We start from the raw sequence: 70240 nt of genomic DNA, 5'->3' as shown, positions 1-70240 counted from the left end.
TCCAAGTAATGGTATGTGTTTATCGATTCACTTTGCGAAGTAATGGTGTTACGAACACCACTTCGAAGTAATGGCAATAAGCTTAATTCCACTATACCACATTTAAACATATACACATGCGTTGTAAATATATTTTTAGAAGTTATAGCACAAAACATGTAAGTTTAATGTATATATATATCTAATGCCTTTCAAAAAAAGAAATTTATATATATCCAGTGCAATTGTTTTGGTTTATGCAGATTGGATTCCGTGACATAGAGCATTTGCAACTCTCACATTTTCCACGCTTGAGAGAAATATGGCACGGCCAAGCAGTGCCTGTCAGCTTCTTCAACAATTTACGACAACTGGCTGTGGATGACTGCACGAATATGTCGAGTGCTATTCCTACCAATCTGCTACGTTGCTTGAACAATTTGAGATGCCTGGAAGTGAGGAATTGTGATTTAATAGAAGAGGTGCTTCATTTAGAAGAGCTAAATGCTAAGGAAGAACATATAGGCCCCCGGTTTCCTAGGCTTAACAGACTAAGGCTTATTGATCTTCCAAAACTCAAAAGATTCTGTAACTTCACTGGGAATATAATTGAACTGTCTGAGTTGGAGAATCTAACTATTGAGAATTGCCCTGATATGGAAACATTCATATCCAACTCGGTAGTGCATGTGACAACAAATAACAAGGAACCTCAAAAATTAACATCAGAAGAGAACTTTTTGCTGGCTCATCAAGTACAACCCCTCTTCGATGAAAAGGTGATTATTATTATTATTTTTATTTTCCCCTTCACTTTTGTTTGCACAGATGTAATTTCATTAGAATCAAATCAAATTTTATGACTCATCTTTTTGCATGTCATCTTGATTCATATATGAATTAACAATACAACTACAGTTATGAACTAACTTTATAGTATGAATTAAAAAAATGTCTTAAATTATTTCGATGACTGGTAACATGAGGTGATGAACTATATCAATTATGCTTGTCGCATCTCTGTTTTCCTAGCTAATTCATATTGGATTTAGTATCAGATTTCATTTATGTGTTTCAAAGGGTAATCGATTTGATACTTATATTTGGGATCCTACTGCAAAGCATACTAATTTGGAAATAAAATATAAAATGCCGTGATTAATCTTGTCCATAAAATATGCAGGGGAATACTGCAGAGATTGGATACATATTTTCATTTACAACTTAATTTTGTTGATTTTCAGCTTACATTCCCTCAATTGAAGGAGTTAAAGCTATCTAGATTACACAAAGTGCAGCATCTCTGGAAGGAAAATGACGAATCCAACAAAGCGTTTGCAAACTTGAAAAGTCTAGAAATATTTGAATGTAGTAAGTTACAGAAATTAGTACCAGCTTCGTGGCATTTGGAAAATCTTGAGGCTTTGAAAGTATCGAAGTGTCACAGGTTGATAAATTTGTTGACGCTCTCAACATCTAGAAGTCTGATAATTCTTCAAAGTATGACGATAGCTGATTGCAAAAGGATAGAAGAAATCATACAGTCGCCGGTTGCAGAAGAAGCGAAAGATTGCATTGTTTTCAAGGAATTAAAGTACTTGGGACTTGATTGTTTGCCAAGCCTAACAAGCTTTTGTTTAGGTAATTACGCTCTTGAATTCCCGTCCTTGAAACAAGTAGTTGTGAGACAGTGTCCAAAAATGAAGATCTTCTCTCAAGGAGTCTTAGACACACCAATGCTAAACAAAGTGAACGTCACCGAAGAAGAAAAAGATGATGATGAAGGATGTTGGGAAGGCAACCTCAATGACACCATAAAAAAATTGTTCAATGAAATGGTGAGTATCAATTAAGTTTTGGTGCTATTTAGAAAATTATTTTATAGAAACTAATGTGATATAATATGATTGGTTGACTGAAAATATATAATAATAAATAAATAAATAAATTATGAGGGCCATGTAATGTTTTTGTTCAACCAATCATATTATGTCGTATTAGTTTATACAATATTGTTTGTGTACAAGAGGTGGTGGTCGTATCATTACTCTTGCTTTATTATTATTATGGTTGTAATGTATGCTTGCTTACACGAGTAATTACAAAATGTGCAGAATTCTAAAGAAAAGATTGAGCCAACCCTTCAGGTACAGTGAAGAAGCTATCTCAAACCAGGCCAATCTCGTGTACATGATTCAACTTGCTCGTTCTCCTGTACTTGAATAATTTGGTTCTAAACGCATTTGCAACTTTTTTGTCATGCTACAGACATGCAAGACACTTTGGATTTGTTTGATGCATTCTCTGTTTAAGGAAGGACTTGAATTGATGTTTCATGTTTCATGCAATTTTCAATTAGATACTGTTTAAACTTCTGCATTATTCATTCAATCGGTGTTTTAAGCATTTGATTTCTAACTAGTCCTGATAGAAGATCATTAGCTGAAGAAAACATCATAACATTTGTGGCATTATCAGAATAAGAATAGTTTTATGAGTATAGTAAAATTAACTCGACCATTATTAAAAGGAATTAATCCGTCAACTTTAAGTAAACTTTAGATGATGGTTCTGACCTAAACCATTTTAATGCTTGGCAAAATCACATCCTGAGCATAGAGTAAAGAAAGTGGCATACATGGTAATCAACTTCAAGAAGCTCTTCGAAATGCATAATACTGTTGGGGAGAAAAGAAAAAAGAAAGAATACAAATAAAAAGAAGTCACACATCATCAGCAGTTTTTCGGGAACACAAAAATGTTATAATAACTTTTCTTGATTGCCACCCACATGCTAAACTGATCAAATACAAAACAGGATACAGAAAATCTCTAACCTTTTTGGCATTGAAGAAGACGCCAGTGCTTTCAAAAGAAAATCCTTGATTGTTGGCATTCTGGTTTGAAAAATATGAGTCCAATTCCTGTGTCCAGTCATGTACCAAATCAGGACGACCTGCAAGTCATACAAAGATGACAAAAATACACTATAAATTGCGTAAAACCAATTCAAGTCAATTGGAGAAGTAAATCAAGGACCATTTGCAATAGTTGTTCTCCACATCAAATTTGGGTGTCCATCGTCTTCATCCTCTTGTGCACTGAACCTGAGAGTCCACGAGAAATACATATAAAAATTAGGCATGATTGAAATTGATAGTAGTACAAAATGGATATAAACATCACGATGAACAAATTAAATTGTTCCCTGTCAGACAAATCCAACCTGCAAGCTTAAGCTCTTAAGCTAGACCAAATCACCGTGCAAATAACAATACATAAGGCCAAAAAAAGATAATATGTATCATTCATATGCTTCGCCCTATAGAAATGATTTGGGCCATAGGTCAAATATGTTAAAAGCAGCAATACTAAACCCAAAAGCCAACTGGTACGCGAAGATTAACTCTCAGGTCTGAAATCTGAAACACTTTACATAGACACCAATAAAAGGATTTTACACAACATTGACAACACAGCATATTAATTTCCAAAAGCACAGCTATTTCCTCGTGAAATGCCTAATCAGCACCTATGAAATTAAGCTTTATAAAATTATTGAACAAAACTTTTAAGACCTACAAGTCCAAATAACATCAAATAAAATGCCTAACCAGCTATTAAATATAAAATGTCCATGTAGGACTAAAGCCCTGTGGCCAATCCTTCAAAGTTCCAAGCAACAATATGATAAAAACATAATGCATAATATATAAGGAGCTTATCTGTAAAACTTCCATACAGTACTTATCATATTAAACAATGTACCCAATGAAATATTGGCTTATTTCTACAGAATATTACGATCTAAGTACACCAATTTCTCAAGCAATGCCATATAGAAAGACACCGAAGAAAAAAGGAAAATAAAAAATCGAAGTATGTTAGTTATGATTTCAACTTTTGAACTCAAAGTCTGACAAATTTTGCTTCGGGAAAAACTAACAAACAGTTGAGAAAAACTAAAGTGTATCACACTTGAACCGTATATAAAAAACAAGAATAAAAACAACAAGGGGCAAAATGAGGCTAGAATCAAAATATTAATACATACACCAAAACCTTCAAAATTCTCTAAACATTCAATTTTTTTCAGACTAAGAAAATAAATTTATGAGAAAATCGAGAATGCGTATTTGTTGCGATATTTTATCAAACAATTGGCATGCAGCAATGTAAATGACAATTAAAACATGTAAATCTCTGTACTTTGAAAGCTCACCATCGTTATTCATCCAAAGAGAGATATATAGGGCATGTAAGCTCCTTCTTTGATATTTATCCCCATCGTTCAATTATTGACATGATCTCCGTCCAAACCACGAAACACAGCAAAAGTGAATTGCGAAAAAAAAAAAAATTCTAGACTTCTATTCAATTGAAGGAGAAAAATAGCGAGCCATATATAATCCTGGAGACGTTAAAGAATGATCAATTAGGTTTTAAGAAAAATATTATGCTTAATAAAAGATACGAGTGGCTGCTTTGGTGGTGGAAACAAATAGTAACTAGGGATTTTTATTTTTAAAGAGAGGAGAACATCAAGCTGTGAGAATTTTTTTCCTTTTTTTTGTCAAGCCGTGAGTTACTCTTAACTGAGTGAGGAGACAAAATAAAACACAATGCGGGGAATTTTGGGTTGAGAATTTTATGTTTTGGAAGTAAATAAAGTAAGTCAAAATAATTCTAAATACTAGGGACTACTGTGAAAACTTTTTCACTACATATTATAATTTCTCGCTTCATAAGTATTACGGCTGTTGATGGTATTCCATATTAGTATTGGTTGATCATTTTCGTCAACAACTTAATTAATAGTATCTATAAAAATTTAACCCAAAAAAATTTAGTGGTTATTATATAATTCTATTGATCATCACAAACAACTCTAATGAGAGACCAAGTAAAGTGTCACTGAAACAAAATATTTTGCTCATAAAATACAATGTCAATCAAGACAAAACTTTTGATTACTATCTCTTAGTTTTTTTTAAAATAGGTAATTATCCATGACAACAAAATAGGGTCTTAAAATTAGCTAAAAGCATAATAGTTTTGGAGACTAATATTTTATGTCACAAATAGGTTAACTAAATTTACACCTCTTTTTCAGCTACGAAATAACTTTGTAAAAAATAATTATATTTCGCCACTATATATTTTGTCATAAAAGATTATATATTGTCCCAAAAGAGCTAACTTTGGACAGACTTTTTATGCCCAAAAAAAAAAAAAAAGTCTTTTGTGACTATTATAAAGTTCGTCAAAAAGAAGTTGAAATAGGGACCAAGTAATATGTCTCAAAAAGAAAAAAAATTGGTTATCAAATATAAAATTATTCAAGACAAAACATTCAACGACTATTTTTTAATTTTATCACTGTAGGTAATTATATATGACAAAAAAATGGTCTTAAAATTAGCCAAAAGAACAATAATTTTGGCTACTAATATTTTGTGTCATAGATTGTTTAGTCAATTTTACACCCCTCTTTTAGTTACCAAATAATTTGGTCGCCTATAATTATATTTCGTGACTATTTATTTTGTCATAAATAGTGAAATATTGTCTCAAAATAATCACTTTTGGAGAGAAGATTTTGTGCCAAAAAATTATATCTTTTGGTGACTAAAATAATTTTTGTCATAAAAAAATTTAATTAATGACCAATATATGAACAAGTCTCAAAATAAAAACAATTGGTTACAAAAAACAATATAAGTTAGGACAAGATTATTAGCTACGATTTCAAAAATTTGTCACAATAAATATCATTTTGTGACCAAATTTAAAGTTGTTGTAAAAAATATCGTCTTAAAAAATTAAATTTCTTGTAGTGGCCGAAGCCTATGATAGAGCATAGCTCTATGCCCATTTACCTCTTCAACTGCCATAGAGAACTAGAATCCCACTTGCACCCAAAACATAAATACATTAATGTACACTTGGCATGAACTCTGAGAAAGCTACGTAAAAATGATTTGATGGCCAAGGATTACAACAATTGTACAACCAAAAGAGGTAGAAATCCATGTCTAGTATAGTGCCCTCGTTAACACCTCTAAATACTGAGTCAAATCAATGGGAATTTCATTGTGGGAAAAAAAAAAAAAAAAAAAACTATGCTACGAACGGTCAGCCTTGCTAGCCCTTATAAGCCAACGCACACAGATTATAGAACGATGCAGTGATGCAAACCAAGAACTATTAGGGTATATACAGTAAGATTAAATAGAATAATTTGATTCCATTTCTAGCAAACTTTGCCAAGAGACTTGTTAAAATCTAATCAGTAAACCTGCTAGATTTGACAGGAAACAGGTAATGTCAGGCAAATCGCCTTCTCTTATTTTAGGGCACTCATGTATAATAGTGACTTTAAAAGTGTAAACATATTTTGAACAATTTTAAGGAAATTAAAAATATATTTGACACTTCACGAAATGGCTAAGATACAAGCTTCAATTCCAGTACAACAAATTAATATAACTTCAACTGTCAATTGATCTATAGTCCAGTAACAAAAAAGACAGATAGTTGTATTTATTGAGTAGCACTATTGGCACTCCTCAATAATTCTATTAAAACCGCATTTGTTTTTACAATTTTAACCACGAAGGAAGTTAAGTTAAAAGACAAATAAAAATCTAATGAAGCTCTTGCAAGCAGCCTACACAATTCGGGTTGGATTTGGGTACAAAACTTCTCTCCTTTGCACCCATTCAAAATAACGGAGAAAAAGCTTAAGTAATAAGCAATTGATTATATATGTTCACAAGTTCTTCTATTATTTTCTGGCCAACAGTGAGATTGTATATTATTCTTTCAAATTTAATGAGCTAATTTTCAATGCTTATAAATGTTGGGGAAAAATTAGGTTTTTGAATTTTTATAAAACCTTTTGAAGATCGCTCTCATATAATATATAAGAATTTGTATTCTAGAAATCGTACCTTGAAAATCTGAGTTGGCTTTTACCGCTGAAGTGATTTAGGCTCCTAGATCACGATCCACCACCACCACTCCTGTTAGATCACGATCCGTCACCACCACGCTTGTTAGATCACGAACTGTTTCCAATGATCTTCCAGGTTATGACTCAGGTTCGATCTGCACTTGACGTGTGGGCGCCTTTATCACTACCAAAGCAACTAGCACGAGAAAATTTTTCTCTCAACAATGGAGAGAAAAATCTTTTTCTCAGATCTGTATAAAGTGGCTTCTCTTTTTCTTTTTTGGGAAAATAAGCCTTATATATCTCCCTTTAGTGAAAACCCTAGGCTCCAAGGATTCCCCAAAATAAAACTCACGTTACTTTTCATTTAATAGGGGACCCACCATGTAAAATAACATAAGGCCCCTTACACATAAGCTTATTAAATGGAGCCTCCCACTAAATGATATATTTAGGCTTTTGGCCCAAATAGCTAGTTATCTTGCTTATTAGTCCAGCAGTGGTGCAATCAATTAAATGAGCTAACCCGGGGATCATTTGGGAACATACAATAGTGGCTACAATAATTAGGCCTGTAATTAGGGATGGCAAAAATCCCCACGGGGACGGGTACCCTCGGGGATTTTCCCCATTCGGGGAGGGTACGGGGATAATTTTATACCCAATTTTTTATTCGGGGAGGGGACGGGGAAAATTTTTTACCCAATTTTTTATTCGGGGAGGGGACGGGGATGAGGTGGAATCCCCATCCCCTACCCATTTCCCCATTTTAATTTTTATTTTTATTTTTATTTTTAAAATTACTAATAAATAAATAACAAAATTATAAATATTGTTAAAAATAATAAATATTAAAATAGTTATATTATTAAACTTTTAAACTTAATTAACTAATTAAAGTCTTAAATTTTTAATCCAAACCACAATGATACAGGAGAGAGCTGCCTAATTATAATTTACAATAGTTCTAATCCTAATTTGTATCCTACATTAGCTCGAATTGCTAGAGATATTTTGGCAATTCCAATTACAACAGTTGCTTCTGAATCAGCTTTTCGCACTAGTGCTAGAATTGTGAGCCCACACCGTAACAAACTTCATCCAAGCACATTGGAGGCCTTAATGTGCTGTTAAAGTTGGTTACGAGCTTACAATAGCAGTATGAATTTATTTTACATTGTAATTATATTATACAGTTATTAATATTTGCGCTTATAAGTTACGTTACTCATATCATTTTCATTGTTTTAGGTTTGAAATCTGAGGCTAACTCTCAATTTGCCACATTTCTCGAGGAAGAACAGGAGGAGCAGGAAGTAAATAGTTTTATTAAAAATATTAATTAAGTATCTACATTTATTTTATTACCGATATAAAAATAATTTTTTTTCTTTTTATTGTAGGATTATGAAGATTGAGTCATTGACAAAGATAATTATTTTAATAATTTATATTTTGAATGTGACTTTGAAATTGATCAATATTAATGCAAGATATATTTTGAACTTTATTTTTATCTGAATTTTTTATTTTAATATGATTAATTTAAAATCGAAAATAAAAAAAAATGTATTAGACTATTAATTATTCGGGAACCGGGGACCCTCGGGGATCCCCTGTTATTATTCGGGGAGGGGATGGGGATTCACTTAAGCAATTCTGACGGGGACGGAGAGGGGACGGGGACATAATAAAATATCGGGGATGGGTATAGGGAGATTGGTCCCCTCCCCTCCCCTCCCCATTGCCATCCCTACCTGTAATTAAACTAGCCTAATTATTTAATTCCAAATCTACTCCACTAAAAGATTGGAACTGACTTCCATAATTGTATGCTCGAATAATAATTCGTCCCAAGCCACATTGATTTCTTTACTGCACAATCCTTTGTACCACATCGTTAATTAAATTGATATCTCAACTGTCCAATCAATTTAATAACATCTTATTCCTTGATCCTTACTGGTTTTCTCTAATGATCATTTTCAACATACTAAATATGTTGACACACTCTGGCCAGAGAATTCTATGATCAAGTACCGAAAACCCATCAAGAGATGTGTTGTACAAATTCTATATTGTTAATCCATAACTCCAATACTCATAATTGTTCCCACCAAGATACCGGGTAATGTAGACTACAAGTATGTGTCATGCCCATTGGTAACTCAAATGGAATAACAATTACAATCATGAAATCATAATTAACTCAAGATTAAGATTACAGTAAAATCAATGCCTATGAGATTTAATAAGTCTGACAGTTATTACAAAGTTAATTAAATCTCATATGTGATCCTGTTCAATGTAGTCGTACTACATCAATAAATTCATACATAATTAAGACAAATCATTCAATGAATTTATTACAGTCTATACCTAAATAAAGTGCCCAACTTTATTTATCAACTGCGAACTAAATTTATTTAATCATAAGATAACTTGTATTTATGTCTTCTGTGAATCCACATGGTGATCACATAAATACATATAATATGATTAAATGGACTTTAATACAAGTATTAATGCAATTAAGATATTTGAATAAAATGCCTCATTTATTTTATTAATCAGAAAAATAGTTTATTACAATTAAATAAACACATATGCTTTTAAAGAGCATATTTTCCCAACAATAAATACATTTCTCTCTTTAGAAGTTCTCTAAATCCCCATGTCCTATTATTTCTTTTTTGTTTTTTTCGTATTTAATGTTTCGTCAATGTATGCAATTGAATTGAAACAGCTACAGAACTTTTCGGTTTCAAGCATTCTAGAATAAAAAATTTGTATGAGGCAGAAATCTCTTCACGACAAAGATATCATCATTTTTGCTTCTCGATGGAGGTTCTTTATTTTGCTGAATTTAATTTCTCCACTCCTCCCTATATCAGAAAATACCATTCCCTGTATATAAAAATGGATTATTTTGGTAAAATTCTCCATATTGACTTCTTATTTCTCAAAGTCCACTCTTTTCTGATGTAAATTCAAGTAGATTATTAGAGCCAGCTTTTTATACAGGCATTTGCTTTATTTTCATAGCGAACAAGGGTATTAACGGGGTATAATTAGAAAAGGGATTTTGAAAGAATTATCGAGGGGTGTGAATAGCACGACTCATATCTATTTTGTCTTCATCAAATTCCATTAGCTCAAGTGGAGACAAAGCAATACAAATGGTGCATTTAGAAGGTACTCCTGTAGAAACCGAATTTGTGCTTGCAGCAGCGGAGAAACAGGGGCTTCCTTTCCATTTTCCTGGTTTTGTGTTTGGTGACTTTAAAATTTTATATCTATATTTATGAAAAAAGAAAAGAAGTTATTCAAAACTATTTTTTAATTTTATATTCACGTTGATTTATAAAAAAAGAATTAATATGCTCATGCTTAAAGAAAAAAAAAACTATTTTTTTTCATAGGAGTGCTGTCCCAACTCAAAAATTGCTCATGACCAAAAAACATTTATGGGTCTTCAGTTACTCTTTGAACTTTATTATGGAATCGTCAATTTTTAATTTTAGTACGAAATCATTAAAAGGGGGTGTGCCTGTAAATATTTTGCTCACCCATTACTCAGTATTGCATTTACCGCATGAAAAAATAATTTAAAATAAAGCAAATAAATTCTTTTTTTTAAATAAGAAGACTGGATTAAAAAAAAAAGGGGGAAAAAAAACAGATTGCGCGTGATCAATACATGCCTATTTGTCGTTTTATGAGTGTATAACACTTTGTACTTGAATATAATTTAAATTAAGCTAATCTCTTTCTGAAAATAAGAAAAATAAAAAATAGACTTAGGCAAGTGTTTGAAAAAAAGGAATCATGCTGTTTTATATCAAAGATGGCAAAGTAAAAGTAGAACCCTTCTCCATTATCAACAGTAATAAGAATATTTATCTATCTAAAAAGTCAAGCTCAGATATGGATGGTCCCCTTTTTTTTCTGGTCAGGTACATCTCTTTCCATGCATTGAATTATACAAGCAAATCGCTTCTTGAAATTGCATATCTACCCTCATCATTCCCTCTCACGTATCCAGGGCACGCAGATTACAGGACAATGCCAACCAAGAATGCTTAGGGTAAAGCCAAAATGGTTAAATAGAAGAATAATGTAAAAATCTATTCAGAAAACCCACCAGATTTGCAAGGAAAGTGGTACATTATTGATCCTACTTTGATGATTACACTTTAGTTTCTTTCTAAAATGTCATTCTTCATTCAAGCTCTTGCTTTATCTTTTATCAGGCATCTTACGTAGCTTTTCTCTACTAATAAGCTTTGTAAATCAATAACCTTTTCAATTTCACAGGACACAAGTAATGTATATGCCAAAGCTATTCAAGCGAAACAGGTATTTATTCGTTGAAAACTTCAACTTAATTATTTCATTAGAACATATGAAACGTAGAGCCAACAACTAGTGCTTTCATCAGCTTAACTAGGTTGAACAAATTTTTTTAATGTATTTTATCAGATCCATTTCTTGTATCTCACTGCATGCTTTATTAAAGCTTCGTCTCTGTTCTTGATTCTGAACTTCAGAATTAATTCCTAATTTAGTCGTTATTCTTTAACGACTTCTTAATATGATCAGGTATAAAAGGGGTGCATGATTGAGTCTTCCTATTTTGCAATTCATTGTTATTACTCTCATCAACTCATTCTTTTAATAGCAGTTCTTACTTAATATCCGAAGCGAATAGTGGAGGTCATCGATTCTCTGATCCCATATAATTAAAGAGGTATACATGTTCTAAATCCTTTAATAATATCCTTTAATAGCAGTTCTTACTTGCTTTTCATCTACTTTCCGAGAAAAAATTTCTCTGGTTTGTTTTAATCTTGTCATTGGTTTTGCTTAAGTTATTGTTCATTGTTAAAGTCTGTGATCTTATTATTGGCTTTGGTTAATTTGAATCCATTTTCCCACAGAAAACAAAGTTAAAAAAAAGTCTGGGATTTTATTCAGACCCTTGAAACCATTCTGTTAATAGCAAAAACTCTAATCCATGAAGAGAAAAAGAAGAAAGAATTCTCTGTTTAAATATCAGTAGGCATAAGATCAATGTTGTTTGTTTGCTGATTATTATATTCTCTTAGAATTGGTTACAATATCAATTAAATAACGAATATAGTTATTGATCACTTTGTTAAAAATGAACATGTGTTCTGTTGGGGTGCACGCTTTAAGTCTTGTTCTTTTACAATTCAATTGTATTGCTTACTCACATTCTTCTGCAGTCAACAGTGATCTTTTGCTCATTAAAATTTTTCTTATAAATCGAAGGCCAAGAGTGAAGCTCATAAACTCTGTGATCCTAGATAATTGAAGAGGTGCGTTTGTTCTAATTACTTTAATAATTTCTTTCAATAGCATAATTTCTAATCTTTGATCTTGATAGCAGTTGTTTCTTAATGTCCGACAAAAACTATCTCTTGTTTGTCTTAATCTTGTCATTTAATTTTCTTGAGTTTTAAGTTACTGTTTATTGTTAACTTCTGTGTTCTTATGCAGTATTATTAATGGTTAATTTGCATCCATCTTCCAAAAAAGTTTTCTTTCCTCAAAAAATTGTTGGTTTTCCATTCAGGCCCCTGAAACCTTTTTCTAAAAAGTTGTTTGTTGTCGTTTCTTTCTTTTTCTTCCCCGCTAGTTCATTTAATTTATTTGAATCCATTTTTTTTTTCAACAGCCAAAAACTAGATATATATTGTTAAGCAACCGGCAATGGCTATAGAAGCGTGTCTGGCTTTTTTAACCAACTGTGTATCAGAAGGTGCAAAGTCACTGTTCAACCCGATTACACGGCAGATATCTGATGTGTTCAAGTACCAGAGCTACATAGATGAGCTAAAAGTTCAAGTGAAGCAGCTGGGATATAAGAGAGAAATGGTGCAGCAACCAGTTAATCATGCTAGGCTACAAGGGGATGAGCTTTATGAGGGTGTCACAGACTGGCTACATAGCGTTGATGAATTCATCAGTGAAGGGGTTGCAAAATCCATCATTGATGATGAAGAAAGAGCTAAAAAGTTCTGCTTCAAAGGATTGTGCCCAAATTTGATGTCCCGTTACAAGCTTAGTAAACAAGCAGCAAAGGCCGCAGAAGCTGCCGCTGGTCTCGTGGGAAAAGGCAACTTCTCTAATGTTTCCTACCGTCCTACTCCAAAGAGCACAGGACTTAATGACGGGAAAGATAACGAGGCCTTTGATTCAAGAATGAAAGTATTTCAGGATGTTATGGAGGCGTTGAAGGATGATAAGCTCAACATAATTGGGGTCTACGGCATGGGCGGCGTGGGTAAAACCACGCTAGTCAAGCAAGTTGCTAAGAAAGTGATGGAAGATAAGTTGATCGATAAGGTCGTTATGGCTGAGGTAATACAGAACCCAGATCCCCAGAAAATTCAAGACAAGCTCGCTTCTGATTTAGGCATGAAATTTGACTTGAATGATAGTATACACCATAGAGCTTCTCGACTGCGTGAAAGGTTGAAGCAAGAGAAGCGGGTCCTCATTATATTGGATAATATTTGGACAAAACTTGAGTTAGATGCGGTTGGAATTCCTTCTGGAGATGTTGATGAGAAAGATAGAGAGGATGATCAGAGAAGATGCACAATAATATTGACGTCTAGAAGTCGAGATTTATTGTGCATTGATATGAATTCTCAGAAAAATTTCTGGATCGATGCTTTATCAAAAGAAGAAGCATTGCAGTTATTTGAGAAGATAGTGGGTGATTCAACTAAAATATCTGCTTTTCAAAGTATAGCAAATGAGATCATTGAAAGATGCGGAGGTTTGCCTGTTGCACTGAGTACAGTTGCAAATGCTCTGAAAACTAAGGAGCGTGACTTTTGGAAAGATGCATTGAATCAGCTAAGAAGATCGGATGCAAGAGAAATTCATGGCATGCAAGCAAATGTGTACACCTCCATAAAATTGAGTCATGACTTCTTGGAAAGTGAGGAGGCAAAATCTCTGTTCCGTCTTTGTGGTCTATACAGTGAAGGTCATGCCATACAAGTTTCTGACTTATTGAGATATGGTGTGGGTTGGGGTTTGTTTGAAAATGTTTACACATTGGAAGAAGCAAGGAGTAGAGTGCATCGGTTGATCGACAACCTCAAATCTTCATGCTTATTGTTGGACGGTGATGCTGAAGATGAAGCTAAAATGCATGACGTCATTCATGTTGTTGCCGTATCAATTGCCGCAGAGAAGCGCATGTTTAATATTCCAAATGTTGCCGACTTAGAGAAAAAGATGGAAGAGACAATACGGAAAGATCCAATTGCCATTTCATTACCCCAGAGAGATATTCAAGAGCTCCCTGAAAGGTTGCAATGTCCCAATCTCCAGTTATTTTTGTTGTCTGCAGAGGGTAATGGCCGTATGCAAATTTCAGACCTCTTTTTTGAAGGGACGAAAGAACTCAAAGTTTTAAGCCTTACTAGAATTCCTTTCTCTTCATTACCTTCATCACTTGGTCGCCTCATTAACCTTCAAACATTGTGTTTAGACTGGTGCCAACTAGAAGATGTAGCTGCAATTGGACAGCTAAAGAAATTAGAGATTCTTAGCTTTCGAGATTCCGACATTAAGCAGTTACCACTTGAAATTGGACAATTGACGCGGTTACAATTGCTAGATTTGAGCAATTGTAGGAGCCTTGTAGTGATAGCACCAAATCTCATATCAAAATTTTCTCAATTAGAAGAACTATATATGGGTGACAGCTTTTCGCAGTGGGATAAGGTTGAAGGAGGAAGTACCGCCAGTCTTGCTGAATTGAAGGGGCTGTCAAAGCTAACTACTTTGGAGATACAATTTTGGGATGCCCAAATTCTGCCGCAGGATTTAGTCTCTGTGGAATTGCAAAGATATAAGATATGTATAGGAGAAGCGTGGCGCATGTGGGGCGTTAATTCTGAAACATCAAGAATGGTGGAGCTCGATGGGCTAGAAAATGTTAGCAGTCTTTTGGAGAATTATGGGACGAAAATGTTGCTGAAAGAAGCTGAAGAGATCCATCTAAACGAACTGAAGAGTGTTCAGAATGTTGCTCATGAATTAGATGATGGGGAAGGTTTTCCACGATTGAAGCATCTTCGTGTAGAAAGTTGTTCTGAGATTTTGCTTATTGTCGGTTCAGTTGGACGGGTTCATTGTACAGTCTTTCCCTTGCTGGAGTCATTGTCTCTTTGGTTTTTGAACAAGTTGGAGACAATATGTGATAGCCAACTCACAGAAGATCAATCTTTCAGCAACTTAAGGATTATAGGAGTACAATCCTGTCACAAATTGAAGCATCTTTTCTCATTCTCCATGGCAAAAAACCTACTGCGGCTTCAAAAGGTAGAAGTGTTTGTTTGCGATGATCTGGAAATGATTGTTGGTAAGTGTTGAAATTAAGTGTTGGTGGATTTATGGACTTCGCCTCAATTATTTTGAAAAAAAAAACAACGACAAAGATTAATTATGTGTATTGTTTTTGTTTGTTTATAGGACCCGACAGGGAGAAACCAACAACTTCTTTGGGATTCAACGAAATCATTGCTGATGATGATACTGCTCCAAAGGTGATAATTTTCTGTTCAATAATTAATTGATTAATTTATTATCACGATTAATCTTCGATCATCAAAAGAATATTATACTAGACGGTTGTACTTGAAGGAACAAAAATGTACGGGTTTTCTTTGCAGGTTATTCTTCCGAGCTTAGAGGAATTGAATCTCTTTCATTTAGGAAACATGAAAAAATTATGGGCCGATCATAATCAAGGAATGTACTGTTGTCAAAATTTAACAAAGGTGATCGTGGACGGTTGTGATCATTTGAAGTATCTGTTTTCGTATTCTATGGTTAATAGTCTTTTGCAACTCCAACATCTTGAAATACGATCTTGTGAGTCAATGAAAGGGGTAGTCGACACCACGGGGTGGTCAGAAAGAGATGAAGGAAAGTTGATTGAATTAAAGGTTTTTCCTAAACTACACTCCCTGCAGCTCTATGGGCTTTTTAAACTAACAAGCTTTGCAAACACGAGACATATTCATTCAGATTTAGTTGTTGAATTCCCTTCTTTGCAAATACTCAAGATTGATAGTTGCAGTAATATGTTAAGATTCATTTCTACGAGCTCACCAGAAGACACCATTCATTCTGAAATGCAACCTCCTCCTCTCATTGACGAAAAGGTTTTTTTTAAAATAAAAAAAAAATTAATTTTAGTCCCAATACTTAATTTGTCTTTTCCTTGAGTCTTCAAATTTAGTTAATATTCGCCTCTAATTTAGTTATCAATTGATTATGCCATTAATTGATTAATTAGTTATTTAATCTTTAACTGCCAAGTACGACTTCCTAGGTTGGAGGTATTACGTATTGACTTGATGGATAGTTTGAGAAAAATATGGCACCACCAGCTTGCTTCGGAGTCTTTCAGCAAATTGAAGAATTTGGACATATGGTGGTGTGATAACCTAAAGAATATTTTTCCTCCATTGGTAAGGTTGTTGTATTCATTTCGAATCTTTTTTTTTTTAATTACATCCAACAATATTTTAACCATTTTTGGGTTTACAAATGATATTCAGCCACTGATTATTTATTTCAAGTATTGTACTTCGAACCACCACTCTCAAATCTACATTTTAAGTCCAGTTTTTAGGTTCGCCAGCATTAGAATCAACAATATAATTTTTTTAATCACGATTCAACAGCATAATATAATTCAATTTAATTGTTTCTGCTCATATCTTAATAAGTACAATTTTCAAAAATTAAAGGATGGTCACTCATCTTATAGGTTCACAAATTCATCTATATATTTCTCTTTTCCTTAATTCTTCACATTTCGATTGGAAAAAGAAAAAAAGAAAAGAAAAGTTTTCAAATTTAATTAATATCTCTTGTTTAGTTACGAACTGATTATGCCATTAATTAACCACAAATTCATGATTATTTACAATTGATCCTTGATTGTAAAGAAATTTCCTCGAGTCTAGAAGTACTTAATAAAGATCCACTTTAATTTTGTTTCCAAAATTAAATATACATAAAAAAAAGGGACCAAGGAAAAAGGGAAAAAGGGAAAAAGCGGCATTTTGGTTGATTTTTTTTTTTTTTTTATATTAATCACGAGGTATCCTGGGGAGGGCCCCAACTGTGGAAGGCACCTTTAAGCCCGTACCACAACCCAGACTAGAAGTCCCCGCTCGAACCGGGAGGCACAAGTTCTCCCAACAAAGGCGACTTCCCTGCGACTCGAACTGGGGAGCAAACCCAGTCAAACCACTTAAGGGGACTCCATTGCCAATGGAGCCAACACTTTGTTGGTGGTTGATTTTTTTTTTTCCCAGAAGGAATAGTTGAAATTTGCAAATTTTGTTTAAAAACTGGCATCAAGATGCAAAATAAGTCTAAAATATTTAGAAATTGCCTTAAATTCTTTCTACGCTCCTAATACTAAATAGTGTAAATGCATTTTTATTGTCTTTGTTTATCTGGCTTTTATTTATTTATTTATCTTGTTGCCTTTTTTGTTTAACAAAAATTATCTAGTAGACATTTCATGGTTTGTTATGTTAACATATAATTGTATGTTTTAAACATACTTTGGACCTAGTTGAATGATACTCTTACACACACACTTTTGCTTATTTTCAGGTTGGAATTCCTAGTAGTCTGGTGAATCTTTAAGTATCAGATTGCCAAAAATTAGAAGAAATCGTAGGACATGTTGGAGAAGAAGTGAAGGAGAATCGTATTGCTTTCAGCGAATTAAAAGTTTTGATACTTGATGATTTACCAAGGCTTACCAGCTTTTGTTTGGAGAATTGCACTCTTGAATTCCCATCATTGGAACGAGTTTCTATGATACGTTGTCCGGACATGAAGACTTTTTCTCAGGGAATCTTATCCATTACAAAGCCATGCAAAGTGCAAGTGACTGAAAAGGAAGAGGGTGAACTGCACCATTGGGAAGGCAACAAGCTTAATTCCACTATACAAAAGTGTTACGAAGAAATGGTATGTGCTAATCGATTCATCCAAGTTGCTTATGCATCTCCCTTGCGCTTGCACATTTAAACATATGTTACAAAAAGATGGTATGTGTTAATCGATTCACCCAAATTGTTCATGCATCTCCCCTGCACTTGCACATTTAAGCATATACACCTGCCTTGTATATATATTTTTAGAAGTTAAAGCAGAAAACATGTAAGTTTAATGTACATATATCTATGCCTTTCAGAAAGAAAAAATTGTATATATCCAGTGCAATTGTTTTGGTTTGTGCAGATTGGATTCCTTGATATAAACCATTTGCAACTCTCGCATGGCCAAGCACTGCCTGTCAGCTTCTTCAACAATTTAAGACACCTGGTGGTGGATGACCGCACGAATATGTCGAGTGCTATTCCTGCCAATCTGATACGGTGCTTGAACAATTTGAGATGGCTGGAAGTGAGGAATTGTGATTCACTAGAAGAGGTGCTTCATTTGGAAGAGCTAAATGCCAAGGAAGAACATATAGGCCCCCTGTTTCCTAGGCTTTTTGAGCTAAGGCTCATTGACCTTCCAAAACTCAAAAGATTCTGCAACTTCACTGGGAATATAATTGAACTGCCTGAGTTGAGATATCTAACTATTGAGAATTGCCCTGATATGGAAACATTCATGTCCAATTCTACATCTGTACTGCACATGACAACAGATAATAAGGAAGCTCAAAAATTAAAATAAGAAGAGAACCTCTTGGTAGCTAATCAAATACAACATCTCTTCGATGAAAAGGTAACATTATTATTATTTTTCCCTTCACTTTCATTCACACAGATATAATTTCATTAGAATCAAATCAAATTTAATGACTCATCTTTTTGCACGTCGTCTTAATTTATACATGTTTAACAATATAACCGTAGTTATTAACTAACTTTATAGTATGAATTAAAAAAATGTCTCAAATTAATTAGATGCCTAGTGACAGGAGGTGATGAACTATATCGATTATGCGTGTTAGGTCTCTGTTTTCCTAGCTAATTCATATTGGATTTAGGATCAGATTTCATTTATGTGTTTCAAAGGGTAATCGATTTGATACTTATATTTGGGATCCTACTGCAAAGCATACTAATTTGGAAATAAAATATAAAATGCCGTGATTAATCTTGTCCATAAAATATGCAGGGGAAGACTGCAGAGATTGGATACATATTTTCATTTACAACTTAATTTTGTTGATTTCCAGGTTGCATTCCCTCAATTGATGAAGTTAAAGCTATCTGGATTACACAAAGTGCAGCATCTCTGGAAGGAAAATGCCAAATCCAACAAAGTGTTTGCAAACTTGAAAAGTCTAGAAATATTTGAATGTAGTAAGTTGCAGAAATTAGTACCAGCTTCGTGGCATTTGGAAAATCTTGCGACTCTGGAAGTATCGAAGTGTCATGGGTTGATAAATTTATTGACGCTCTCAACATCTGAAAGTCTAGTGAATCTTGAAAGAATGAAGATAACTGATTGCAAAATGATGGAAGAAATTATACAGTCGCAGGTTGGAGAAGAAGCGGACGATTGCATTGTTTTCAGGAAATTGGAGTACTTGGGACTTGATTGTTTGCCAAGCCTAACAAGCTTTTGTTTGGGTAATTACGCTCTTGAGTTCCCATCCTTGGAACAAGTAGTTGTGAGACAGTGTCCAAAAATGAAGATCTTCTCTCAAGGAGTCTTAGACACACCAATGCTAAACAAAGTGAACGTCACCGAAGAAGAAAAAGATGATGATGATGAAGATGATGAAGAAGAAGATGATGATGATGAAGAAGATGATGATGATGAAGGATGTTGGGAAGGCAACCTCAATGACACCATAAAAAAATTGTTCAATGAAATGGTGAGTATCAATTAAGTTTCGGTGCTATTTAGCAAATTATTTTATAGAAACTAATGTGATATAATATGATTGGTTGATTGAAAATATATAATAATAATAATAAATAAATAAATAAATTATGAGGGCCATGTAATGTTTTTATTTAACCAATCATATTATGTCGCATTAGTTTATACAATATTGTTTGTGCACAAGAGGTGGTGGTCATATCATTACTCTTGCTTTATTATTCTTATGGTGGCAATGTATGCTTGCTTACACGAGTAATTACAAAATCTGCAGAATTCTAAAGAAGAGATTGAGCCAACCCTTCAGCTACAGTGAAGAAGCTATCCTGAACCAGGCCAATCTCTTATACATGATTTAGCTTGCTCGTTCTTCTGTACTTGAATAATTTGGTTCTACATATTTACAATTTTTTGCTCATGCTACAAACTTGCAAGACACTTTGGATTTTGTTTGATGCATTCTTTGTTTAAGAAAGGACTTGAATTGATGTTTCATGTTTCATACAATATTCGATTAGATTCTGCCTAAATTTCTGTATTATTCGTTCAATTGGTCTTTTAAGCATTTGATTTCTAACCTCTCCTGATAGAAGATCATTAGCCGAAGAAAACAGCATAACATTTATGGCTTTATCAGAATAAGAATATTTTCGAGTATAGTAAAATTATCTCGACCACTGTTAAAAAGAATTAATCAGTCAAACTGACCTTCTCACACCAGCACGCTTTAAATTAAAAGAATTTCGTGAAATCAAGACCATGTTATAGATCTCGTGGAAAGAAGTAAACCCGTAATTTTTTTCACAGCATCATAAGAAAAATCATTTTTTTTAAGTATTTTTGTTAGCTGTTGAGTTTTAATAGTAGTAGCTATTAAACAATAACAATTAGTGTATATTAAAAAGTTGGAAACCGGTTGATACCACTCGGGAATCGAGCAGTTCACTTGTTTGCGAGTAGAAACCAACTTTACTACTAATGGCACTCGTACCAAAAATAGTAACTAAAGAATCAAGAAATTTCCTATTCACTATTCTTCATTTTTTAATGCAAAATTCCCATTCGAAAACACCAATGACTTTCATTCAAAGTAAATGAGAAATTACAATGAAAATAGAATCAAAATACATGTATGTATACCTAAAACAAATATTTTTTTAATTAAAAAAAAAAACACAGTTGAGGTGAAATGAAACCAGAGTCATGATATCTCTGGTTCCAACTTTGGGACAACAGCAGACTTGAGTTCTATATGAGAAACACGTACATCATAACTTGTCTACCTAGCCTATGCAGGATATATAAATACCATAACAAACAAACAAATTATGGGGGAACCTTTGTTTTGTCATAACAAAAATGCTTGCTACGAACTCTAAAGTTATTTCCATCAGAAAGTTTCCAGCAGTCACGAGCATTATCACGGTCATCATGTCGTAGATTGCCCGAAAAACAAGACAAATCAATTTGATCAGCCTGCTCTTCCTCTAGGGCTGCAACTAATTGAAAATTAAAAAAAAAAAAAAAAAGATCAATACCATAAAAATCCACTAATGAGGACATTAGACAAATATACAAAAATGAATACTTATCATCCACCTGTCCTCTTGAAATCATTCTCAATCTTTTTTTCATTTGCCTGAAATCCCAAGGAAAAATACGTAACTAATACTTCCCATTCATGAATATTGTCTGTCGTATAAACATGACATATTTAATTGGAATAATAAAATTATTTAATTATTTTAATTAAATGTTAATCCTACAAATCATTTTTGTTAAATCTAGCAAGAATAACTAAAATTTCTTTAAGATATATTTTGGTGGTAAATTAAAAAAATTTAATTATTTGGCGGGAATTATTGAAATTGGAGCCATTTTTTTGTGGGAATTGAAATATATTCTTTAAATTATTAGCAAAATGTACATACACATATATATAATTCATATATAAAAATTCTCTAATTTGTTCACAAGTATCATAGATTATAATTCAGTTATGAAATAAAATAACTACAATAATTATAGTTTAATGAATACTTCATTAATTCTTAATTTGCTTCCTAACATTAAATGAACAACTTGAGTCAGCCACCTGAATTAACCAGTAACAACGCCTGAGTCAACCATCTGAATAAACCAGCAACCCTAGCTGATTCAAGCACCTGCAATTAACATCAGCACAACAGGAACAATCTTAAACCAACACCAAGAACAGACCAAACTGCCATCAAATGTCACAAAACCAAACAGTCTGCTACTGCCATCAAATGCAAGCAAACATATGCAACAAAACCAGATGCAAGTGAAATTCTGGAGAATATAGGATAAACCAAACCAAATGCCGCACTTCTAGTAATTAGACTAGATGCAGTGTTCAATTAAACTAAATGTAGTCTCATATTACATTCAAAATTTCTAAAAAAAACAGTGTTCCATCAGAGAAGCACCAAAACCAAACCAATCTAATCCAGCATAATTACCAGCTCAACCCAAAACAATTACACGTTATATTGACATATCAAAATTCGCTATCAAAACATAGCCAAATAAATGAAAATAAACTCAAAACAGACCCAAACCAAGATTCATCACTCTTTATTGAGAAATCTAAATTCCACATTATGATTATATTAAATTTTAATGAAAATTAAATTCTTTTATATTATGACCGACCAAACAACGGAAATAAGAAAGGAATTCAAATTACTTTCCTCACCCCCTTTCCCTTCTTCAAACCAAGCACCGCACCTAAAGGTCAGTGATCATAGGAAAATGGATTCTCGTGATTGGATGTGGTATCATGGCTTTGAATTTCTTAAGATGATGTGAAGATTTTTTTTTTTTACTTCTTTATTTTTATCTAAAAATCTGATGTATGAAATTAATTAGAATACACCTATAGAAGATATGTATAAAATTAATAGCTAGAACACTTCTACCTATAGGATATGTATAGGAAATAAGTGGGGGAGCAGCTGGTCCGTTAAATCTGGATTATCAAGATTGATGAAGCTCCAGAGGCTGGAAAAGTTTGGCATTCTTTTGCAGAATTACAGGATGAAACTGTTGTTGAAGAGAACTGAATATCTCTATCTAGAAGAACTGAAGGGTGTTCAGAATGTTGTTCATGAATTAGATGATGGGGAAGGTTTTCCACGATTGAAGCACCTTGCTGTAAAAAGTTGGTCTGAGATTTTGCATATTGTCTGTTCAGTTGGACGGGTTCGTCGCAAAGTCTTCCCCTTGCTGGAGTCATTGTCTCTTCGTCGTTTGATAAATTTGGAGACAATATGTGACAGCCAACTCACAGAAGATCAATCTTTCAGCAACTTAAGGATTATAAAAGTATCAGACTGTCACGAATTGAAGCATCTTTTCTCATTCTCCATGGCCAAAAACCTACTGTGGCTTCAAAAGGTAGAAGTGTTTTTTTGCGATGATCTGGAAATGATTGTTGGTAAGTGTTGAAATTAAGTGTTGGTGGATTTATGGACTTCGCCTCAATTATTTTGAAAAAAAAAGACAACGACAAAGATTAATTATGTATATTGTTTTTGTTTGTTTATAGGACCCGACATGGACAAACCAACAACTTCTTTGGGATTCAACGAAATCATTTCTGATGATGATCCTGCTCCAAAGGTGATAATTTTCTGTTCAATAATTAATTGATTAATTTATTATCACGATTAATCTTCGATCATCAAAAGAATATTATACTAGACGGTTGTACTTGAAGGAACAAAAATGTACGGGTTTTCTTTGCAGGTTATTCTTCCGAGCTTAGAGGAATTGAATCTCAGGGACTTGAGAAACATGAAAAAATTATGGGCCGATCATAATCAAGGAATGTACTGTTGTCAAAATCTAACAAAGCTGCACGTGGTCGGTTGTCATCGTATGAAGTATCTGTTTTCATATTCTATGGTTAATAGCCTTTTGCAGCTCCAACATCTTGAGATAAGCTATTGTGAGTCAATGGAAGGGGTAGTCGACACCACGGGATGGTCAGAAAGAGATGAAGGAAAGTTGATTGAATTAAAGGTATTTCCTAAACTACACTTCCTGCGGCTCTATTGGCTTCCAGAACTAACAAGCTTTGCCAATACGGGACATATTCATTCAGATTTAGTTGTTGAATTCCCTTCTTTGCTAAACCTCGAGATTCAGAGTTGCTGGAATATGTTAAGATTCATCTCCACGAGCTCACCAGAAGACACCATTCATTCTGAAATGCAACCTCCTCTCTTTGACGAAAAGGTTTTTTTTTTTTTTAAATTTATTTTAGTCACAATATTTAATTTGTCTTTTCCTTGAGTCTTCAAATTTAGTTAATATCCGCCTCTAATTTATTTATCAATTGATTATGCCATTAATTGATTAATTAGTTATTTAATCTTTAACTGTCAGGTACGACTTCCTAGGTTGGAGGTATTACGTATTGACTGGATGGATAATTTGAGAAAAATATGGCACCACCAGCTTGCTTCGGAGTCTTTCAGCAAATTGAAGAATTTGGAGATATCTTGGTGTGATAACCTAAAGAATATTTTTCCTCCATTGGTAAGAATATTCATTTTGAATCTCTTTTTTTTTTTTTTCAAATAACATTCAACAATATTTTAACCATTTTTGGGTTTACAAATGATATTTAGCCACTGATTATTTATTTCAAGTATTGTACTTCAAACCACCACTCTGAAATCTACGTTTTAAGTCCAGTTTTTAGGTTCGCCAGCATTAGAATCAACAATATAATTTTTTTAATCACGATTCAACAGCATAATATAATTCAATTTAATTGTTTCTGCTCATGTCTTAATAAGTACAATTTTCAAAAATTAAAGGATAGTCACTCATCTTATAGGTTCACAAATTCATCTATATATTTCTCTTTTCCTTAATTCTTCACATTTCGATTGGAAAAAAAAAAAGTCTTCAAATTTAATTAATATCTCCAGTTTAGTTAAGAATTGATTATGCCATTAATTAACCACAAATTCATGATTGTTTACAACTGACCCTTGATTGTAAAGAAATTTCCTCGAGTCTGGAAGTACTTAATAAAGATCCACTTTACAGCAATCCCTTGTTGACAGTACTGGGAAGTCTTTTCCAAAATTTTTTTTTCCATTTTTATATATACATAAAAAATAGGGACCAAGGAAAAGGGAAAAAGAGGCATTTTAGTTGAGTTTTTTTTTTAAAGGAATAGTTGAAATTTGCAAATTTATGCTTAAAAACTTATATCAAGATGCAAAATAAGTCCAAAATATTTAGAAATTGCCATAAATTCTTTCTACGTCCCTAATACTAAATAGTGTAAATACATTTTTATCATCTTTGTTTATCTGGCTTTTATTTATTTATTTATCTTGTTACCTTTTTTGTTTAACAAAAAATATCTAGTAGATATTTCACAGTTTGTTATGTTCATAAAACGTATAATTGTATGATTAAACATTCTTTGAGCCTAGTTGAATGATACTCTTACATATTTACTTTTTTAATATATATATATACACACACACACACACACTCTGCTTATTTTCAGGTTGGAATTCCTACTAGTCTGGTGAATCTTTATGTATGGAACTGCAAAAAATTAGAAGAAATCGTAGGACATGCTGGAGAAGAAGTGAAGGAGAGTCGTATTTACCAAGGCTTACCAGCTTTTGTTTGGAGAATTACCCTCTTGAATTCCCATCATTGGAACGAGTATTTGTGACACATTGTCCGAACATGAAGACTTTTTCCCTGGGAATCTTATCCACACCAAAGCTGCACAAAGTGCAAGTGACTGTAAAGGAAGAGGGTGAATTGCACCATCGGGAAGACAATCTTAATTCCACTATACAAGAACACTATACAAGATCTCGTGGAAATAAGTAAACCCGTAATTTTTTTCACAGCATCATAAGAAAAAATCATTTTTTTTAGTATTTTTGTTAGCTGTTGAGTTTTAATAGTAGTAGCTATTAAACAGGAACAATTAGTGTATATTAAAAAGTTGGAAACTGGTTAATAGCACTTGGGAATCGAGCAGTTCACTTGTTTGCGAGTAGAAACCAACTTTACTACTAATTACACTCATACCAAAAATAGTAACTAAAGAATCAGGAAATTTCCTATTAACTATTCTTAATTTTTTAATGCAAAATTCCCATTCGAAAACACCAATGACTTTCATTCAAAGTAAAGGAGAAATTACAAGGAAAATAGAATTAAAATACATGTATGTATACCTAAAACAAATGATTTTTTTAATTAAAAAAAAAACACAGTTGAGGTGAAATGATATCTCTAGTTCCAACTTTGGGACAACAGCAGACTTGAGTTAAAAAAGTAAAAATGTAACACGTACAGCACCAATCAGCCGCTCCAGTTAAAATACAAAATGCTCTGTAGATCTTGTTTGGTTACTTAGAAAAATAGAGAGAAAATTTTGACTGAGAGAAAATGCAAAGCTTCAACTTATTTTATTAATTGAGTCACAATACAATTTATAGTAGTGTGAGAATCTTCTCAAGGTTACAATCTCACAAAACTCGTGAGCCCAGATTCTAATACACATAACAAACTTTTGGAGGGAAGCTGATAAGCTCTCTAACTAACTGCAAAACTGACTTCCAGCATGGCTTGATGACTCAGCATATGTTATTCTTAAAATGCCCCCGTAAGCTCAAGGTCATGGGCAGACATTGACCTTAGTTTGCATATAGGCAAAATGATCAAAACTCAGAGGTTTGGTAAGCACATCAGCTAGCTTATCAGAACTAGACACATGTTCAATGAAGAGATCCTTGTTGGCAATGTGTTCTCTGAAAAAATGTAAATCCAGTTCTATATGTTTAGTTCTGGAATGATACTTAGGATTGCTAGCCAAAGCTTCTGCACTGCTGTTGTCACAGTAAAGAACAAGAGGTTTGGGAAGTGATACTTTGAGCTTTTTTAATAGATATGTAATCCACAAAACCTCAGATGTAGCTAAGGCCATGCTCTATACTCAGATTCAACAGATGACCTGGAAACAATGTTCTGTTTCTTACATGACCAAGACACAAGATTGGATCCAAGATAAACACAATACCCTCCAACAGATCTTCTATCATCTGGATCAGACCCCCAATCTGCATCAGAATATGCTATGAGACTTGGAGAACCTGACTTGAAGAATTGCAGTCTAAAATGTGATGTGCTTTGTAGATATCGTAATACCCTCTTGCAAGCCTGCCAATGCAAGATAGTTGGAGCAGCTAAAAACTGACTCAATTTGTTTACAGTGAATGCAATATCTGGTCTGGTCAGTGTCAGATACTGCAGAGAACCAATGATGCTTCTGTAAAGTGAGGGATTTGTAAATGAGCAGCCTTTGTCCTTCTGCAATTTATCAGCAACACTGATAGGTGTATTACAACCTTTACTCTCAAGCATATGAGCTTTTCTTAAGATGTCACCAACATACTTAGTTTGAGATAGATGTAATCCTTCAGCAGATGGAGTCACTTCTACCCCAAGAAAGTAGTTAAAATCTCCTAAATCTTTAAGTGCAAATTCTGAGCTAAGTAGACTGATAACCTCTTAAATATAAACATCACTAGAGCCTGTTATCAGGATATCATCTACATAAACAAGGATGATGAGAACATTATTGCCAATATGCTTGAAAAACAGTGAAGTATCTGACTTTGAAGATTTGAAACCCCACTGAACTAAAGACCCTTTCAATCTATCATACCAAGCCCTTGGAGCCTGTTTAAGACCATAAAGGGCTTTTTGTAATTTGCAGACATGATTGAGAAACTGAGAGCTGATAAAGCCTTCTAGCTGAGGCATAAACACATCTTCAGTAAGCATGCCATTAAGAAAGGCATTGTTAACATCTAATTGCCGAACTGGCCAACAATGCATGACTGCTAAGCTGAGAACAATACGAACAGTGCAGGGTTTAACAACTGGACTAAAAGTTTCAAAGAAATCTACTCCATAGGTTTGATGAAAACCTTTTGCATCCAACCGAGCCTTATACTTGGAAATGCTGCCATCTGGGTTATATTTAACTCGAAAAACCCACTTATTGCCAACAAGTTTTGTAGCTGTTTCAGCTGGAACTAATGTCCAGGTGCCATTCTTCTGCAAGGCATTATACTCTTCTTGCATAGCCATTTTCCACTTTGTATCAATTAGGGTTGCTTTAACACTCACTGGTTCAAGGTCTTGGGTAGCTGTAAGGTAGGTCTTTGGTTTAAAAATACCAGATTTGGCTCGAGTGACCATCTGATGAGTTGAAATGACAGGTTGAGATGATGGTTGTAATTCATCAGAGGGATTGGCTAAAGCATTATGTGATGAAGAATGTGGTGATGATTAGCTGTAGGAATCTGAGACTGGAGAGGGACAAGGAGAGTGTGGGGCTTGGTGAGGATGTTGAGGTGAATGTATAGTTGGTAACTTTGCTGAAGTAGGAGATGTAGCTGATGATTGATGCAAGCCACTGTCATTAAGGATACAAATAGATGGAGAGTATGATGATAGAGAATTGGAAGAAGACTCAGATGAAGAGAACAACTCTGAATAGGGAAAATCAGATTCATTAAAAACAATATGAGTAGCAACATATACTTTACCTGACTTTGTTAGACACCTATATCCTTTCTGAAGAGGGCTGTAACCTAAGAACAAGCATTTTTGGGAATGAAAATCAAGCTTGTGATCATTATAAGGCTTGAGAAAAGGATAGGAAGCACAACCAAAAACTCTGAGAAGTTGATAGTTTGGTGGCTGATTATGAAGCTTTTGATAGGGAGATAAGTTGTTCAGTGTAGTGGTAGGCATTCTATTAATGAGATAGGAGGCTGTATGGAAAGCCTCCCACGAGAAAGAAATAGGCATTTTTACTTGAGTAAGGAGTGTTAATCCAGTTTCTACTAAGTGTCTATATTTTCTCTCAACAACACCATTTTGATGGTGAGTATAGGGACAACTAAATCTAGCTTGGATACCTTCTTGTTGAAGAAAGGACTGAAAAGCTTTGAATTCACCTCCCATATCAGACCGCAGAATTTTGATAGGCAGACTGAATTGTTTCTCAACTAAGCTCTTGAAGTTTTTGAAAGTAGTAAGAGCATCAGATTTTAAAACTAAAGGAAAGATCCAACAATATCGGGTGAAGTCATCAACAAAGGAAATATAGTATCTATAGCCATCTAGTGATAAAACTGGTGCTGGTCCTCATAAGTCTGTGTGTATTAATTCTAAGGGGTTTTTTGTTTTGATTTCAGTAGCAGGAAAGTGTAATTGATGTAACTTTCCCAATTGACAGGCATCACAGAAAAGAAAATTTGATTTACTAACATTGGCTGACATTAAACAATTGTTTCTGAGAATAGTTTGTATGACATGTTTACTTGGATGACCAAGTCTATTGTGCAACATATTTGCTGACACATAACTTGAAGTTTGAAAGCTTACAGGAAATGTAGACTTAAAACAGAAGTCATTATTTGAACTTTGAACAGAAGTAACTACATTATTGCAGGAAAGAGTTGACATCATAGAACTAGGATGAGACACTGGCAGAACAGAAGTGGAAGAAGAGAGAGATTCCTCTTTTGATAGTAGCTTGTATAGGCTATCCCCTGAGCCAACAGAGTGCCCTTCACCTTGTCCTTTAGAAAGCAAACATCAGAGAAAAATTCAATGGTTATATCATTATCAGTGAGGAGTTTGGAAATACTAATGAGGTTCTTGGTAATTTGAGGGACACACAAAATATTATGTAGTTGTAAACAGGTGCCAAAAGAAGTGTGAAGTTGTGTATAACCTATGTGAGTAATTCTAAGACCTTGGCCATTACCAACAGTAAGTAAGTTTGAGCCAAAATAGATTTTACCATCACTCAGATTCTGAACTGTGTTGGTTAAGTGGTGAGTTGCACCACTATCCAGAAACCATCCCTGATCAGCAGCTCCTTCAGATGTTGTTATGAAGACTGCTCTTGGTCCTTGATGCTGATTACAGAAGTGATTTGGAGCTGGAGCTGGAAAATTTGGGATAAAATTTCGGTTGAACCTGTCTCTGCAATCAGCTGCTGTGTGATTAAACCTGAAGCATATCTGACAAGCAGCACCAGTTCCCTGAGCAAAATTCTTTCCAGCACCTCCTGAGTTGAAACCACCTCTGCCATAATTGTTATTGAAGCCACCGGGACCAGGAAATCCACTATTAAATCCACCAGCAACACCTCTGAAATTATTATTATTCTAGTTTCCTCTTCCTGGATTGAACCCTTGGTAACCACCTCTTCCATTACCACCAAAACCACCTCTTCCACCAGAGTTATTATTCCAATTGTTTCCTCCAGCCTTCCAGTTGTTTTGATTATTGTTATTACCTTTCTTTGAAAAATTTCCAGCCTGAGCTACATTTGCTGCATAATTGTTCTTGGTTTCCTTACTATCATGAAGCTTATTATTCTCAAGTCTAGCTTCATGTGTGAGAAGCATAGCATAAGCCTCACTAAGATCCATTTTCAACATGTTTGCCTCAATATAGACTACTACAGGATAATATGACTGATCTAGACTAGTAATAAGATGAGTGACTAAATCCGAATCATGCACAGGGCTACCAACTAAAGCAAGACCATCTGTAACTGACTTAAGCTTTGTAAAATACTCAGACATGGTTAGAGATCCTTTTCGCAGGTTACTCAAAAGCATTTTTAGATGAACCTTCTTAGCCATAGATTCAGATCCAAATTATTTTTCTAGATTTTTCCACAACTCAAAAGAAGTCTTAGAGCTTACCACAAGACTGAGAATATCTACATTCATGGACGACAGAATCCAGCTGAGCAGGAGCTAATCTTGACGTCTCCAGGCTGCATACTCTGGATTCTCTTGACCTTCGATGTTAGAAGAAGAAGAACCTTCAGATCTAGCCTCTGGAGAAAGAAATTGACTAGGACAGATCCTTGATCCATCAATATAGCCTTCAAGACCATTGCCACGAATTGAAGAAAGTACTTATTGTTTCCAGATCGTATAGTTTGCACGATCAAGCTTAATTGGATTTGTGAAGGTGAAAGAAGTTATGGAAGTGTTGCTTGACTGTTGATTGGAACCGATTAAGGCCATTGGATTCAAGCTCTGATACCAAGTTAAAATACAAGATGCTCTGTAGATCTTGTTTGGTTAGAAAAACAGAGAGAAAATTTTGACTGAGAGAAAATGCAAAGCTTCAACTTATTTTATTAATTGAGTCACAATACAATTTATAGTAGTGTGAGAATCTTCTTAAGGTTACAATCTCACAAAACTCGTGAGCCCAGATTCTAATACACATAACAAACTTTTGGAGGGAAGCTGATAAGCTCTCTAACTAACTGCAAAACTAACTTCCAGCGTGGCTTGATGACTCAGCAGCTGACTCAGCATATGTTATTCTTAACAGGTCCGAGACACACAAAGCGTTATGCCATTCCGAGAACATTCAAGCGTTATATCTCAAAATCATGTCTTTTCCCTTGTGTCTGTTAAGGAAGCACACTGAGCACGTGTGAACTAAAGAGTAGCTGCACGATAAGCATGTGTTAGTTAAAGAAGTATATGCTAGCTCAGCCAATTAGTTAAGCACGGTTTTTATTATGTTATAGTTGTATAACTTGCTTTAATTCTGTTTTTATGATGTAAGCAACGAGTATAAATACTGCTACGTTTGTCATTTGTATGTTATGGAAAGAAAAGAAATCCAGAATATTCTATTTCACTTTCTCATGAATTTTCTGAGCTTCCAAACAAAATTATCAGTTCAATTTTAAGCTTTTCAACAGTGCCATTTAGACGTGCAAAAAAAACAATCATACATACCTGTACAAGGAAAGCCATGTCAGCCACCGATGTCGTAATTCCACCAATTACGACAAGGCCCAAAACTCCACTAGCAAAAGTAGAATAACATCTATGTCAACATCAATCTATAGAGAGATGAACATGCTAATGGTATCGGGCGAGCTATTTGAACGGGAAACATCTCATGTACTACAATAGAAATTCCAAGAGCCTTTACTTCTAAGTACTAGGGACTGCGAATATAGTTACAACCAACTGCATTTAGAAACAAAAATTTGCGCTTGCGACAAGAGCTGATCTCTTCATTCCCCTGTTTAGTAATAAAAAAATCAAAACAGGGGAGAAACAGAGCACTCTTTTCATTCCCCTGTTTGATAACAATAAAAACAAAAGAGAGGAGAAACGTGGGCTCTCTTTTCATTCCCCTGTTTTTCTTTTCGGTTTGGCGATTTTAAAATTTTATATCCACATTCATTAAAAAAAGAAAAAAAAAGGTTATTCCAAAAAGATTTTCTATTTTCATATAAACGTTTATTTATTAACCAAAATTTAAAAAGTGTAATTCTAAACTGATCCTTGTGCTTTGATCTTGGAGGGCTTTTTCATTTTTTCTACACTGGCCATATCAATTAATGATGAAAGTTCTTATCCTTAATTGCTTTTGAAATGATGAGCACGGTATGGCCCTTAAGAGAATTTATTAATTGGAAAAGTTATATAACGCCTTTGATATGGCTCCTAGACTTGTACGCAATTTGTATCTTTTAGTTTTGCTTTTAATTCTTTTTTAATTAAATGAGTGCGGATTAGGTCAGTGGCAGATAAAAGAGTTAGTTTTTTTGTTAGTAGCCTTTTCATGGATGATTTTTTTTTTTTTTAGTTTTATAGGTTCTCTGTGAATGCCGTTAGAAGCTTCCTTTTTCCCCTTAGCATCCAATCGTGTGAGGCAAGGGCAACTAATGAGTCCCTTGTGATGAAAACCTTTGTCCAAGCAAAAGCAGAGGTCAATTGCTAATACCGTACTTCTGCACCTTTTTTTGCATCACTGTTATTAGTTTCAGTGCTTAAATTACTCCATAAGCTTGCATTTTAAAGTCTCTGTCTTAATTTCTGAGGTATACTGCTAATGAGACCTCCTGCCAAGTTCAAGTTTCTTGATGTCTTATAATTCCATTTGTTGTGGTGGTTACTTTGTCATAGAACTGACTGTTAAAGGCCATCAATCAGCTCTGTTTTGTATTTTTGTACCTTTTTTTTTCGTACAATGATCAATCAAATGTTAGCCCTTAGATTGCATCCAATATTTATTGATTGTCTTATATTAGGATATAAACCAAATTCATAAGACATTCCCTTATTGATATTCATTCCAACACGTCCTAGTCTTTTGCCTTGTAGAAATGCTTGTGGTTGAAGAGCTTTACAGATAAGCTGTTGGAAAATTTTCAAAATAAATTGTGTCTTATGGTGAAGACATGTCTTATTAATTCTGCCTTATAGAAAAAGTACATTTCACTAAAGACATGTCTAATTAAATGATGTCTTGTTGTAAGGACATGTCTATTTAATTATGTCTTATAGAAAATGTATCTTTTTACTAAATGATATAACTTTTCATGGTAACATTTCACTTAGAGATGCATCATTTCATGGTGACATTTCATTTGAAATGGTGATGGTTCAATTTGGACCATTGATTAAAATTAAATATAGATCCAATGGCCATGAATGAAGGGGTATCATGAAGATGACAACCCAAATGAGGGGGCACAAGTATATCCATAAATAGGGGTCATGTTTAAGCCATTTAGACATGAAATCAATGATCCTACACCACTCTTTTCTTAGCATTCCTTTCTAGTACGAATTTCAACACAAAACACCCATTTCTTTTGTGCATTCACAATCCAATATATTGTTTTCTGCAGGAACAATTTATTGTTTCTTGGCAGGCTTGCAACATTCAAGAGTATTCTGGTTTGCTTTCGTTGATGCACAACACTAGCAAACAAACAAGTGCTTCATTGTATCCTGGATGCGTATTTGCTTAACCCATGTGCATCACTCAATTGGTGGGGGCAAATAACGTCTTAAGGAAAGCGACATTTGTAACGTGCCTTCAAGCACACAAAATTTTTGCAAGTTTACTTATTACTATTATTTTTCTTACTACATACAGAGTTAGTTGTAAACACATTACTTTACGTAATAAAGTTCCACCATTATTGTTGTATTTCTCTACATTTGTCATTCCCCACAAATTCAACTACCAACAGAAGCTGTCTTCGGTACTGCACGGAAATTGATTATATTCAATCAGAAACCTTGACCAGATAAGGTTTGGGTGCATGAGAATACTTGAGGAAAGCTTCACAATAGTTATGGTCGGATCTGCACTCATTCCTCTATATGTGTCTTCAATATAAATGGCTCAAATACATGCATTATGGTCTTTTAATATAAAATACCGTTATCTCATGCGTTATGATCTTATCCTTGTATTCTTAAAAACTATATAAAATACAATTATCTCTGCTTTTGTAGCTATTGAATTCGACTTTCACAACATAAATATTTATTCGCAACAACTTAAAATTCAAACAAATCTAACATGCAATGTATGAAATACAAATAATAACTAAACAAATTTTTATTATTTACTATTAAAATATATTCAAATTAATATCTTAAGGATAAGTGATATTCAAATAATTTTTTAAAAATCAAACCCAAATTATATGCATTGTTATTGTGTATTATTGTCTAATATTTGGATGTTTCTAAGTTACAATTGATGTAACTTTCAGCGTCATCAAATATATGTGGGTCCTACTAATTTTTGGATTGAGTTAAAGTCCGTACGCTTCAATATCACAATTAGTCTTTCGTTACCATTATTTATTTTTTCTATTGTTTAAAATTAACAAAATAAATGACCTTTCATCCCAAAAGAACTGTAGTAATCATTTGAGACGAATAAAGACACCATAAAGTAAATATGCACACTATGAAAAATACTTCGGAATAGTTAAGCAAGCATGAGAATACTTAGGGAAAGCTTCATAAGTGTTACGGCCGGATCTACACTCTTTCCTCTATATGCATCTTCAATAAATATATGCGTTAATGATCTCTCAATATTTCGCATCCGATATTTCCCACATCGCTTACCACAATATATTCACTTTATAAACAGAGTTTACAACCCAAATACTAATAGAGGAATATAAATATGTACTTGTCAATGAAGCAATCACCTTTATTTAGAAATTTTTTATCATTATTCTTACATACACACACTTCTTTTGTCTCCAAAAATATTCTTAATTAATCCACACAATTTAATATAATACATACCTAAGATTGCACAAATTTTCATTACAATAGAATATATAATTTATAATATTATTGATACAATGATGGCAATAATAAAAATCCTATAAACCTTACAAATTTTAGAAAATGGCTTAGAGTGTGACAGGTTGAATGAACCACAACAAATGATTTACATTATAGTATCTATGATCAATATTCTAATGAAAATAGGGCTCCTCCATTTTCATTTGCCTATGTTTTCTATTTGGTGATTGTCAAATTTTACGTCTAAAATTTTTCTAATTTTACAGTGAGGTTTATTTTTTAAAGAGAGAGAGACTCAAAGAGAATTAAAAAATTTAATTCTAAAATTTTACTTGTGCATTGTGTGACTTTTACCATTTTTAAAGTTGGCCATTTGTATTGAATAAATAAAATAATAAATAGACTTATGGACCATTTTTTTCTGTTATAATAAACTTCAGAGGTCCTTTCTTGATGTTTTCATTCCATATGAATAAATTATAATTTTATTGATACAACAGTATCAATAATAAAAATCCTAACAAACATGCAAATTTTAGAATATGGATTAAAGTGTTAAAGTTGAGTAGATCACAAGAAGTTATTTATACTGCAGTGTCTATGATTAGTATTTCAATGATATCAAGGTTTCCCCTGCAATTTTTGTTTGGTCATCGCCAAATTTTATATCTAAAATTTTCTAATTTTATACTGACATTTATTTAAAAAAAGAAAAAGAGAAAGAGAGTTAACCAAAGTTGGTTGGTGTGAGTGGTTCGGCACTCTCACTCCTTAAGAGAGGTCAGGGGTTCAAGTCCCGCTCTCGTATGGAGTCACCACTTTGCCCAGCACTTTACCCCTTACGGGCCGACCCGGTGCGAGTGGGGATTAGTCTAAGTTGTGGTACGGGCTTAAAAGTGCTTTCCATAGTTGGGACCCACTCAGGACCACCTCGTGGTTCAAACCAAAAAAGAAAGAGAAAGAGAGACTCGGAGAGTATTAAAAAATATAATCTAAAATTTCGCTTGCGCGTTATGTGATTTTTACCCAATAACCCCCTTATATTCACTCACTCTGTCGGTTGGCGTGGGTCTCTTAATTTCAGCACCTTTGGATAATCCATACAGCCTCTTCCTTCATAAAATATTTGAAATATAACTGCAGTTTCTTCATATTGTGTATATCATAGTAATATATATATATCTTAGTAGTTTTTGGATTATGTTTTAGTAGTCAAGTCGAGATAGTTTTTGGATTATGTTTTAGTAGTCAAGTCGAGAAATCCCCGCCAGCCTAGAGACCCACGGCGAGAGAGAGAAAACCACCGGTCAGAAAGGAGAGATACGTGAGTGAGGTGAGATTTGGGCGTGAGTGAGTGAGAGCTGGAGGGAGAACACAGAGCGCATGTGTGAGAAGGGCAATCAAGGCTGCTCAAATCCTTGTCATTTATGTTTCTGCTAGCTATTTTTTGCTGGTTGGTTCCCCAGACACCTCTCTCAAATATAGCTACCCCCGCCCTTCAAAAGATAGAGTCTGCATCTATGGAGACGGTGAAGTTAGAGGAATAACAATTTAAAATTAAATCAAGACTTTTAACTCCTTATTAATAATATTAAAACTATAGATAGTACATACACACACCATACGACAATATCGTTCACTATAATATGATTCAGAATTTGACAATTTATGTTCATATTAAACAAAATGATTATCTTTTTTTTTACTGTGCATATCGATGATGTTGCCATAAATACTATTAAGACAATAAATGCTCCTCGAGTACTGAACAAAACATTGTATTTGAGGCCACCAGAAAATATCCTCACTCAAAGCGAATTAATTGAAACTTGGGAGAAGCTCAAGGATCACATTTCTGTCGAAGACTTCTTGGCCTCTGAGAAAGGTGAATATATATATATAACGGAAAATTAAATGAAATGATGACCTATAAAAATCATTTATTGAGCTTTTCTCTAAATACAGTCTTATCACATTTTCTATGAAGATTGATTAACAATCATTGAAATTGGGGAAGGTCGTGAAGAAAGCTACAAAGCACTATACTCGGATGGATAACTACTAGAAGCAATACCCGCGAGAATTAAAATACATGTATTTATAGTGTAGTCTATAAAAGCTACCTAGCCTAATAATTCCTGCCGGGACTCAAATTTATGACCATGATTTAATTAGGATAATTAATAAGCCGACCACTAAGCCGAGGCTTTTGTGGCGAATGTGCTAGTTATGTGTGCTTTTGTTCAGTTAAAAGTAACGTTCTAATGATGTACCTTGAGAAACAAAATCCAATCAATTTGTTTAGTTTATATTAATTTTTTTTAAAATAATTATATTTTTACTATATATGAGTTAGTGGATATTTATTAGGTTTTAAGCACTCGAATAAACCGTATATTAATCCCAGTTGTCACCCTTAACCTTAATAACGCAGACCATTTTTTTTAAAATAATAAAAATAAAATAAGAGTGAGGATAGAACTGTACATTTTTATATAAATAGATATAACATTAATTAATTAATTAAATAAATATATAAAAATAATAAAAATAAATTACTGAGTCAACAACTATTTTAATTTAACTAATTTGATTATTACCATGTCATTACTAATAAAATAATGCACAACCTCTCAATATTTTTTAATAAATAATTTACCAAATTTATAAATTTTTTTATTCGCATGAATTAGTTAAATTCCCAGGTACAAAAGAGCGCGGTATTTGAAAGGGAAGCGTTTCTTCTCTCTCTCTCTCTTTACTTTGAGGTTCAAAATGCCGTTATCCTCCAATACAGCCATTGCCCTCCCTACGCTTCCTATTCCAGTTTCTTCAATTCCACGTCCACAGGTATACTCTGAGTTTGTAATTATTACTTTTTATTTTTTTTAAAATTGTTTCTAAACGGAATAATTGTCACTAATTGCAGGTAAATTGTAGAATCGAAATTTTCAGTGGTCAAAGAATCGTCACATTTTCTCCGTACAGAAGAAAACGCAATTGTCTCACCAATTCGGTTTCAAGCGATGGCAATAACCCCATTAACGTCGATATTCCCTTTCCCAGTGACTATTCAGAGCGTCTTGATCAAGTACGCTGGCTTCTGCATTTGTTTATTTACCTTTTTATTAGATTAAGCTTTAGGATCTATTTGATATCGAGTTCTTGTAGATTTTAACTGTATATGTGTGGTGAAAAAAAAGAAGCTATAATTGTGATGTAAAAGTTGATTGTGTTTGGTAAATATGACTTATAAATAATATTTTTTACAAAACTGATAAAAGGTGATATAAGTTTTTTGTCAAAATATTATGAGATAAAATTATTTTTGCTCAAAAGCTGCGGCTGTAAGAGTTTACCAGACTTTTATATATCTGAGCTCCCCAATTGCAATGCCGAAGGGATCCTTAAACTTGTTAAATGAAAAGCTGGAGACATTTCAAAACCAATTTGGCCTTTTTGAAGCTATTAGAAAACAGGCATTGGGTCCTGCTTGTTGTTTTATCCAATAACATTCATGGGGTAGATAGATTGTGGCAATTTTAGAACAGCATCAACAAATTTCACAGTTTAAGTTACAGATATGTGGATCATATTTCTATATCCGTTGAACATTTCTTTGGTGGGGGTTTTGGAGACTTAAATCAAAACATCTGCTTTTGTGAAATCATTTTCTCTCTACACCGAAGTTGTTGTTTTTGTTAGTATCTTAGGATGATTATATTTCCAAAATACTATTAGCTCTGCATTTAGTTTAAAACTCTAAACTACTGTCACCATATCATATTGGATGAGTGGCACCTTTAAGATGAGTTGTCAGAGCAGTCTAAAAATTACATAAAGAAACAAAATGATGGTTGTCGAAGCCGACAAAAATAAATACCTACTCTAAATAAATTGTGTATAGTGATTGAGCAGGGTCGTGCCCACAGAGATCGGTAATTATTTAAATCCTTTTAAAACGTAAAATATAAAATGGGGGTTTTGTTGAAAATAATAAAAATCAAATTAAAATAACAAGAATGCAAATTAAAGTTGTAATTCAAATTGGAGAAAGCTCTGGTTGAAGGAATTAACTCAACTTGATTCGACTACTGATCATTGATTCAAATATAAATTATTACTACTTATGAATAGACCGGTTATAGCTACTGAGATCCTCTAATAGCCAATCTCTCCTTAACTAGTCGATAACCAAGGTATGACCATTGGTTATTTCCCTAATCAATAGACAACCCTAGATACGATCATAGGATTTAATCAATTGACAGCTTGAAAAACCAGAGAGACCCAAATCCTAATCAACAAACACATACGATGGTTCATTTAAATTAGATTGTTTATTCTCACAACACAACTCTCTGCTATGTTATTTGTCACAAACATTAAAATCTTCATACGATGAATCCTTTAATTGACAATAGATTAAGTTGATAATTAAATAGTGGCCAATTATCTAATTAACAAACATAATCATGAAAATAATTCAGAGAATAAACAAATACCCAAAAAGCAATAAAACAATTAAAGCATAAGAAAGATCTCACAGTAGTGATGAATCAAAGCTTCATTAACCTTCAACCAGAATAATAGGTTTAGTTCTTCATAGAGAGAAGAGAAAAAATTAGATCTAGGGTTTCTTTCTTTTCCAAAAATCTCCTTTTTTTCACAATAGATTCCTCCCTTAAATACTCTATCTCTCTTCTCCTCTAGAGTTCTATTTAAAATAAAATACTAATATCTGAAATATTAAATTCGTAATTATAAAAATAACCAAAAATACAAAACACATTAAATTAAAAACTACAGGTCCGTAGATGAAAGCACGCGCCCACGCGTTATCAACAAAGTTCTTCTGACGCTCATAATTTCTCCAAGAGAATAATCATCCTTAAACATCATCTTGTAGCTCAATTTTTGCACCAATCAATAGAATTGCACCTATAAAAATAAAATACAAGTAAATCACTATTATTAAGTGCAAAACATCGATATTAAGGGAAGTAAACAATTCAAAACTAGTGCATAAATTGCACTCTAACAAATTCCCCCACACCAAAATGATGCTTGTCCTCAAGCATATAACTCAAGACTAATCCCAAATCTCCACTCAATTCTCATCTCAACTCATCCAAAAACAATTTTAAGCAAGCATACCTCAAGAATTTAAGTCGATCAACATTCAAGAGACAAGGATTTTAAAGCATAGAATCTCATAAGCTAGAATAAAAACATTCAACTGCCAAGAAGATCCATTCAAAATTCAAGTGCAACAAGATTTAATAGCCCTCTCATTGACTTCACTCCATTCACTCAAAGTGTTTAGGGCGTCATTTATGCACTCAAATCAAATCAAAGAATGCTATTACCATAAGCTTGCTTATATATCACATCTCAATCCACAAAACATGAATTAAATGCAAAAATCTAATGGTCTTAAAAAGGTTGTAACGGGGTTAAATGGGTTAAATGAAAAAGAAAGGTCTATGAAAGAAAAAGAGATCAAAATGAGAAGAATGAACTCATTGAATGAATCTTATGATATCGAAACGGTTATTTCTACTCAAGTCACCAAGAATGTAAACATTTTTTTCTTTTTTTTTTTTGTTTTTTTCCTTTTTTTTTAATCAAACAACAAAAACGAACCTTGCACAATTTAATTCAAGCATAATGCTTGTTGATCTATTTGAGAAACTTTAATACAAGGTAGAAAAAGCAACAAAATATATCCACCCAATGAGTCCAAAAATCTCCTTAAATTGAGGCTCAAAAAGAAGAAAAATGGTTAAGTAGACGGAGAGAATTAGATGGGTAATGTTTAAGGCTCAAACAAAGATAACAAATAAAGGTTTTCGGGTGGAGAAAAAGAAGAAAAATGTGAGAATAGAAAAATGGAAAGCGGTTTGCCCTTATCATTTTAATGCATAAAATCCCGTAATGCGGCTTCAACATGCACAACAAAGCAAGTTCTAGAATAAACAAACTAAGATTGATATTCACATAACAAAAATAAATAGAGCAAAGTGGTTGCTCATAGGCTCAAATCCTCACAAAGTTGGTAAATTTGCCATTAAATCATGTATACTCTTCAAATGAATCAACCATCAATAGTGGTGTAGAATGAGAAGAAGGTATGAGTGATATATAAAAGGAAAGGTAAAAAGGATAATAAGCGAGAAAGATGTATGTAGAAAAAAAATGAAAGATAAAATGTGAGTGATGAAAGAATATGGTAAAATAAAAATAGATATGAATAATTTGAGATAGATGGGAAAAAAGTAGTGAGAAGGAAAAGAAAAGAAAAATAATAATATATGCAGCATACTAACTCTAAAATCATTTAAGGATGAGTAGAGTGAAAATAGATGAGTAGAGTGAAAATAATACTTCCAGACATCAATAATGCAAAAATCCCTCCCCCACACCAAGAACTTACATTGTCCCCAATGTAAGATAATCAAAGCTCACATAAAAATTAAAGTGTAAGGATAAAAGATTAAAGGCAAAAACTTCCCTGAATTGTGAGCTTTGATCCTCATAACGTCTATGGGCTTAGCGGAAATGGTGGGATAAATCTCACACTCTCGAAGTATGCGGCCAAATTCTGCTCCATCTTGTCCAGCTTGTGCTCCATTTTCTCTAACTGAATGCTCAAAGGTGGTGCGGATGTAGAAGGAATAGTTGGTGAGGCAGCAGTTTTGTCGTCAAACTCGTCATCAGAGGTAGCACCACTCCTAGCATAAAGCTTTTTTGGAAGTTGAGTGGGTCCTGGTTCAGTAAACTGAAATCTCCCCTCCTTGAATTCGACTACACCTGTTCTTTCAAACACAGATATATCCAAAAATTCCTTTTTGCAAGCAGGATGCAAATCATTATTGTTAGGATCAAGCACACATAAGTTTATAGCTAACCGAGTAATGTATGGACCAAGAAATAAAGTCCTATACCGTTTAAGCACACTTTGAAATTGATCTACTAACCAAAAACCTAAATTAGGCCTCACATCATTTAACATAAACCAGATAAAATAAAATTCAGTTTTAGAGAAAACTCCTGAGTGATCTTTCTTTCCTAAAAAATTATATGCTAAGAATCGATGCACACATTTCAAAACAGGGTCACGTAAGAAAGAACTCATTGATTTACTTGGGTTATAGGCATTGTGATCAACAGATAAATTACGCCAAAGACCATAAGGCTCAAAATTTTCGCTAAAGTCACAAGTTGTTCCTAAATATGCATCACTAGAAGAATAATCATCATCAATGAATCCTAAAGCTAGGTTAAAATCTATGATCGAGTGTGAAAAACTCCATCCCATTAACCTAAACTTTATAATATCCGGGGTATGCAAAGTAAAATCATACGGTATATTAAATTGAAAAGTAGCATAAAACTCCCTAATCAACTCAACATAACTCAAACAATCAACATCAACAAACTTACGCAAACCAATCTTATCTATCAAAGAATCAAAATTATCCTTAACATTCAATTTTTCAAGAGTCGGGTAATGAATATACTTAGCTGGAAGTATTTTTTGCTTGGAAATATCTTTGTACCTTTCTTTCTCTTGTTGAGTCGTGAATGCGAGGCCCCCTCCAAGATTGGATTCCGCAAGTAGTAAAACACTCATGCCCTTTCCATGTTTCGTTCTTTGTCTCACGGCTTGGCGTGAATCTGAAACTGTGTTCCATGGAACCGTAGTGGGAGCGGCAATCTTGGACTTCTTTGCGACGGGTGTCTTTTTAGATGACTTGGAAGTTGATGCTTTCCTCTTCGGCATTGTTATAATAATTGCACTCACGGATTTCGATTTACCCGGTTGGAATACAGTGCGTAGGCGGGTTGCGGACGATTGCTGCTCGGCTGTAGCTTGATGCACGGGTTGGGGTTGGTTCTACTGCGCTGGTGACGCTGGTTGCGTTACGTTGCGCGCTACGGTTGGGACTGATGCTGTGTGCTGCGGCTAGGGCTGATGCTGCGCGCTGCGGCTGGGGCTGAGCGTGCTCGTCTGCTGCTGCTGGTTGCTCAGTGAAGGCTGGAGCCGAGGCGCGCTGCTGGAAAACGATAATCAACAGTAATTTTTGAATTAGGGATTTGTGAATAGTGATTTTTTATTTTTTAAAATAAATAAATATATATAAGAAAGAAAAGAAGAAAAAGAAGAAAAAAACTCTTTTTTTCTTTTTTTTTTAATTTTCAAATCAATAAATAAATAAATAATTTTTTTTTTCATTTTTTTTTAGTGATGAATCACTTTGAGACACTAAAAAAAAATTCAGAAGTACTTTTCTAATAAGCACGTGGGCACGCCTTAAAACCATTTTACTTTAAAAATCACAGAAGTACTTATTAGTTAAGACGTGAGCACGCCTTATCAAAAATTTTCTTCTGACCAAAATAAGCAAACACATTATTTTTTTTCAAAAAATAATCTGAATCAAAACTAAAAGAAGATATAACAAAAACCAAAATAAATAAATCATTTGGGTTGCCTCCCAAAAAGCGCCTTTGTTTTATGTCTTTGGCTAGACACGTTTATGCATCAATCTCCATAATTGAGACTCTCGAGAGCCACATTCTCCACAATATTCACCGAAAAACCTTCATAAAAAGGTTTTAAGTGATGACCATTAACCTTAAAAACTTTGTCAGAGGTCGAACTCTGAATCTCAACTGCACCATGAGGAAAAACATTAGTAACAATAAAAGGTCCAACCCAGCAAGGACGTAATTTACCCGGAAAAAGTTTAAGCTCAGAATGAAAAAGAAGAACTTTTTGACCAACAAAGAACTCCTTTCTCAAAATCATTCTATCATGAAATATCTTCGTCTTTTTCTTGTAAAAAACTTCCTGCACTATAGGGTTAATAACATCCACAGAAAATACCGAATGTTCTTCACTAGGATATTTCATGGCATCATTCATATTGAATTCTATAACCTCTCCATCAAACTCCATAGTGAGAGTCCCTTTATGTACATCCATTTTAGTCCTAGCAGTCTTAAGAAAAGGTCTTCCTAGCAAAATTGGGACAGAATTAGAGGAGTTATCCTCTTCCATATCAAGTACATAAAAATCAGCAGGAAAAACCAACTCATTAACTTGTACTAAAACATCTTCTAATACCCCATCAGGATATACATTAGACCTATCAGCTAGTTGAATTATCACGCCAGTTTCTTTTAATGGCCCAACATTCAAAGATGAATAAATGGAACGAGGCATGACATTAATAAAAGCTCATAGATCTAACATAGCATTTTCAACTCTAACACTACCAATTTTACAAGGGATAGTAAACATACCTGGATCCTTGCACTTAGGAGGTAGTTTCTTTTGGAGAATTGCTGAAACATTCTCCCCCATGTGAACTTTTTCATCTCCTCTTACTTTTCTCTTGGAGGTGCATAGTTCCTTAAGGATTTTAGCATATCGAGGTATTTGTTTTATAGCATCTAATAAAGGAATATTTACCTTAACCTTGCGAAATGTCTCAAGGATGTCTTTCTCTTGTTCCTCCTTCTTGGATTTTGCAAACCGGCTTAGGAAAGGAGGAGGTATCACAATAGGTAGGGGTTTCGCTTTGGTGGGTTGCGCATCTTGAGATTTAGGCATCAATTCATTCTTCTCAAACTCATCTTCTACATGCTTTGTCACTTTCTTACTGGGATCTTGCAACTCCTTCCCTCTTCTAAGGATGACAGCACTAACGTTTTACTTTGGATTCACCTCAGATTGTGAAGGCAATCTCCCTAATACTTGAGACTCCAGACGGCTCACTGTAGTCGCCAATTGACTCATTTGGTTCTCCAAATTCTGAATGCTTGCTGTAGTTGCCTGTTGAAATTGTTGAGTGTTAGTCACAAGTGATTTAACAATTTCTTCAAGAGATATACCTGACTTGGAGTTTGACTGTGGAGGTGCTGGTTGTCTTGGTGGATACTGTTGCGGGAATCATGATGGTCTAACTCCATAGCTGAAGTTGGGATGATCCTTCCATCCCGGATTGTATGTTTGTGTATAAGGATCATACCTCCTCTAAGGCATGCCTGGAAATCCTCTAACTGCATTGGTTTGTTCAACGGGTTCTTCTTGAAATGTAGGACACATATCGGTTGAATGACCCATATTGTAACAAATGCCACAAGTCTTCACCTGTTGCACATTACCTACAACAAACTTTTCCACAAGAGAAGTAAGTTTATCTAAACGTTGTTCAACAGAAGAAATATTTACCTAATTCACCTTCCTTGAAGTGAGATCTTACCTGCTGCCACATTGTTGTGCATTGGCAGCCATATTTGCAATCAACTCCCTTGCTTGAGTAGGGGTCTTGTTCACCAACACACCTCCACTAGCAGCATCTATCATACTCCTGTCCATCAATGACAGTCCTTCGTAAAAATATTAAATAAGAAGTTGATCAGAAATCTGATGCTGAGGACAGCTGGCACACAATTGTTTGAATCGCTCCCAATACTCATACAAAGTCTCCCCAAGAAGTTGTCTGATCCCACAAATGACTTTTCTGATGTTGGCAGCTCTTACAACAGGAAAGTACTTCTCAAGGAACTGCTTCTTCAAACCATTCCATGTTGTAATCGATCCAGGTGGCAAGTAATTGATGGTTGTCGAAGCCAACAAAAATAAATTACTACTCTAAATAAATTGTGTATAGTGATTGAGCAGGGTCGTGTCCATAGAGATCGGTAATTATTTAAATCCTTTTAAAACGTAAAACATAAAATGGGGGTTTTGTTGACAATAATAAAAATCAAATTAAAATAACAAGAATGCAAATTAAAGTTGTAATTCAAATTGGAGAAAGCTCTGGTTGAAGAAATTAACTCAGCTTGATTTGACTACTGATCATTGATTCAAATATAGATTATTATTACTTATGAATAGACCGGTTATAGCTATTGAGACCCTCTAATTGCCAATCTCTCCTTAAATAGTCAATAACCAAGGTACGACCGTTGGATATTTCCCTAATCAATAGACAACCCTAGATACGATCATAGGATTTAATCAATTGACAGCCTGAAAAACAAGAGAGACCCAAATCCTAATCAACACATATGATGATTCATTTAAATTAGATTGTTTATTCTCATAACACAACTCACTACTATGTTATTTGTCACAAACATTAAAATCTTCATACGATGAATCCTTTAATTGACAATAGATTAAGTTGATAATTAAATAGTGGCCAATTACCTAATTAACAAACATAATCATGAAACTAATTCAGAGAATAAACAAATACCCAAAGAGTAATAAAACAACTAAAGCATAAGAAAGATCTCACAGTAGTGATGAATCAAAGCTTTATTAACCTTCAACCAGAAAAATAAGTTTAGTTCTTCCTAGAGAGAAGAGAAAAATTAGATCTAGGGTTTCTTTCTTTTTCTCCAATCCAAATCCTTTTTCACAATAGATTCCTCCCTTAAATACTCTCTCACTCTTCTCTTTTAGAGTTCTATTTAAAATAAAATACTAATATCTGAAATATTAAATTCATAATTACAAAAATAACCAAAAATACAAAACATGTTAAACTAAAAACTGCAGGTCCGCAGTTGACAGCAAGAACCCACGCCGTATCAACAAAGTTCTTATGACTCTCTAAATTTCTCCAAGAGAACAATCATCTTTAAACATCATCGTATAACTCAATTTTATCAAGAATCAATAGAATTGCACCTACAAAAGTAAAACACAAGTAAATCATTATTATTAAGTGCAAAACATCGATATTAAGGGAAGTAAACAATGCAAAACTAGTGCATAAATTGCACTCTAACAAATTCCCCACACCAAGATGATGCTTGTCCTCAAGCATATAACTCAAGACTAATCCCAAATCTCCACTCAATTTTCATCTCAACTCATCCAAAAACAATTTTAAGCAAGCATACCTCAAGAATTTAAGTCGATCAACATTCGAGAGGCAAGGATTTTAAAGCATAGAATCTCATAAGATAGAATAAGAACATTCAACCACCAAGAAGATCCATTCAAAATTCAAGTGCAACAAGATTTAATAGCCCTCTCATTGACTTCACTCCATGCACTCAAAGTGTTTAGGGTGTCATTTATTCACTCAAATCAAATCAAAGAATGCTATTACCATAAGCTTGCTCATATATCACATCTCAATCCATAAAACATAAATAAAATGCAAAAAATTAAGGGTCTTAAAAGGGTTGTAATGGAGTTAAATAGGTTAAATAAAAAAGAAAGGTTTATGAAAGAAAAAGAGATCAAAATGAGAAGAATGAACTCATTGAATGAACTTATGATATCAAAATGCTTATTTCTACTCAAGTCACCAAGAATGTAAACCTTTTTTTTCAATTTTTTTTTTCGATTTTTTTTTCACTTTTTTTTCTTTTTCCTTTTTTTTGTTGTTTTTTTTTAATCAAACAAAAGAAACGAACCTTGCACAATTTAATTCAAGCATAATGCTTGTTGATCTAATTGAGAAACTTTAATACAAGGTAGAAAAAGCAACAAAATATATCCACACAATGAGTCCAAATATCTCCTTAAATTAGGCTCAAAAAGAAGAAAAATGGTTAAGTAGATGGAAAGAATTAGATGGGTAATGGTTAAGGCTCAAACAAAGGTAGCAAATAAAGGTCTTCGGGTAGAGAAAAAAGAAAATGCGAGAATAGAAAAATGGTAAATGGTTTGCCCTTATCATTTTAATGCATAAAATCCCGTAATGTGGCTTCAACATGCTTAACAAAGCAAGTTCTAGAATATACAAACTAAGATTGATATTCACATAACAAAAATAATTAGAGCAAAGTGGTTGCTCACAGGCTCAAATCCTCACAAAGTTGGTAAATTTGCCATCAAATCATGTACACTCTTCAAATGAATCAACCATCAAGAGTGGTGTAGAATGAGAAGAAGGTATGAGTGAGATATAAAAAGAAAGGTAAAAAAATAATAAGCGAGAAAGATGTATGTAGTAAAAAAATGAAAGATAAAATGTAAGTGATGAAAGAGTATGATAGAAAAAAAAATAGATGTAAATAATTTGAGATAGATGGGAAAAGAGTAGTGAGAGAGAAAGGAAAAGGAAATTAATAATATATGAAGCATACTAACTCCAAAATCATTTAAGGACGAGTAGAGTGAAAATAGATGAGTAGAGTGAAAATAATAATTCCAGACATCAATAATGCAAAAATCCCTCCCCCACACCAAGAACTTACATTGTCCCCAATGTAAGATAATCAAAGCTCACATAAAAATTAAAGCGTAAGGATAAAAGATTAAAGGCAAAAAAAACTTCCCTGAATTGTGAGCTTTGATCCACATAACGTCTATTGGCTTGGCGGAAATGGTGAGGTAAATCCCACATTCTCGAAGTATGTGGCCAAATTTTGCTCCATCTTATTCAGCTTGTGCTCCATTTTCTCTAACTGAATGCTCAAAGGTGGTGCGGATGTAGAAGGAATAGTTGGCGGGGCAGCAGTGTCGTCGTCAAACTCGTCATCAGAGGTAGCACCACTCCTAGCATAAAGCTTCTTCGGAGGTTGAGTGGGCCCTGGTTTAGTAAACTGAAATCTCCGCTCCTTGAATTCGACCACACCTGTTCTTTCAAACATAAACATATCCAAAAATTCTTTTTTGCAAGCAGGATGCAAATCATTATTGTCAGGATCAAGCACACATAGGTTTATAGCTAACAGAGTAATGTATGGACCAAGAAATAAAGTCCTATACCGTTTAAGCACACTTTGAAATTGATCTGCTAACCAAAAACCTAAATTAGGCCTCACATCATTTAACATGCACCAGATAAAATAAAATTCAGTTTTAGAGAAAACTCCTGAGTGATCTTTCTTGCCTAAAAAATTATATGCTAAGTTGCACTCTAACAGTAATACAACCAGTCTTTAGCTAGCCCATCTAAAGAGAAAGGAAAAGCACACAACTTAATTTGCTCTTCAGTCACGCCTTGTGGCCTCATACTTGAACGCATAACATGAAACTCCTTGAGATGTTTATGAGGATCTTCACCTGCAAAACCATGAAACTTGGGTAATAAATGAATAAGACCAGACTTTAATTCAAAATTTACCTCCAAGTCTACATATTGAATGTAGAGTGGTTGCTGATTCAAGTCTGGTTCGGCTAACTCTCTAAGAGTTCTTTCTACAGGTGCAGCTCTATCCATCACTTGTTCTTCTAAATCGCTTGATGATTCAACTAAATCAGGCACCGTATCTGTTTCAGAAAGCAAGGCGATGAGTGTCGTTGCTTAGCTCGCTTCGTCTGCTGTCTCAGCTGGCGAGCTGTCTTCTCAATTTAAGGATCAAACGAAAGTGTACCTGTACAAGAAGAACGAACCATACACCAAGTAAAACGTAAAAAGGATTAAATAAATGACACCAATCCCCGGCAACGGCGCCAAAATTTGAAGGTTGTCGAAGCCAACAAAAATAAATACCTACTCTAAATAAATTGTGTATAGTGATTGAGCAAAGTCGTGTCCACAGAGATCGGTAATTATTTAAATCCTTTTAAAACGTAAAATATAAAATGAGGGTTTTGTGACAATAATAACAATCAAATTAAAATAACAAGAATGCAAATTAAAGTTGTAATTCAAATTGGAGAAAGCTCTGGTTGAAGGAATTAACTCAGCTTGATTCGACTACTGATCATTGATTCAAATATAAATTATTACTACTTATGAATAGACCGGTTATAGCTACTGAGACCCTCTAATAGCCAATATCTCCTTAATTAGTCGATAACCAAGGTATGACCGTTGGTTATTTCCCTAATCAATAGATAACCCTAGATACGATCATAGGATTTAATCAATTGACAGCTTGAAAAACCAGAGAGACCCAAATCCTAATCAACAAACACATACGATGGTTCATTTAAATTAGATTGTTTATTCTCACAACACAACTCTCTGCTATGTTATTTGTCACAAACATTAAAATCTTCATACGATGAATCCTTTAATTGACAATAGATTAAGTTGATAATTAAATAGTAGCCAATTATCTAATTAACAAACATAATCATGAAAATAATTCAGAGAATAAACAAATACCCAAAAAGCAATAAAACAATTAAAGCATAAGAAAGATCTCACAGTAGTGATGAATAAAAGCTTCATTAACCTTCAAACAGAATAATAGATTTAGTTCTTCATGGAGAGAAGAGAAAAATTTAGATCTAGGGTTTCTTTCTTTTCCAAAAATCTCCCTTTTTTCACAATAGATTCTTCCCTTAAATACTCTCTCTCTCTTCTCCTCTAGAGTTCTATTTAAAATAAAATACTAATATCTGAAATATTAAATTCGTAATTATAAAAATAACCAAAAATACAAAACACGTTAAACTAAAAACTGCAGGTCCGTAGTTGACAGCACGCGCCCACGCCTTATCAACAAAGTTCTTCTGACGCTCATAATTTCTCCAAGAGAACAATCATCCTTAAACATCGTCTTGTAGCTCAATTTTTGCACCAATCAATATAATTGCACCTATAAAAATAAAACACAAGTAAATCACTATTATTAAGTGCAAAACATCGATATTAAGGAAGTAAACAATTCAAAACTAGTGCATAAATTGCACTCTAACACAAAACCTCTTTGGAACCTCTTGGAAAACACAACTTGGTGTCTCTCTTGACACAACTTGATGTGTATCATCTGTTCTGTAGTAGTTAGATAATAAGTATCGGAGTAGGAGCATCTGCTTAGTTTGGGCTTTTGCCCTTTAAACAGGCAAAAATAGCTGCTGAATTAGCCATGAAGGATGGCAGGAAGTTGATGGTGAGTTATTACTGGATAATTGAAGAGCTATATGCCCACATCGACTGCAGAATAAGTATATAGTTTATGATGAACAAGTATATGTTACAGGAGATCAAATTCCCAACAGCTGGCCTTGATTCTGTACCAGGTGCCCTCCACAACTAACCCTTACCTCCCACCCCTTACCGAAGAACAACCCAAATATGTTGGTTACTACCTCTCACTTTTTGTAATTGTGGGAAAGGTGATGGTGAAGGAGGAATAGAAATGACTGGAAGTATGCGGTTAATACGCGAATTCTTTGACCTATTTGTGACTCCGGAGAAAGTCACACGAACTAGAATAGTAAGTATTGTGTATGTGAGCAGTGTTATTTTAATCTTTTCTTCAAAGTGAAGGTAGTGTTTGTGTGTACATGTATGCGTATGTGTATAAAATATAAATAAATACATGCATATGACGAATTTCTGTCCTGTAAACCAAGGTGGAACTAATTTCTGCCCCAAGTGCAACTGCCAAGATTTTACCAGCTTAATTTGCTCTAGGAAAAGAGGTTATCTTCTTCATCCTAAATTCCCTTTCTCTCGTTAAGGCAGGATTGGTCCCAAGTCCCTGATACAATCCTTGATGACTTTTATTAGTTGGACAAGTGAACACCTTGAACAGGTCTTCTTGAGCTCAGTACAATTTGTGCAGTCATTTTTCTTTTAATTTCTTTTGAAATGAGTTACCAAGGTATGACCTCTAAGAGAATGTATTAATTGGATGAGTTAACAACATTGATTTGGCTCCTAGACCTCTATATGCAATTTTTGTCAGTTAGTTTGCTTTGTATTCTTTTTAAATGAGTCCAGATTTGGTCATCGGTGGAGAAGGATGCTGAAGTGATGCGCCTACCCACGGAGGACTTGCCATTTGGCAAGTTTGATGAGTTCCATCAGTGGAATCTACAAATTAAATGATATGGGTGCAATACCCATGTCATTTAGAATAAAATATTTGTGGTTCCCATCCATGGGATCCATCAGACCTGCCAATGGTGGGTCCTTAGTGGGTAGACAACAAGTTTTTCTGCATTGGCAGATAAATGAGTTAGCTTTTTCCATACTAAGTTTTTCATGGATGATAAATTTTCTTTGTGTTGCAAGAAACACCTACTAACTCTTTATTTTTTCTTTTATTTTTGGGCTCCTTATGAATGCCAATAGACATGAGATTGACTAAAACAAACTTCTTTTTTCCCCTTAACATAAACATATGACAGATAATCACTAAGTCCTTTGTTATGAGAACCTTTGTCTGAGCAAAAGCAGATGTCAATTGCTAATAATGTTCTTTTGCAGCTTTTTGCATATCTGTTTTTTGGGTTTTGTGCTTTGTAATTGTTTGCTGTGACCATAGGAGCTTCTACCCATATTATTTTCAGTGTTTAAATAAATCCAAAAGCTTGCACTTTAATTCTGTCTTAATTTCTGAGGTATACTGTTAATGAGACCTCTTGCCAAGTTCAAGCTTCTTGATGTTTTGTAATTGCTTTAGTTGCGGTGGTTACTTTGCCATAGGTGATGGAACTGATTGTTGAACTCTTGAATACGACTTTCACCAAGCATCTTTAAAATCTCATAGACCCATGTCTGCCAAGCTTGATTTTGTTCCTATCTCATTCTTTTTTAATTAAAATGTTTCCATTTCTATTAAAATATGGTTGATTGATTGTGGACATGAGATGTCAGCGAGTGGATTGCATCCAACCACTAACACATGTTTGATTATTCATGACTAAGAAAAGAGATCAAAGAAGGTTACGGGCGACAGGGGACAAAGTCTTCAAATTGTAACCTTCAAAATGACTCTCTGTGGGAAAGGTTTCCCTCAATTTATTTCAAACTTACTCATTTGCCGAACCAAGCACTAGGCATGGTCTCTTCATATGTCATCAAATTTGGGAGGTGTAGCTCTTTCTGGGGTTCTGCCAAAGTTTTATTTGTGGGTTTGAAATGTAAGAAACCAAAGTCTCGGCAGTTTGAGCCTGCCAACTTTTGAAATAGGCATTTTTATCAACAGTACATCAAGAAGCTAGAGTCTGCCAACATTTGAAATATGCATTTCCACAGTCAAGGTTTGCCAGTAGTTCGACAAAGTGTCTGCTGGGCCAATTATTAACCATTGTGTTAAGTGCACAAAATTCTAGCAGGACTAAATATGACGCCAGTCCTTTTGTTGAATTTTTCAATGCAATGTTGGGTCCTTCAGAAAAAAGCTATTTCTACTTGTTAATCCAACAGTTAGAAAGAAGCTTTTTTTTCCTGGTCTTGAGGTCCCAACAGCAGACATTAAAGTATGGCTTTTTCAATTCTGAGTTGTCTTCAATTAGATGCATTATGCTAGACTAGTAATTGTTTTGAAAAAGAAAGCTTCATGGTGAGAAGCTGATTTTTGAGGAAGGACAAGTTTATTCTTACCTGAAAGTGAATGCTTCACTGAATTGAAGAAAACACAGCTGGTGCCTGGAAGGAGAGCTGGATCAGGATGAAAGACAGGCAATGATTATATATTTGAAAAGAGAGATAATAAAATCAAGTGTGTGTGTGGGGGGCAGGTAAAGCAATTAATCAGGCTCTCTGCACTTTAGGAGTGTAGGCAATCCATCAAAGGCCATCAATCAACTCTGTTTTGTTTTTTTTTTTCATATAATAATCAAACAAATGTTAGCCCTTAGATGGCATCCAATTGTTCATTGTCTCATTTTAGGATATAAACTAAATTCACAAGAGGATCCCACTGCATATATATTTCATGTGCATAAGGTGTATGAATAATGTTTTCTGTATGCATTTCCTATTTGTTAGTAGTCTGTTTAATGCCCATTTCTGATTATCTGATATCTATGTTCATGATTCGTTTTGTGATCTTGGTCTGTCATTTGGTTTTTAGTTTTTCCCAGAGGCAAATGAAGTCAAATTTGCAAGAAAATAGGTCTTTGAAGGATCATCATTTAAGTTGGACTATCTAACAAAACCTTCATTCTTTGAGGATTTTGGATTCACTGAGAAGGTTAAAAAGGCAGACCGTGTGAAGCCGGAAGATGAATTGTTTCTAGTCGCGTATCCATATTTTAATGTCAATGGTAGTCTTACACGTTGTCTTCTCATTGATATTCATTCCTTAAGGTAATTAATTTTGCTTTTCTTTTGTCTTGTAGAAATGCTTGTCGTTGAAGAGCTTTACAAAGAAGTTGTCTTCAATACTGCCCGGAAACTGATTATATTCAATGGAGAACTTGACCGGATAAGGTCTGGGTGTATCCTTCACCATTCTTTCATTATTATCGTACTTTCTGTAAATTTAGTATGATCTTGATGCTATATAGCAGTTTCTAGATGCCCACCCATTGAATTGGTTGTTTACAACTTTTTGGTCCTTCAATTGGTATCTTGTTGCAGAAATTGAAAGTAAAGTGGGTCTTTTGCTTCTATTTTTGAATACAATAATTTGAAATTCACTCACAGAAATCTAAAAGGGAATTAGTAGGGATGATCATGTTATATCTTTCAATAAAATGTTGCAAGGAAGATTTTTTTTTTTTAACAAATAACAATGACTTAACAAAAAGAATTGGTAACTTGGTTGTAGTAGAGTTGTTTTGGAATGTGCAATGAAAGGATCAGAGAGGATTTCCTTAAATGAGCTAAAGATTATCCGTCATTCTTCTACCCTAAGCTGGCTGCACTATCCAAAACACTTTTTCCTGTGATGGAGACCATATTTTACATTCACAATTTTAAGGGTCACAATGGAGGAACCCTTTTCAGGTTTGCTAGCTAGTTACTGACACTTTTCCTGCGGCAACATATTAATGCTTGCCTAGTATCACTCACTGTTTTCCTGCTGTTTAACTTATATTTTACATTTTATTCTTTTCCACTTTCTGTTAGGTGCTGCCCAGGTTCCTAGAAGGTCCTCAAGAAAGTGAGTAATAAATATACATGTTTGCATCAGCAGGAAGTGATGCCTTCCCTTAAGGAGGTTGCTTTGGATATCCTTCCGTCAGCTTGAATTTCACCAAAATACTTGTCTGGTGATAAATCCCACTTTCTTATGTTATAGCAGATTTGTTTTATAGCTTATAAAAGATCAACTTATGTGCTGAGTTCAATAATTGGTGCGTGATTTCTAGTTTGTAGGTCTTATGCTGAGTATTTTTTATACTAATCTGCCAGTGTCTGAAAGATCTTATTCTTAAGATGAATATAATCATAACTTCCACATCATAACGTGATTGATATGTCATCTCTGCTCTAAATTAAGCATCAAATTATCAGAAGAATTTGTTACTTAAATAGATGGTTTTCATTTCAATCCTAATGTTCTTTCATGCCTAAAACTTCATAGTGCTTGTTTATATTGTTAATCAATATATATAAGTTTACTTGGAGGCAATATCGAAATATGGGTAAGTACGGCAAGGAAATCTCAAGAAGAAACAAAAACTTAATGCTCGAAAATTTTATTTATTTTGGGCAAGCCATTATGAGTTTTGGGCTCCTTAATAGCTTTAGTAAATTTTGGACCCTTATTTTGAACTATGACCCAGTTACCCTTGTTTACACGATCGAAGATTAGCAACACTCTTAAGTCTCAAATCTCTCTCTCTCAACCAGCAAAAATCAACTTCCTTTCCAATCTAAATCACATTGCAAGCTATTTCATCAAACCGAAGACTTACTTCAGCTTAGATAAATATATATTATTTGATTCTTGATTAAGAAAGTGGGTTTCTTTTTTCCCTAGTATTCTTAGAGAATAACAAATATATTTACCACAAAACACAAAAAAGGTTTATATGAGGCTTGGTTGACAATTTTATTGTGGTAATATGTCATTTAAAGATGAATGTTGTTGATTTATCGATTCTTGTTTGATTTGGATGGAAGATATGTTGAAGAAACCCAAAAATTACATTTGCAGGTTTTTTGTCATTTCTGGTTTTCATGATTTTGTACAATATATAAGTTTTGTTTTCTAGACTTTGTTCTAAATAGTATTGGGAAATTTTGTATTGCACATTGTAGCTGTCTGAACTCGTTATAAGGGTTGTAAAGGGTCCATGCGGTATAATTTTCTCTTGGTGCTTTCAACTTTTTTGGGTGTACAGATTTGATGCATTGATGATTCTTTGATTCTGATGTCTTATGAAAATGTATGTTTATATTGCATTTATGAATTTCTTACTCCGGGAATAGTAGTAATTGTGTGCTGTATTTCCATGCAGTCGAAACCTTCTTGATTTTTTGAAAAAGGAAAATTACTTAATTTGATAAAGAAGAATATATGAATTTCAATAAAAACTGTAGGAAGCAAAAAGACATCCTTGTGGCATTAATGAATTGCTTGAAACAAGGTTTAAGAATTTTGTATGCTTTTGTTAAAGCTATAAAATGCTATTTATTATCTGTGCTGTTGTTACAAACTAAAGTACTATTGTGCTTTATGCAAATTTAAAAATGTTATGCTATGTGTTAGAGCAATAAAGTTGTTAAGAAACAGTGAAGGCTTTTGTTGCTTTGCTTAAGATGAGGTTCAAGAATATTATATAAACTAGTGAATTGATCAAATTTCGCGCCATGTTTTCAGTTTATAACATGGAAGAGTGCTTGCAAGTTAAGTTGGAAAAATTATCACCATTGCCCTCAAACTGCTGCATCTACAGAGTTCCGGAGCGATTACGTCAGATAAATGAAAAGGCATATACAGCTCAGGTAGTCTCAATTGGCCCTCTTCACCATGGCAAAGCAAACTTACAGTTCATGGAAGAACATAAACAGCGGTACCTGCGTTACTTTCTTCAACGGACCAAAATAAGCTTTGACGAGTTTGTTCAAATTATAAAGCTCAGAGAAGCAGAATTACGAGGTTCTTATGCAGAAAAAGTCGAACTAAGTAGTGATAAATTTGTTGAAATGATTCTGCTGGATGCTGCCTTCATCATTGAACTCTTATTGAGGCATCATTTCCGTCAACTTCAAAAAAAAGATGATTATATATTTCTTAAACCCTATTTAATAGAGGATATATGGTATGATATGTGGTTGCTTGAGAATCAGCTTCCTTTCTTCATTCTTGAGGATCTTTTTGCTATTGAAATCCCCGACCAACATGAAAATCCAACCATCATCACAGTCACATACGAGTATTTCAAGGGTTTAGAGGCAGTACAAGGTAATCAGCAAAAATTCCCTCCTTACACTGAGGTTAGGGTCGAGCATTTCCTTGATTTTCTAAGGATTTGTCATCTACCATCATCGAGGAATCAGGAAAAACAAGAAGGTCAGCAATACCACAAAGGCAAAACCGCACCAAGTGTGACTGATCTCCACCAAGCTGGAGTCCACTTCAGTTTGAGCAAGAGCAATGATTTGTTCGCCATAGAATTCAAAAACAGGACATTGCATATTCCGAAACTGAAGCTACAGCTGGAAACGGAATCCTTATTTCGTAATCTCATTGCCTTTGAACAACGGCATTACTCAGAGAATTACATAAATGATTATGTGTTCCTTATTCATCATCTCGTGAACACAGCGAAGGACGTCGAGTTGCTTGTTCAGAACGGAATCATTGAGAACCGGTTGCCGGATAAAGAGACTGCGTCAATGCTTATAAATAACCTTTCTAGAGGTACTACTCTGCTGTCTGATAGCTTCTATTTTTCTGGGCTATGCAAAGGATTGAATGATCACTGCAAAAGAACGTGCTACAAATGGAGGGCAAACTTGAAACAAAATTACTTCAATACTCCATGGGCTGGCATTTCGGTGTGTGGCGCCGTTTTCCTTCTTATTCTCACCGTCATTCAGTCTGTATGCTCTGTTATACAAGTGTTGCTCAACCCAAAAATATCTTGCGACGAAAAACCTCTATGCGGTATTTGTATGTCGTTTTTGAGTTGCTGTTTTCTTTTTTTATTTTAATTCTTATTCTCAAGCAATTTTATCATGGAATTGTTAATTTTACTTGAATGTTGAATCAAGCCTTTATTTTTTAATAATGAAATGAAATAAAAGGTGGGGGTATACCCTACAAATTACCCTATTCACTCCTTATTTAGTGTTGCATTTACCGCAAGAAAAAATAATTTTTAAACGATAAACATATTTACTTGAAAATAAAAATTATTTTATGCTATTTATTTATCTTATAATATTAGAACTTGAAAGTTAATTTAAATTAATGTAATCCTACCAACTTGATTTGGTTTTCATATCGGTTGGTTTCATGTATCACACGAATTGCCAGGCACCGACCAACTCAAGCGTATGTTACTCAGACATCTCACTTGAATAATAGTCTAAAGAACGTTGATTTGGATGGTAGATATTTCACTAACTAAAACTAACGTTGTCAACTCAAAGCTCATCTACTAGTAAAAGTAGAACTCTTCTTCGTCAACTTATCTTCTTCATTATATAACAAAAGATGTTCCGTGACAGAATGAAAAAAAAAATATATATATATATATATAATAATAATAATAATTAAGTCAAAGTAGTCAAGATCCAGCCGCTCGACTTGAGGGCTTGAGTTCGAACCCACAAAAACTTATTTCAATCCTTATTTTATAAATGTGAGATTAGGGATAAATTTATCTCTAATTATTTATTTATCGAGTAATTAATTTGAACAATATTATTAATTTTAGTTGAAACTGGAATGAATTTTCTTAAAGATGCTTTCTCATAACTAACCAACTAAAACTAACAATCAAATTATCAAACTCCGAGCTCACCTACTAGTAAAACTGTAAAACTAAAACACTTACTTCTCCATTAAGTCATCCCTTTATATATAACAAAGAGTGTTTTATGAAAGATGGTAAAAGCAAACAGTAACAATTAAGTATCAAATAATTCAAAAAGATGTCAAGCTCTGTTGCTACTGCTGCAGCGCTGCTGAGGCCGAGATTTGGATTGTCCCATTCTTTGGTCAGGGACATCTATTTCCATGCATTAAATTATGCAAGCAAATCGCTTCTCGTAATTACAAATCTACCCTCACCATTCCCTCTCACATTTCCGCCACCAGCATGTTGAGAAGTCAATATTAGCCCAAATAAGTCCACACCCAAATTAATTTGATGTCATTGCTTACATCAATTTAGTTAGGTGAAAATTAGGTATTTTTCTCATGTTTAATTTCAATGGTTTAAATTAGTTTGTGGTTATTTTAATGAGTGGTTTAGATTGTTTCTTGTAACCTATAAATACCTTATTTGTATTTGAGTTTTATAATTTAACAATCAAAGCTTTATTATAAGCATTTGAAAGTTTTCTTAAGAGTTCTTCTCTTTTGCAATTTTGTGAGATTATTCTAAAGAGAGTTTTTCTTCTTCTTGATCAATTAGAGTTTTTACTCTATTTTGATTCAACATTTGGTATCAGAGCATTGGTTGTAAAGTCTCTTGAAATTCCGAGTATGCTCTGTGGTTGCAGTTTTGACTGATCTTCCACATCAGAAAAGATTTCTTGAGATTATTGCTGGGGTTATCACAAACCTTGAGAGGGAGCTTCTTTGTGTCAAGAGTAGTGTATTACTCTGCACGGTAGTCACTCAAGCTTGTTCGGTGTAGTCAAAGTCTTGTCGATACCGATACGATGGGTGATCTTCAAGTTGTTGGAGGAATCAAAAAGCTCAACAACCAAAACTATAACACGTGGGCAACGTGTATAGAGTCTTACCTTCAAGGTCAAGACTTGTGGGAGGTTGTCGGTGGTAGTGAAGTTACACAACCGGCAGCGGAAGATGCTAACGGCGTCTTGCGGAAGTGGAAAATTAAAGCAGGCAAAGCAATGTTTGCTTTAAAGACCACAATAGAAGAAGAAATGTTGGAGCACATTCGGGATGCTAAATCACCGAAGGAAGCGTGGGACACCTTCGCTACACTCTTTTCGAAGAGGAACGATACAAAATTGCAACTTCTCGAGAATGAACTTCTATCAATGGCGCAACGCGACATGGCGATTGCCCAATACTTTCACAAGGTGAAGTCGATATGCCGTGAAATTTCAGAATTAGATCCAATAGCTGCTATTGGGGAAGCCAGGATAAAAAGAATAATTGTCCATGGCTTGAGACCCGAATACCGAAGCTTTGTAGCCGCTGTGCAAGGATGGCCGACACAACCATCACTTGTTGAGTTTGAAAATTTGCTGACAGGCCAAGAAGCTATGGCCAAGAAAATGGGAGGAGTCTCACTAAAGGGTGAAGAGGAAGCGCTTTACACCAACCAAAGCAGAGGTGGTTCAAGACAGCACAACAAAGGCGGATCTAGAAAGACTGGTGAACAGACAAAAAGTCATCAGGGAGGGAATGGCTCTCGTCCAGGGGGAGCTTCGAAGAATCGCGACAGTAATAGAAAGTTTGATGGCGAATGTTACAATTGCGGGAAGAAGGGCCACATGAAGAGAGATTGTTGGTCCAAAAAGAAGTCTACCGAAAGCAATATTGCTACTTCTAGTTCTAAAGAAGATAGTGAAGATAACTGGGATGCCGAAGCATTACTCGCTATGGAGGAAGAAGAATTAGCTCTCACGGTAACAACACCAGAAAAGATTAACTACGAGAATGATTGGATCGTAGACTCAGGCTGCTCAAATCACATGACGGGTGATAGACAGAAGTTGCAAAATTGTTCTGAGTACAAGGGAAATCGTGTGGTGGTAACAACTGACAACTCAAGGTTACCGATAGCTCACATCGGTAAAGCGATCGTTACACCTCGATATAGTCCCAACCAAGTGCCACTTCAAGATGTCTACCATGTTCCAGGAATGAAGAAAAATTTGCTATCCGTAGCTCAATTGACATCATCAGGCCACTATGTCTTGTTTGGTCCACAAAATGTGAAGGTATTCCGAGACTTAAAGATCTCAGAAAAGCCTACGATGGAGGGACGACAATTGGAGTCAGTTTATGTGATGTCAGCTGAGTCTGCATACGTAGACAAGACAAGAAGGAATGAGACGGCAGATCTGTGGCACATGCGGCTAGGTCATGTTAATTATTCCAAGCTAAGTGTGATGGTGAAGAAGTCGATGCTTAAAGGACTTCCTCAACTTGACGTGAGAACAAATATTGTTTGCGCGGGATGTCAATATGGTAAAGCACATCAATTGCCATACGAGGAGTCGAAGTTTAAAGCAAATAAACCATTAGAGTTAATTCACTCTGATGTGTTTGGACCCGTTAAGCAACCATCAATTGGCGGAATGTGGTATATGGTTACGTTCATTGATGATTTCTCCAGATATGTATGGGCTTTCTTCATGAAAGAAAAATCTGAAGCATTCTCAAAGTTCAAAGAGTTCAAAGAGATAGTCGAAGGAGAAGTGGAGCAAAAGATTCGTTGCTTGCGCACAGACAACGAGGGTGAGTATAGCTCGAGAGAGTTTTCTCAATACCTACGGGAATGCTAAATACGTCATCAGTATACTTGTGCTAATACGCCACAACAAAATGGTGTAGCAGAGAGGAAGAATCGGCATCTTGCTGAAATTTACCGGAGTATGCTACATGCGAAGAATGTACCTGGAAGATTTTGGGCCGAAGGTATGAGAACTGCAGCTCATGTCATCAACAAGCTTCCTCAACCAAGGTTGGAGTTTGTTTCACCCTTTGAGAAATTGTGGAACAAGAAACCTACAGTTAGCTATCTTCGAGTATTCGGCTGTGTATGCTATGTATTTGTTCCTGACCATCTACGTAGCAAGATCGATAAGAAAGCTGTCAGATGTATCTTTGTAGGATACGACAACCAGCGAAAAGGGTGGAAGTGTTGTGATCCAGTAAATGAAAGGTGCTACACATCACGAGATGTGGTGTTTGATGAAGCATCCTCATGGTGGACCTCAGAAAAAGAAGTGCTGCCAGACTCGAAAGAATTCGAAGACATGCTACAACAAAAGATGGGGGAGCATACTGTCCAAATTCATCTAAGCTCAGCTGGGGATCTATGCGATAGTGATAGCGAACGAAGAGTAACTCTAAATCCTTGGCAATCTGGGGTGTATCGACAACCAGATGAAGAAGGTGTGCCTAGTGAAACGGAAGAATCAACTCCATTACGAAGGTCAACAAGAACCCGAAGGCCAAATCCCAAATACGCTAATGCAGCCATAGTTGAAGAAGCAACTGGAATAGAACCTGAGACATTCGAAGAAGCATCACAGAGTTCTGAGTGGATGACAGCTATGAAAGACGAGATCACTACACTTGAGCAAAATCAGACCTGGGAACTCGTGCCAAAGCCAAAAGATGTGAAACCCATATCCTGCAGATGGGTTTACAAAATAAAGCACCGTCTAGATGGGTCAATCGAGAGGTACAAGGCTCGATTGGTAGCTCGTGGTTTCTCTCAACAATATGGACTAAACTATGACGAAACGTTTAGTCCAATGGCAAAACTTACAACCGTCCGAGTCTTACTTGCACTTGCAGCCAACAAAAGCTGGAACTTGTGGCAGATGGACGTGAAGAATGCCTTTCTCCATGGAGAGCTGGATCGGGAGATCTACATGATTCAACCGATGGGTTTTCAGAACCGAGGTCATCCTGAGTATGTGTGTAAGCTGCAAAAGGCTCTCTACGGACTAAAACAAGCACCCAGGGCGTGGTATGGCAAGATTGCTGAATTTCTAACTCAAAGTGGGTATTCAGTAACATCTGCAGACTCCAGCTTGTTTGCTAAAGCTAATGGAGAAAGGATAGCTATTGTGCTCGTGTACGTAGATGATCTAATCATCACTGGAGATGATATTGAAGAAATTTTCCGAACAAAGGAGAACTTGTCAGTTCGTTTTCAAATGAAAGAACTTGGACAACTTAAGCATTTCCTTGAGCTAGAGGTTGATCAGATGAAAGAAGGGATATTTCTTTGTCAACAGAAATATGCCAAAGATTTGTTGAAGAAGTTTGGGATGCTAGAATGTAAGCCGATCTCAACGCCGATGGAACCAAATGCCAAGATGTGTGCACATGAAGGCAAAGACCTGGAAGATGCATCGATGTATCGACAATTAGTGGGTAGTCTAATCTACTTAACCTTGACTCGACCTGACATTTCTTATGCAGTTGGTGTGATGAGTCGATACATGCAAAATCCGAAGAAGTCTCATTTAGAAGCGGTTCGGCGAGTACTCAGATATGTGAAGAGTACAATAGACTATGGTCTTCTATACAAGAAAGGTGGAAATTACAAACTAGTTGGCTACTGTGATGCTGACTATGCAGGAGATCACGATACTCGCAGATCAACTACTGGGTATATGTTTACCCTTGGATCTGGAACGATTTCTTGGTGTAGCAAGAGACAACCGACTGTGTCCTTGTCAACTACGGAAGCAGAGTACCGAGCAGCAGCAATGGCAGCTCAAGAAAGCACGTGGCTGATACAACTAATGAATGATCTACATCAACCAGTAGATTATGCAGTTCTGTTGTACTGTGACAACCAATCGGCAATTCGGCTGGCGGAGAATCCTGTTTTTCATGCAAGAACTAAACATGTGGAAGTGCATTACCACTTTGTTAGGGAAAAAGTTCTGCAAGAAGAGATTGAGATGAGGCAAGTCAAGACAGATGAGCAAACTGCGGACTTGTTTACAAAAAGCTTGAGTGTTGGAAAGTTTGAACATTTCCGTCGTCAGCTTGGCGTGATTCAAAGAATTGGGCTAACATTGAGGGGGAGTGTTGAGAAGTCAATATTAGCCCAAATAAGTCCACACCCAAATTAATTTGATGTCATTGCTTACATCAATTTAGTTAGGTGAAAATTAGGTATTTTTCTCATGTTTAATTTCAATGGTTTAAATTAGTTTGTGGTTATTTTAATGAGTGGTTTAGATTGTTTCTTGTAACCTATAAATACCTTATTTGTATTTGAGTTTTATAATTTAACAATCAAAGCTTTATTATAAGCATTTGAAAGTTTTCTTAAGAGTTCTTCTCTTTTGCAATTTTGTGAGATTATTCTAAAGAGTGTTTTTCTTCTTCTTGATCAATTAGAGTTTTTACTCTATTTTGATTCAACACAGCATCACCCCTTCCCCTCTTCACCAATACCCTCTATTTGAAATTACTAAAATACCCTCCTTCGTCTCCTCACCCCCATGTTGTCATGCACAACCAAATGCTTCAAGGCCTTCGAAACCTCCTTTCAACCCGGGAACCCAAAAGCCGACCCGTTTGTGCAGTCATCGACGTTATGATGGGCTGGACGGCTGATGTTTTCAAGATTTTTGAAGTTCCCATTGTTGGGTTCTTCACTTCTGGTGCTTGCTCGGCAGCTGTGGAGTGTGCCATGTGGTAGGCTCGCATCCAAGATGTCAAACCGGGAGAGGCCCATTTACTTCCTGGGTTACCCGAGGATATGGCTTTATTTGAATCGAATCTTAAACAAGGCCTCATGGGCACCCTCCTGGTGGTCCACCACCTCTGAGAGGTGCACCTGGTTCCGAGAAAATAGGTCCACCAGAGGCCGGTGATCAACCACACTGGATGAAGGAAGCGGAGGGATCAATGGCGTTGATGTTCAACACGTGTGATGGTCTTGAGGGACCATTTATAATTATTTAGCCAATGAATTGAGAAAGCCGATGTGGGGAGTGGGCCCACTGTTACCTGAACAATTTTACAAATTGGCCGGTTAAGTGCTTCATGATCATGAGATGAGAACCAACCGGCGGAGTTCTAACATGACGGAAGATGAGATCGTTCAATGATTGAATTTGAAATCACGCGGATCTGTGTTATATGTGTCATTTGGTACTGAAGTGGATCCGACCTTAGATGAGTACCTAGTACTAGCCAATGCTTTAGAAGCATCAAATCGACCGTTTATTTGGGTAATTCAAGGTGGTGCAGGTAGATTGGATCCTCTACGTCATTTGAACAAACCAGTAGAAGGCAGTTATTTTCGTAGTGGTTTGGATAATAAAGTCGGTGAAACGGGTTTGATAATAGATGGATGAGCCCCACAATTATTGATATTGAGTCATCAATCAACGGGTGGATTTTTTTTTTTTTGTTTGAACCACGAGGTGGTCCTGAGTGGGCTCCAACTGTGGAAGACACCTTTAAGCCCGTACCACAACTCAGACTAATCCCCGCTCGCACCGGGTTGGCCCATAAAGGGTAAAGTACTGGCCAAAGTGGTGACTTCATAAGAGAGCGGGACATGAATCAACGGGTGAATTTTTATCTCACTGTGGATGGAATTCAACAGTGAAACAATTGGTTGTCAAGTCCCAATTTTAGCATGGCCAATTAGAGGTGACCAACATTACAATGCCAAATTTGTGATCAATCATCTCAAGGTGGGTACATGATCTCTGATGATCAATCAAAATTGATTCAAAAGGATGATATAGTGAGTGGTATAGAAAAGCTTATGAGTGATCAAGAGATTAAAAAACGAGCTCACATACTTCGCAGTATATTTAACCATGGCTTTCCTCTGAGTTCGGTGGCTTCTTCGAATGCTTTCATAGGTCTTATTAACCAGAAATCAGTTTTAGAAAAATAATTATCAAAAGTCCTACAAACCATCTAAAATAAAAAGATGGCCCGTCCTCCATCCAAACGACAAAAGCATGGACTCGCAACCCAAGTAGTCATATTCACCCGAGCAACAAAATGAACATCAAATTGTTGACGAGGCACCATATGCACAACATAGTGATATTGTTTATTTTTTTTTTTTGGTCTGAACCACGAGGTGGTCCTGAGTGGGCCCCAACTGTGGGAGGCACCTTTAAGCCCGTACCACAACCCAGACTAATCCCCGCTCGCACCGGGTCGGCCCATAAGGGGTAAAGTGCTGGCCAAAGTGGTGACTCCATACGAGAGCGGGGCTTGAACCCCTGACCTCTCTTAAGGAGTGAGAGTGCCGAACCACTCACACCAGCCAACTTTGGTTATAGTGATATTGTTTAGTGTTTAATATTATAGGGAAGTTTTTAATAAATCTTCATTTCCGTGCATATTGTGAGCTTATTGCCAAAAATGAGACTATATAGTTGTGGGACAAACAAAAAGGGAAATTCTTTACCATTCGGCTAAACTTTGATGTCATGCAAAATAATATAGGATCTTGAATTCACTTTAATATGATATCAACATACGGAAGAAATTTCTGAAGCAAATAGATTTTGCATGAAAGGTATCGACACAAAGTCAGAGGAAAAATTGAATAGAATTTTTTTTTAATATAACAATCACTGGTGACCATGTTTACATACCATATGAGAGTAGTAAAATATCAACAACCAATTCTACTGTGGTTGAAGAATGTACTTGTCGTTAGATGAGTTTGTTCCCATTGAAGCTATCAAAGAAAGAAAAAGAAAAAGGGCGGCCTCAAAAGGGAGGAAAGTGGGAGGAGTTGAAAGGCTGTCACAGCAAATTGATCGCCTTGTTGATACTGTGGAAATGGAGGTCGAATTCAAGAAGAAGATCATGGTGTTAATGTTCCTAAAGGTAAAGGTCGAGAGATGGGGAGACTGAGAAATAATAGTGCTGCAAATTTAATGAGTGGACAATATTGTAGTTATATTTTTTTTTTACACACATGTATAGAATATTTTATTTTTATGAACTACTTTGATTGCAATAGTTTTATGTACATAAAAGTTTATATAAAGATTAAATTTTTGCATTTTCTTTTTGCACTTATTTATTAATCAATTTAATAATATGTTAGCATGAATTTTTTAGTTAAAAAATATTAAAGTTAGTTTTATTGCAAATTAAAATAGTTAATAAAAAAATGATATAGATATGTAATAAAGAAAGTAGAATATACTCTTTAAAAATCCAGTAAATAAAAAAATGATGTTAATAATAATATTCTAAATAAGCTACAAATAAGCAAACAAGTACATTTTTATCATTGCACATGAATATTACACTTTCAATTTTCACTTATCAAATTTGTATAGTAGACTATTTGAAAACTGATTGTCAAATAATCATCATTTACCAAACACCCTACTAAATTATTCGTAAAATTAATTTTCTGAGAATCAACATAGAAGTTAATTATTGGGAAGTAAAAGATACCCTCAATCAATCACAAAAAGTTATTTAAGTTATGATATCTAATGAATTCTATTAATAGTGAGTGCGTTTATCAAAAATATAAAAATAAATATTTTAGTTATTATCCACCTGTTTTCCTGAATTCACAATTATTAAAAGAATTAATCTTGCTTTTCTAGGAAAATAATGCAATATGCATGACGGTACGTGTCCATGTGAGAAAGTTGATGAAATCTTCACTTTCAGTGTTGGAACTCCACAATCGAAACAATCAATACGACAATTTTTCTCTATCGTTTCAATCTTAATTAAATAGAAAACAAGTACGGTCAAATAAATTCTGGTCCACCAATTTAATTAGTATAAACACATGGATCCCATCATTAATATTATAAATATGTGGGTATTTTTAATTATTACATTATATGACTATTTACAGATTGCTTTCATTATGTCATATTAGGTAAGGAGATTCCCCTTAAAAAAAAACAAAAAGAGGGAGAGATTCCCTCTTCGGCGAATGGAAATAAAAGAAATTAAAAATAAAATAAGACTTAGTAAATTTCGCCCTTTTTTCTCTTTTTGCTATTGGCATTTTATTCATAAAAGAAATGATCACAAGTCATTTAATAAATATTAAGGGCTGCATGATTAAGTCTTCTTCTTTTCCAAATCATTGTCATTACCCTATAAGCTCTCTATAATCACATTCCTCTGCAGGTAACAGAAATTTTTTGCTCATTGAAATTGCTCTTAAATATTCAAGGCGATCACAGAGGCTCATCAACTTTCTGACCCCACATAATTAAATAGGCGCACTTGATCTAAAACCTTCAATTAATTTCTTTTAATAGCATAATCTCTGATGCTTGATCTTTATAGCATTTCTTTCTTAATTCCATCCACTTTCCAAGATAAAAATTCTGTGGCTTGTTTTGCTTGAGTTTTGTAGTTATTGTTCATTTATGGTAAATTTACAGTTTTTTTTTTTAAGACGCTTGAAGTAGGTTTTGTTAATAGCAAAAACTCTGATCCTTAACAAAGAAGAAAAAATGCTCTGTTCATGTTTCAGTTGATTCAAGATCAATGTTGCGACACTGTTTACTGCCTTTTCCTTTTTTGTCTTTCCCTCTAGTTCATTTTAATTTATTTGAATTCCTTTCTTTGACATTTTATTAGATTTGTTAAGCAGCAGGCAATGGCAGAGGTGGGTCTTGCAGCTTTCTCCAGCATCGTATCAGAAGGTGCAAAGTCATTGTTCAAACCGATTATACGGCAGATATCTTATGTGTTCAAGTACCAGAGCTACATAGATGATCTAAAAGATCAAGTAAAGCAGCTGGGATATAAAAGAGAAACGGTGCAGCAACCAGTTAATCATGCTAGGCTACAAGGGGATGAGCTTTATGAGGGTGTCACAGACTGGCTACATAGCGTTGATGAATTCATAAGTGAAGGGGTTGCAAAATCCATCATTGATGATGAAGAAAGAGCTAAGAAGTTCTGCTTCAAAGGATTGTGCCCAAATTTGATGTCCCGTTACAAGCTTAGTAAACAAGCAGCAAAGGCCGCAGAAGCTGCCGCTGGTCTCGTGGGAAAAGGCAACTTCTCTAATGTTTCCTACCGTCCTACTCCAAAGAGCACAGGACTTAATGACGGGAAAGATAACGAGGCCTTTGATTCAAGAATGAAAGTATTTCAGGATGTTATGGAGGCGTTGAAGGATGATAAGCTCAACATAATTGGGGTCTACGGCATGGGCGGCGTGGGTAAAACCACGCTAGTCAAGCAAGTTGCTAAGAAAGTGATGGAAGATAAGTTGATCGATAAGGTCGTTATGGCTGAGGTAACACAGAACCCAGATCCCCAGAAAATTCAAGACAAGCTCGCTTCTGATTTAGGCATGAAATTTGACTTGAATGATAGTATACACCATAGAGCTTCTCGACTGCGTGAAAGGTTGAAGCAAGAGAAGCGGGTCCTCATTATATTGGATAATATTTGGACAAAACTTGAGTTGGATGCGGTTGGAATTCCTTCTGGAGATGTTGATGAGAAAGATAGAGAGGATGATCAGAGAAGATGCACAATAATATTGACGTCTAGAAGTCGAGATTTATTGTGCAATGATATGAATTGTCAGAAAATTTTCTGGATCGATGCTTTATCAAAAGAAGAAGCATTGCAGTTATTTGAGAAGATAGTGGGTGATTCAACTAAAATATCTGCTTTTCAAAGTATGGCAAATGAGATCGTTGAAAGATGCGGAGGTTTGCCTGTTGCACTGAGTACAGTTGCAAATGCTCTGAAAACTAAGGAGCTTGACTTTTGGAAAGATGCATTGAATCAGCTAAGAAGATCGGATGCAAGAGAAATTCATGGCATGCAAGCAAATGTGTACACCTCCATAATATTGAGTTATGACTTCTTGGAAAGTGCGGAGGCAAAATCTTTGTTCCGTCTTTGTGGTCTGTACAGTGAAGGTGATGCCATAGAAGTTTCTGACTTATTGAGATATGGCGTGGGTTGGGGTTTGTTTGAAAATGTTTACACATTGGAAGAAGCAAGGAGTAGAGTGCATCGGTTGATCGACAATCTCAAATCTTCATGCTTATTGTTGGACGGTGATGCTGAAGATGAAGTTAAAATGCATGACGTCATTCATGTTGTTGCCGTATCAATTGCCGCAGAGAAGCGCATGTTTAATATTCCAAATGTTGCTGACGTTGAGAAAAAGATGGAAGAGACGAAACAGAAAGGACCAATTGCTATTTCATTGCCTCATAGAGATATCCAAGAGCTCCCTGAAAGGTTGCAATGTCCCAATCTCCAGTTATTTTTGTTGTTTGGAAAGGGTTATGGCCCTATGCAAATTTCAGACCTCTTTTTTGAAGGGACAGAAGAACTCAAAGTGTTAAGTCTTACTAGAATTCCTTTCTCTTCATTACCTTCATCACTTGGTCGCCTCATTAACCTTCAAACATTTTGTTTAGATGGTTGCGGACTAAAAGATATAGCAATAGTTGGACAGCTAAAGAAATTAGAGATTCTCAGCCTTCGAGATTCTGATGTTAAGGAGTTGCCACTTGTAATTGGACAATTGACGAGATTACAGTTGCTAGATTTGAGCAATTGTAGCAGCCTTGTGGTGATAGCTCCAAATGTCATATCAAAATTATCTCGATTAGAAGAACTATATATGAGTAACAGCTTTTCACAGTGGGAGAAGGTTGAAGGAGGAAGTAACGCCAGTCTTGTT

General features: G+C 34.8%; 4 protein-coding genes, 1 long non-coding RNA gene and 2 pseudogenes across 6 annotated transcripts in view; 6 read left to right on the top strand and 1 right to left on the bottom strand.

Annotated features, from left to right (window-relative positions):
• Positions 1–1832, top strand: part of LOC112098072 (disease resistance protein At4g27190-like) — a 6739-nt gene extending 4907 nt beyond the window's left edge. Inside the window, 2 exon segments of the mRNA XM_024183673.1 lie at positions 262–758; positions 1224–1832. Coding sequence (XP_024039441.1) covers positions 262–758; positions 1224–1832 — 1106 coding nt within the window.
• A 10399-nt stretch (positions 1833–12231) lies between these two features.
• Positions 12232–26801, top strand: LOC18042754 (probable disease resistance protein At4g27220). The gene is made up of 7 exons (XM_006432535.2): positions 12232–12276; positions 12636–15344; positions 23433–23506; positions 23633–23715; positions 23800–24124; positions 24275–24427; positions 26706–26801. The coding sequence occupies exons 2-7, from the start codon at positions 12671–12673 to the stop codon at positions 26799–26801; spliced, it is 3405 nt and encodes a 1134-aa protein (XP_006432598.2). The 5' UTR covers positions 12232–12276; positions 12636–12670.
• LOC112098258 lies at positions 21196–22175 on the bottom strand. Of its 2 annotated transcripts, none has more exons than XR_002905344.1 (3): positions 21957–22175; positions 21461–21500; positions 21196–21360 (listed from the first exon to the last, which is right to left on the bottom strand). It is a non-coding gene; the product is annotated as an uncharacterized LOC112098258 (long non-coding RNA). The 2 variants fall into 2 exon arrangements; XR_002905345.1 differs by having other exon boundaries at positions 21294–21354.
• An 11018-nt stretch (positions 26802–37819) lies between the features above and the next one.
• LOC112098419 lies at positions 37820–54945 on the top strand (annotated as a pseudogene).
• Positions 54946–56531: 1586 nt separating this feature from the next.
• Positions 56532–59515, top strand: LOC18042753 (UPF0481 protein At3g47200). Its single transcript, XM_006432534.2, has 2 exons — positions 56532–57813; positions 59379–59515. Exons 1-2 carry the CDS (start codon positions 56532–56534, stop codon positions 59513–59515), a joined length of 1419 nt encoding a protein of 472 aa, XP_006432597.2.
• Positions 59516–64060: 4545 nt separating this feature from the next.
• On the top strand, positions 64061–65467 carry LOC112098071 (annotated as a pseudogene).
• A 764-nt stretch (positions 65468–66231) lies between these two features.
• The window catches only part of LOC112098070 (disease resistance protein At4g27190-like), an 8848-nt gene continuing 4839 nt past the window's right edge, over positions 66232–70240 (top strand). The window contains exons 1-2 of the mRNA XM_024183672.1: positions 66232–66420; positions 68174–70240. The exon at positions 68174–70240 is cut by the window's right edge and continues 595 nt beyond it. Coding sequence (XP_024039440.1) covers positions 66232–66420; positions 68174–70240 — 2256 coding nt within the window. The remainder of the gene's footprint in view (positions 66421–68173) is intronic.

This window comes from Citrus clementina, unplaced genomic scaffold (genome assembly GCF_000493195.1).
Source record: "Citrus clementina cultivar Clemenules unplaced genomic scaffold, Citrus_clementina_v1.0 scaffold_5, whole genome shotgun sequence".
NCBI lineage: Eukaryota > Viridiplantae > Streptophyta > Magnoliopsida > Sapindales > Rutaceae > Citrus > Citrus x clementina.
The sequence above is the reverse complement of the archived record's forward strand: the minus strand, read 5'-3'. Positions and strand labels throughout refer to the sequence as shown.

What these genes read in the sequence shown, in the direction of transcription:
- LOC18042753 (XM_006432534.2), top strand. Translation starts at nt 56,532, where the DNA reads ATGGAAGAGTGCTTGCAAGTTAAGTTGGAAAAATTATCACCATTGCCC. An exon ending in CGACGAAAAACCTCTATGCG is followed by an intron (nt 57,814 to 59,378) that starts GTATTTGTATGT and finishes CTGTGGTTGCAG; the next exon opens with TTTTGACTGATCTTCCACAT.
- LOC18042754 (XM_006432535.2), top strand. Translation starts at nt 12,671, where the DNA reads ATGGCTATAGAAGCGTGTCTGGCTTTTTTAACCAACTGTGTATCAGAA. An exon ending in TGATCTGGAAATGATTGTTG is followed by an intron (nt 15,345 to 23,432) that starts GTAAGTGTTGAA and finishes GTTTGTTTATAG; the next exon opens with GACCCGACATGGACAAACCA. An exon ending in CTCCTCTCTTTGACGAAAAG is followed by an intron (nt 24,125 to 24,274) that starts GTTTTTTTTTTT and finishes TTTAACTGTCAG; the next exon opens with GTACGACTTCCTAGGTTGGA.